Source organism: Amphiura filiformis, chromosome 20, assembly GCF_039555335.1.
Source record: "Amphiura filiformis chromosome 20, Afil_fr2py, whole genome shotgun sequence".
Lineage (NCBI taxonomy): Eukaryota > Metazoa > Echinodermata > Ophiuroidea > Amphilepidida > Amphiuridae > Amphiura > Amphiura filiformis.
The window spans coordinates 57,958,170-58,019,117 of record NC_092647.1 but is presented as its reverse complement, the minus strand read 5'-3'; the positions used below and the strand labels follow the sequence as shown (position 1 = coordinate 58,019,117).

The 60,948-nt window shown below is 35.8% G+C and overlaps 5 protein-coding genes across 5 annotated transcripts; 2 read left to right on the top strand and 3 right to left on the bottom strand.

Moving 5' to 3' along the window:
- Positions 1-380: 380 nt before the first annotated feature.
- On the top strand, positions 381-3,255 carry LOC140142402 (collagen triple helix repeat-containing protein 1-like). Its single transcript, XM_072164372.1, has 5 exons — positions 381-417; positions 677-702; positions 1,790-1,933; positions 2,239-2,443; positions 3,107-3,255. Exons 1-5 carry the CDS (start codon positions 381-383, stop codon positions 3,253-3,255), a joined length of 561 nt encoding a protein of 186 aa, XP_072020473.1.
- Positions 3,256-8,997: 5,742 nt separating this feature from the next.
- Positions 8,998-16,999, top strand: LOC140142401 (collagen triple helix repeat-containing protein 1-like). The gene is made up of 4 exons (XM_072164371.1): positions 8,998-9,087; positions 10,559-10,702; positions 12,888-13,092; positions 16,812-16,999. Exons 1-4 carry the CDS (start codon positions 8,998-9,000, stop codon positions 16,958-16,960), a joined length of 588 nt encoding a protein of 195 aa, XP_072020472.1. The 3' UTR covers positions 16,961-16,999.
- An 8,309-nt stretch (positions 17,000-25,308) lies between these two features.
- LOC140142400 (collagen triple helix repeat-containing protein 1-like) lies at positions 25,309-30,866 on the bottom strand. Its single transcript, XM_072164370.1, has 4 exons — positions 30,786-30,866; positions 28,312-28,461; positions 26,160-26,364; positions 25,309-25,492 (listed from the first exon to the last, which is right to left on the bottom strand). Exons 1-4 carry the CDS (start codon positions 30,864-30,866, stop codon positions 25,347-25,349), a joined length of 582 nt encoding a protein of 193 aa, XP_072020471.1. The 3' UTR covers positions 25,309-25,346.
- Positions 30,867-34,125: 3,259 nt separating this feature from the next.
- LOC140142912 (collagen triple helix repeat-containing protein 1-like) lies at positions 34,126-40,414 on the bottom strand. The gene is made up of 4 exons (XM_072164938.1): positions 40,106-40,414; positions 38,923-39,069; positions 36,663-36,870; positions 34,126-35,451 (listed from the first exon to the last, which is right to left on the bottom strand). The coding sequence occupies exons 1-4, from the start codon at positions 40,196-40,198 to the stop codon at positions 35,306-35,308; spliced, it is 594 nt and encodes a 197-aa protein (XP_072021039.1). The 5' UTR covers positions 40,199-40,414; the 3' UTR covers positions 34,126-35,305.
- Positions 40,415-44,214: 3,800 nt separating this feature from the next.
- Positions 44,215-50,556, bottom strand: LOC140142399 (collagen triple helix repeat-containing protein 1-like). Its single transcript, XM_072164369.1, has 4 exons — positions 50,449-50,556; positions 47,072-47,227; positions 45,577-45,784; positions 44,215-44,676 (listed from the first exon to the last, which is right to left on the bottom strand). The coding sequence occupies exons 1-4, from the start codon at positions 50,554-50,556 to the stop codon at positions 44,528-44,530; spliced, it is 621 nt and encodes a 206-aa protein (XP_072020470.1). The 3' UTR covers positions 44,215-44,527.
- Between the last annotated feature and the right edge of the window lie 10,392 nt (positions 50,557-60,948).

Genomic DNA, 60,948 nt, shown 5'->3' with positions numbered 1-60,948 from the left:
CTCAAAGGTGTCACTGAAGCTAGAATAGATAATAGCAATGCGTTATGGGATTCACGCCCGGGGTGGGGGGTCACTCCCATCCGCGATACACCATCCGCGATAATCAACTTTTGAAAAGCACCCTAAACAAGGATTTAACCCTTGGCTAAAACAATACCCTAAACAGGTGTTTTCACACCCTAAACAGGGATTTTATTCCTTGCATCAAATTTCATACCCTAAATTTCATTTCCGCGTATTAGCAATTGCAATTTTGCTACCCTTTTTTCCAATATTTCATGTTTTTGACACCCTAAACGCGTTACGCGCGTATCGTGCCTACCCACGAAAAACTACCCTTTTTACGCGTTTTTATTATCGCGGATGGTGTACAGGCCACAATGGGAGTGACCCCACCTGGGGGATTTACGGGATCAGGTACAAAAGCACCTAATATATATCCCCTTATATCCTCATACATGTGATGTGTTTAAGGAACTGCGATCAATATTGACGAATTGTTAAAACTGCTCGCATAGGTTTCTCAGGCATAATCGATTTGTGTACATGTAGATCTATACCAGATCAGGGAATTATGTAGAGGTACACGACTTCCATTTTGAAATATTAATAATGGAGCACTTTGTGCAGTTTTTGGCATCGTTAATGTTTTTATTTATATGGGTAATTCTAACAGTTTTGCCTGTATCACATGCAGCTGTGGTAAGTATTTGTTTACTTGTTTAGATGTATATGTTATTATTACTGATTAGTGTGATAACGCAGCCAGGAAGATGGCTAATGTCATGTCAGAATAAAAGGGGTAGCGTATTGTGAAGCAAACGAGACTAAACCGTAATAAATATGTAATTCAACTGATATTATCGGCCAAAAAGTTGCCAGTAATCCTAACTGTTCGTTAACAGTAGAAATACTTTTATTTCCGTCACAGTACAGCTATATTCTTTTACATTGGGTTGTGCAATTATTATGAGCCCTGGGGAGGGTAAAATTAGGGGAGGGGAACGAAATTTTGGCCAGCCGAGATGGGAGGGGGGGGGGCAATTTTTGGCAGCCGAGAGGGGGGGCAGGCAATTTTGGCACACATTTACAGGGCAACCTTTAAAGAACAAGCTCTCAAAAAGGCTTAGGAAACAGTACAGAAACGTTCTAATATGCAAAATGTCCTGCTTGCTACGCTCGCATCATATATCTAGACCATTAAGGTTTGCAAATTGGGAACCCAAACAATTGGGAATCTAAACCCATGCAATTTTTGGCAGGCCGAGAGGGGGACAAGCAATTTTAGACACGCCATTTAGAAAGTTTACCCGGGGTGTTCATAATAATTATTCACAGCCTTTAACGGTACTGCAGTCTTTAACGGTACATGTAGATTGTTACGGGACTTTGTGCAATTGTTTACGAGTTGTTTTTGGTATATAACCTGCATCGGCCACGCAACATTAAATTAAAAAGTTTAAGCAAAATATCAATGTAGCATTAAAAAAACCGTAAATATATAAAACAATATCAGACAACGGTCATATCATGTAATTATACAGTTTCTTCAACAAAGATGCATACACGTTAAGAGAGATCATACATGTTTCAACTTATGTTGGATTTACATGCTTAAATACATGTACATGTACCATGGTATGCAAATCGAACTTCTTGTGAAACACATGAAGACGATTGACTTTCTGCAACCGAGAAATACCCCCAGGAAATACAGTACCTCCCGTAATAAACTAATTTGATTTCTAATTTTGAAAGTTTGAAATCTCGCAACTTGTTCTTGTTATAGACATGTACGGATGGACCCAAAGGCCCACAAGGACCACCTGGTCCTCAAGGTGTTACGGGGGACTTGACTAAAGTAGAGTGGTTTGAAAACTGGCGACAATGTGCGTGGAGAAGCGGTAATGGTAATGACTACGGAGAAATGGGGGTAAGTTTGTTTTACGGTTCCTCAAAAAGTTGATGAAAAACGGGCAATGGTAAATTAATTGTCTTCTTTTCTATCAGGAACTGATATATTTTTTTATCAATATCGACTTCAATATCATATGTTTGAGGAGACTGAACGTCATTAAAAAGGTAAATAATTTCCAACGCGTTTTCAACTGAAGCCTATCCCAGCAAACACACAACAATAGCAGTAGTTATTGGGCAAGCCGATATTAATTTGACAACATAATGAATGATTCTATTGTCACTTATCATATAGGCTACGTCTTTATTCCATTCTTACAGTCGTGTACTATTACCAAACAGAAAAGTGACAGCGCCCTCTACGCTACTTATGGTGCAAATATGCGAGTCTATGGGTGTTCCGGCTGTTGTAAACGCTGGTATATTACATTTAATGGTGCCGAGTGCTCACCAATTCCCATAGACGGGGTTGTCTACCAAACCAACACAAATACTATAAATCTTCACAGACACAGAAATATTGCAGGTAAGTCAAGATTGAAACCATAGAGAGCTTGCGATTTCCAACGCAGCATCGAACGTACGTTGTATCTATTCAAAATCCCGTCACAGGAGAGTGGTTTTGAATAGATTTCACGTACGTTCGATACATACGTTTGGAAATCGCAATCGCAATCTCTCTATTAAAGAAACAACTAAAACGGTGATGGCAGATCTGGAGAGGGTCAGAGGATTTATTCTGAATACAATAATCTGTAACAAAAACAGCTTTTAAAAATATTTATAATATTTATTTAAAAATATTGTTTCCACTGTCAATTTCCATGTTCCATTTATCAGTTACAGGTTTATGAAGAGCTTTGCTGGTAGAATGTTGCTGGCAGAATCCAGATTGACCTTATAAAATATCATTTTTAGTAACATATTTATACAACTGCTTGTGGACGATCTTCGCGTGAAATTTGGAGGAAATCGGTGAAATTGAAATGGGTCTGTAACTAGACAACTTCTCTTGATTGACTCTTCAGCATAAACCGCACCAAGGTGTTAAAGACGCAGTAATTTTTGCGTTGGGTGAGCGTTACCTTTACGCATTCACCCGTGGTATGCTCGATTAATAACACACGGAAGTGTCATAGTGATACGTATCATCTGAAGTTTATACATTCATCTTTTTTTCCTATTCCAGGATATTGTATGAACATAGCAGCTGGATCAGTGGTAGTCCGTGCAATGGTAGGGGATTGCTCTGGCTATGGTAACTATGATGCAAGCACTGGCTGGAATAGTGCATCAAGAATTATTGTCAGAGAAGTGCCGAAATCGCCTTATGATTGAAATATGCCGGCCTTATACCGTATGCTGTTAAAGTCTATACAGGGTGTATCAAAATAAAGTATACAGTTCAAATATGCCACTAGATTGAAAAGTATGAGGTATTTGGTCAAAATACTTTAGTTGTCTGATAGCTGTATCAGCATCTTGTAATGCCACAACTGTAAAGTCACTGGCGTGCGACCATTAATATTAAAGGACCCAGTGGCTATTTTTGTGAGCCGAGTAAAAATGCGGTTGCGCAAAATCAATGAAAATCACAACAACATAAAAAACACATGTTTGACCACAACAGGATTAAGTCTTCCACATGGCCACCAGGGCATGGCCACCATTCCTCAAAATGCAGATATTCACTCTCCTCAACATGGCATTTACGCAACGTCATATGAGAGACGTCGTGCATGGGGATGTCAACTTGTGCAATTATGTATATCTGGAGTTCATCAAGGTCTGCAGGAGGACTTGTCAAATAAATGGCGCATTATAAATGCTTATTTATTATTATATTATTATTATTATTATTATTATTATTATTATTATTATTATTATTATTATTGTCAAAACCTTTACCTTTAGATAGCTCCACAAGATGAGATCTTAGGAGACTTTTCTAGATAAATGGCGCATTATAAATGCTTATTTATTATTATATCCACTTTGTTCTTTACATCAATCAAAAACGATTAGTAAACAATTCTTCAAAGCGTTCTGTTAATTACTGTAGTAGAGAAAGTGGTGAAATCGTGATTTACATGTTATTATAATTGACTTCGATTTTACAGTTGTGGAGGATTTTAATCAAAAGCTATCAACTAAAGTTTTTTGACCAAAGACCTCATAATTTTTAATCTATAGTGACGTTTTTTCCCCGAACTGTATACTTCTTTACTATTTAAGTAACAGTGTCATGCAGGGAGACAGACTGAAAAGTGACAAAGATCCTTGTCTTTAATATCATAGTGTATAATACTGTTTATATTCAGTGGTCTATATTTTGAGTGGATATATTTGAAAATAGTGGAGAAACTTATTTAGAAATTAGTCTGTGCCACAGACCGTGTGCTTATCCATATAGTCAAATTAAGGAAAGTACGCACCACTAATTGCAACAGAATCCATTTCACGTGAATACATCTCCCAAAGCTCACACAAAAACATATCAAAAGTCCCCACAAAATCCAATTAGTGGAACAGTGCCTAATTTGCATAAATCCAAAATAGCCGCTTATGCGGGAGGTGAAATTTCAAAGTTGGTTATATTTTAATAATTCTGAAAATGTATAGTTTGACCTATCTCCTATGTACAGTTCTTGAGTTATAAGGGCAAATGTCAAATGTCAAAATTCGGATTCCACAGGGGACAAAAATTGAAAAATTCTCCGATTTTGATAAAAATGGTCCCAGATTACTCTACTTGCAAGAAAATTTTAAAAAATATCTCAGATGGTAAAATAGCAAAAAAGATCAAAACCTAATGAGACCTGTTGAATTTGACCTATTTTGTGACGTTACCTATGTAACAAAACATCCAAACCATTATCATTGTGATTATTTTTTGCCAAAGGAAAATATTTGATTAAAATTGCAGCATTCTTCAACTGTAGACGCCTGTGGACCCCAACATTTGACCTTTGACATTTTGGCCTATAACTCGAGAACTGTATGTCGGAGACATGTCAAACTATACTTTTTCTGAATCCTTATGATTAGAGCAAAACATTGGTATGCTTATTGAAAAGATTTGATCAAATTTGAAATTTCACCCCTTCATAAGCGGCTATTTTGTAATTTTAATTTGCTTAAAAGCACTGTTCCACTACTCGGATTTTCGGGGACTTTTGATGTGTTATTAAATATGCTCTAAATGAATGGTGATTCATGGGTTATGTTGCATTTAGTGGTGAGTTAACCGCTTATTTTCCTTAATTTGACTAGGGAAATAAACTACTGGAAACCACACAATCACACCACACCATATACTCACCGCTTCGATCGAGTAGTTTTTGAAAAAGACTAATGATCTGTTAAAGAAAAACAGCAAAGAAAAACATAACACCAAGGGCAACATTGTATTGACCCTAACTTCAAAATATCGTTGTACTATAATCAGCTCACTGCCAACATTCTCATAAATGGAGACGATGCCTTCTAAACTGGCCTCAAAAAGAAACTTATAATTTTTCACAAGGTCATATCTTAAAATGTTGTCTATAAAAATGAACAAGAATTACACACATGATTACTTCAATACTCTAAACACATGTCAGTAACCAAGCAGTTGTCCAACTTACACAACAGCAAAATGCACTGACATGGAATACCTTCCAGGACCACATTCACAGCCCAACAGATTTCTTTTGCCGGGTTCCAATTATTTGCCTGTGAATGGTTGGTTACTGACATGTGTTTAGAGTAGAGTATTGAAGTAATCATGTGTGTTATGTTTGTTCATGTACAGGCGAATAATTGGAAGCCAGCAAAAGAAATCTGTTGGGCTGTGAATATGGTCCAGGAAGGTGTTCCATGTCAGTGCATTTTGCTGTTGTGTCAGTTGGACAACTGTTTGGTTACTGACCAGTGTTTGGAGTAGAGTATTGAAATAATCCTGTGTGCAATTTTTGTTCATTTTTATGAAGAGGATTTTAAGATATGACCTTGTGAAAAATTATAAATTTCTTTTTGAGGCCAGTTTATATTGTGTTTATCTAGAGACTTATCGGTGATAATATTGTTCCTATTAACTTTTATATAATTCAAAAACATCCAATTTAAAACAGCGGATGAATACCATTTTCAATATGTATTTACGTAAGGGACTGTGGAATAATAAAGTGGGTATTTACTTATGTATTATTTACTTAAGAGACTGTGTAATAATAAAGTATATCTGTTAGTGGAATGGGCTACCAAAAAAGACTTACCCTTCGCGCCTTGCCGAAATTATTTTACCCCTGTCTTGAACGTGCCAAAATATTTACCCCTTTATATAAGACAAAATAATAAACGTAGTGTAAGCGCAGGTAGTTGCATTGCACGTTTTCCTGCCGTTAATTCAACGCCTTTTAGCTATAGGGTATAAAGCACAAATCTATGGCTAAAGTGTGTCCCAAAACTTGTGTGCCAAAATTCGAGTACTCTCAGCCGTAAACATAATCGTGATCATTGATCCGCTTAAGGGTTGACTAGGTTGGTCGATTTTCATTATCTAAATCAATATTATATTATAAAAAATAACACTTTGATGTTTTGCAAAAGTTCATTCCACAAATCTTATACTTTGAAAACTTTAAAAACTTGCTTATGTACGTTTTACAAAAGTGTTATTGTTTCAGCCCTCTTTACAACATAACTCAAGAACCACAAGACCTACAAAAGTATATCTGTGATATTTGAATTCTTCTACACACTAGCGATGAAATGATAAATTCAATGTTTGGCAAAGCTCACTACCATTCGCAAGATGCTGTGAACTACTAAATCCCAACAGTTTAAAATAGTTGCTAACTTTAACCATCATGACCATTGCTCCCCTTTGAACAGTTGAATTGTGCAATTTTTACTGGGCCTACTTTTAAAGATTTTAATCTTTACTTTTAAAGATTTTAATCTTTAAAAGTAGGCCCAGTAAAAATATAAAAATTTAAAAATTTAAAATTTTGTATCGTCATTGATGTTTATATTATATTTAGGCGCCGTTCAATATTTACACTAGGGGTAGTATGAGTTTTGCGTTCCCTCCTCGCGTCCGCTCAAAGTTTCAGATTCCCACTTACCCCTTTTGTCTCCATTCAAAACTTAACATTCTCGCTCATCCCCATCAAGACCCCCTCCAAATCAGATTACCCCCTTAAACCTCCCTTGCACCTGTCGTAAATAAAGAACGGTCCCTTATTTGCAATCATTTATGTCTGTGATTCGACGCAAAGATGAGATGCGTTGGGAATTATACATGAATCTTTTGAGGATTGCAATGTGTCTGTTGTTCAGACATGTATATTTATATTATTGTTATTGTTGAATGTACAAAATTAATGTTCTTATAGTTAAATAGTTTGTAAATGGAAGATTCGTTGTTATCAAATAAACTGTGCCAACGCTGTTGCAAACTTATTGAACATCTGAGCTGCTTGATTTGAATTTTGAGCAAATATAAACTATTATGATGATGTTTGCATTTTGCCGTATTGATTCTAACATCCGGGGAAGTTTCAAAACCAGCATGTAACGGTCTTCGAAGTAAACTATGTAGACTTTATAAATCTAATGCTACGTACTTTAACAGTGTATGTAGCCGGCCACCATCATGATCATATGAACAATATGAATTTTTGTGTTAAAGATATGCATGAAGTTTGCCAAGAGACCTGATTTTTAGGTCTTTCGGGAAATTTCATGCATATCTTCAATACAAAAGGTAAAAGTTTTCACATGAAGGTACACTGTAAGTACATATCATTAAATTTATAAAGATTACTTCGAAGACTGTTAAATGTCAATAATATCAATCTTTGATAATTTGCCATAAAATTTTTATTATATCGCGAATTTCAAAACAAATCAAAATTATTTGACATCAGAAGACATTCTTCGTATTCAGAATGCAATTTGGTGTGTCTGCTTTGCTTTCAGGTCCCACAATTGGGGCCACAAAACATATGGTGCAAATGTGAGTTATAGAACCCTTAAGAGTTGGGTTTTGGACGTTTGCACAGTGCAGTGGGACATGAGAGCACATCACACATATCAAATTGCATTCGAAATACGAAGAATGTCCTTCTAATATCAAATAATATGGATTTTTAAAAATGATATGCACTTTTTTTTTATATAGCAAGCAAACCTAAAGTATTTAGGAGTTTTTGGGAAAAATGTATGTCTTCAATATAAAAGGTCAAAATTTTCAATTGATCGTCGACCTTTCATCCCAGCTACATGTTAAATATCAACAATTTAAAAAAAATCAATAATTTGTCATAAAATTTGTATTATATAAGAAAATATTTTCCTAATCTTCTATGTATACAAAACTGCTGGCAAAAATTGTTTATCTGGATCTCATGGACGGTCAAGGCCATCATGCATTAGATAAGATTTAACCCAATAGTCAGTGAATCCCATAGAGTGCATGCATGTGGTTGAATAGAACTCAGGACAAAGCATATAGGTACAAACATAGGAGCCAAGCTTGTCAACTAACATGAATTCAATTTCATGCATAAGCAAATTAAGCTAATTCCCATGCTAATCTGGTAACATTATAATTCAATAGCAGTATGAGCCCAAAATAAAGACATGAATTCCACCAACATTGGGTGCAATAAATAAAGTAATTAAAAGATAAGAGACCCACATAACACCCAATTGGGCTATTTTTTAGGTGGAAATTCCGTATTATAGCCACTGCCGTGGCAAAAACACCGAATATATATCACATTATACAAAGATTCAAAGTTTAGACCTTCCGAAATAGAAACATTTCCTATTCCGAAGGTCGCCTGAAACATTGAATTTTTATACGCTCTCCCTTCCGGGATTGAGCACTCAATTCAAAAGGTAGTCAAACTATAAATAAGTGTTATTCCCCTATATATTTCAGGCACTGCAATCAATATTGACCATTACTAAGTATTGTTAAAATTGGTCATTTAAGTTTGCTCGCACAGGTTTCTCAGGCATAATCGATTTGTGTACATGTAGTCCTATACCAGATGCTAACCATCTCTTCCATCTTGAAAATTAACAATGGAGCGCTTTTTGCAGTTTTTGGCATCGTTAAGGTTTTTATTTATATGGGTAATTCTAACAGCTTTGTCTGTATCACATGCAGCTGTGGTAAGTATTTTTTTACTTGTTTTTAGATGTATATATATCATTATTGTTACTGATTTATTAGTGTGTTAACGCAGCCAGGACAATGGTTAATGTCAAAAATAAAAGGGGTAGCGTATTGTGAAGCAAACGAGACTAAACCGTAATAAATATGTAATTCAACTGATATTACTGCCAAAAAGTTGCCAGTAATCCTAACTGTTCTTTAACAGTAGAAATACTTTTATTTCCGTCACAATACAGGTATAATCTTTATATTGGGTGTGCAATAATTATCAGCAATGGGGAGGGTAAAATGGAGGGGGGGGGGGGTATTTGGCAGGCCGAGAGAGTGGAAAAGGAATTTTTAGCAGGCCGTGGGGTGGGGTGGGCAAAATGTTGACACACATTTACGGGACACCTTTTAAATAACAACCTTTAAAAGGCTTAGGAAAACAGTACAGAAACGTTCAATATCTAGATCATTAAGGTTTGCAAATTGGGAACACAAATATTTGGATTTTTGGTAAGTCGAGATGAGGGGACACGCAATTTTTGGTAAGCCGAGAGGGGGGACAAGCAAATTTAAGTAAGCCATTTGGAAAGTTTAATGATAATTATTATTGTACATCCCTAACGGTACTGCAGTTACGGAACTTTATTGCCGGAAATATTTGTAAAATTACGACGTAATTCTATTACTATTGTTTACGAAAAAATTCCTAACAATGGAAATGGGGGAACAATGGGATTTCACATGCTTGCCTAATACAGGATCGAGCAGCAAACATGTAAAAAATGTTGCTCTGCATGCTACCACTTTGCTGCTCATATTGTGGGGAAACTTTGTAACTATGGGGGAGACATGTGCCTGTGGCGCCACATTAGGGGGGCGGCGAAATGGTGATTGTTAAAAAAATAAAATTCAACATGCAGTATAAACAATTACACGTTGCGCGGGTGCTATCGTATTATAGTCTCACCATATTCGCTATTTATATATGTTTAAATGGTATTTGGAAAAAAATGTTGAAAATTTTTGATCCTACAAAAACACAACGCCTCCCCCCCGCCAAGCAGCACACCTATCCTTTTATATAGATCCATGAGCGCGCTGGCAATGGGGTAGCCAGCACTTTTTCAGAGGATATGTAAAAGGGGCATTGGCAAAATTGTCAAAAATGATCTTAAAAGTACCAGAAAGTCCTAAAAATCATAAATATCGAGGCGGCAACAGTCCCAGGGGGAGGAGGGTACAACCCTTTTCATAGGGGAAGCTGCCCCCTTTGTTCCCCTCTTGGCTACGCCTCTGCGCTCTGGGGAAAACTTGCATGTTACAACTTATTTTGGATTTACATGCTTATAAAACATGTACATGTGACATGGTGTATAAATCGAACTTTTTGTGACACACATGAAGACAATTTATTGACCCCCCCCTAATAAGCTTTCCAATTTCTAAGTGTCTAGATCTCACAACTTGTTCTTGTTATAGAAATGTACGGATGGACCCAGAGGCCCACAAGGACCACCTGGTCCTCAAGGTGTTACGGGGGACTTGACTAAAGTAGAGTGGTTTGAAAACTGGCGACAATGTGCGTGGAGAAGCGGCAATGGTGCGGACTATGGTGAACTAGGGGTAAGTTTGTTTTACGGTTCCTCAAAAAGTTGATGTAAAACGTGTAATGGTAAATTTATTGTCTTCTTTTCTACCGGGCACTGCTATATATTTGATCAATATTCGACTTCAATTCTTATGTTTCGGGATAATGAAAATCATTAAACAATTTTCACATCATTAAAAAGGAAAAACAATTTCGCGTTTTCAGCAAAAGCCTATCCCAGCAAACAGAAAACGGTTTTTTTTTTAAAGAAACCTTTTTAAAATAATTTTGTATATAGGCTATATAAAAGGTTGTAATGTAATATTCAAAACAGTTTTGAATAGTTGCTGTAAAACATTCTAAAAGAATGTTATTTAAGTGTTGACCAAATTTTTAAACTGTTTGCAAAAACACATTTTACAATAAAATCATTTTAATATTATATTGTTGTTGTTTCAACCCTCTTTACAACATAATTCATGAACCACAAGACATACAAAAGTATATCTGTGATATTTAAATTCTTCTACACACTCGCTGTGAAATGATCAATGCAATTTTTGACAAAGCTCACTACCATTCGCAAGATGCTGTGACCTACCAAATCGTAACAGTTTAAAATAGTGTCTTGTTCATGACCTCTATATAACTTGCCAATTAGAAACGCTTTAACGAAAATCAAACATCGTTTATAATAATTTTAAACAATCGTGTTCCCTGGGGGTATTAACTGAACAAATATTTGTAATGAGTGAAAATAGTTGTAATCGTTAGACAGGTGATTTTTAATTCTTCTATAGCATATATAAACTGAGCTCAAAAAGAAACTTATAATTTTTTACAACGCATGAATCACAAGGTCATATCTTAAAATACTGTCAATCAAAATGAACCAAAATTACACACAGGATTACTTTAATACTCTACTCAAAACACATGTCAGTAACCAAGTAGTTGTCCAACTGACACAACAGCAAAATGCACTGTCATGTGACAGCTTTCAGGACTTCCTCCACTTTCACAGCCCAACATTTGGCACCCAGCACAAAAAATCTGTGAGAATGCACACAAGATCCTTGCACAGACGATAAAACGGTGCTGCTTTCTGCTTTTCATACACTTTTTTCATGAAACAGGGCTGGGCTGTGAATGTGTTCCAGGAAGTTGTTCCATGTCAGTGCATTTTGCTGTTGTATCAGTTGGATAACTGCGTGGTTACTGACATGTGTTAAGAGTAGAGTATTGAAGTAAACCTGTGTGTAATTTTGGTAGAATTTGATAGACAGGATTTCAAGATATGACCTTGTGAAAAATTATAAGTTTCTTTTTGAGCTCAGTTTACATCACTTTGTAAAATGTCAGCTATTCAAATACAATATTCTCATCTATAAAAGCAACCGGTTGATTCAAATGTACAATTTTTACAGACCAAGATCGGGACCACGATAGGTATAGTCATAACTTGGATTAAAAAAAAGCCGTGAAGATACAACCCGTCGAATGGGATTATTGTTGTTTGTAATCGCCAGACCTGATCCCACCATGTTTACTACCACAGATATCACATAATGTAATACCTAGACCAACCACAGACCAGGGATTTGGACGAGCCAGCTGGAGGAATGGCAGCTTTATGCAAATTAGGTTTTATGACGTCATTTATTGTCAAACTTCTTGTGCCGAAAAATGACTCGACGAACATTACTTTACTTTCCATAGCCGTTATTGTGAAGTATGATGTAGCTGTGGTGTGAGTCCATTATGTTAGAAAAATATTTCACCTTGATGAAGAAGGTCGAACTGTAAATTTTGTTCGGCTTATAATTATTTCTGTTACTGTGCCCATCAATAAAGACACAAAGAGGATAATTTAACCTCAAAACTCAAATAGTCCTGGAATAGGCCCTTATTTATGATTTGATATGAAATTTGCACTAAAACATAAATTTTCATAGAATATAATTTTCTCAATTTGACCACGGCAACAACTATTTTAACAGGCCGATAGATCTCACGTCGTCTGCTTGGTTACTTTATTTCGTGGTGTTATTAGACATTTATTATATTTTTCGTTATGAATAGGCCTACTATTTTGAATACTATTTCTTCCTTTCAACAATATCTGTAGTATACAGTTCAAGCCAATATTAATTTGCCATCATAATGATTGTAACCGTCACTTACTTTACAACATTATTACGTTTGATCCGATTCTTACAGTCATGTACCATTACCAAACAGAAAAGTGACAGCGCCCTCTACGTTACTTATGGCGCAAATATGCGAGTCTATGGGTGTCATGGCTGTTGTAAGCGCTGGTATATAACATTTAATGGTGCCGAATGCTCACCTATTCCCATAGACGGGGCTGTCTACCAAACCAACACACAATATATGAATCTTCACAGACACAGGAATATTGGAGGTAAGTCAAATTGAAACTATAAAGAAACACCTAATGGTGATGTCAGATCCAGAGAGGACCGATGAGAACCCCTTCCCCCTCTTTTGACAGCTAAATCATTCATATTCAGTCTGATTTTGGAGCCATGATATCAGCCACTCGGTCTCCTCTTCTTTTTTTCCAATTTAGACACTCGCTCCCCGCTCCAACATCCGCCACTGATCCCCACCTGTATACGCTATTGCGGATAATTATTCCTGTCGGCGAGTAAAATCTCCTGATTACCAGCAAGTCTGGCGGGTAACAATTCATTTCAAATGTGTGTGAGGATGCATGCAGGACCACAATTTATTGAGAACCTTTAACTTTATTTCAACAAAGACACGGATTGTGAGAGATTTACTTTTAATTTTTAAAGTAAACTGCAGAGGAAAATAAGTTTTTTTGAGAACATGCAGTTTTCCACTGAAAATAATTTGAGCCACCAGTTTATGGCCACCTCAAATTGGAAAAATTACATTACTGAGACAAAAATCTAGTTACTGCTCTTCAATTATTTTTAAATCACAAATATCCTAATACTACAGGGTGTCCCAAAAAAAAAGAGGCCCCTCATTGCGCCCTCTTTTTCTCCTATTTCTGAAAAGTTGATTAAATATATTTTGGTATGTAAAGAAACCTTTAATCATTAGCTTTAATAAACCAAACAATTATTTCAATCGGCTCACAACTTTTGAAGATATGCCATATTGAATAAAAGTACCCGTTTTTCACTCTGTCCACGGATATAGCAAACAGAGTGGTTGGGATGGCTCATGTTGTGGAGTGGCCTGCACGATCACCAGACCTCACACCACTTGATTTTTTCCTTTGTGACAAAATCCAAGATCTTCACAAACATATTACTGAATGCATTTGCAAGTATCCGGCGCACAAGGATGGTACGCAACGCAATTGATGCAATGAGGACCAGGGCTGAACCTGTATTCGCCAAGGAGGCAACCAGGTAGAGGGCAGAGCAGCACAGTAAACTCACTTCAGAAGAACCAAAGACAAACCAAACAGCCTTTTAGGGCTACCTTTTATCCTAAAAAGAGAAATGACTTATGTTGTACATAAAAGAATGAAAGCAAGAAACAACAAAGTAAGAAAGTAAGAAACATAATAAAACAAAAAGGCATCAATAACCAAGAAAAATAAGTAATTGCAAGTAAAGCAAAAGAAGTCCCATTCGGCATCCATTTTACCCACAAATTAATGACACTATTAACAAAATCCACTGCCCATAAACCCACCGGTAAAGCCCATTCCATAAATAAAGTTTTTTTATAAAGTTATCATTAAGGAATGTTTGATATTCATGCATGGTATGTTACTCCTTTTCAATCTTTGAAGTAGCCAAACCTTCTCCGTGGACAGAGTGAAAAACGGGTACATTTCTATAACAGAGCATATCTTCAAAAGTTGTGAGCCGATTGATATAACTGTTTTGGTTTATTAAAGCTAACGACTCAAGGTTTCTTTACATATCAAAGTATATTTGATCAACTTTTCAGAAATAGGAGAAAAAGAGGGCGCAATGAGGGGCTCTTTTTTTTTTGGGACACCCTGTAGTAATAGCTTATAGCTTGGTGTATAGATGACAAAATTTGAGATTCACTGGTGACTGGATATTTGACTCTAGATCGATAATTAATAATTAGTTGAACCAAACAAGTATAACTTGACTCAGACAGAATTTCTCCGTAAAAAATGTAGCCGAAAACGAACATGCATATAAAATAACGATTAAAGGTTTAACTCAACGAAACCCATTACCACTTGTAAGCAATTCGCCGTAAAAGTAGGATAGAACAGGATTAATTACCAAAGCGATAGGTGAAACAGTTTTTGAATGTATTGGCCTGCACTATTCGCCGTAGAGGTAGTGATGTAACAGGATTAATTACCATAGCGATAGGTGAAAACAGTTTTTGACTGTACGAGGGTTGGTCAATAATATCCCGCAACCATTATTTATCTCCGCTCATGCATGACTTAGATGACTGTTACTTACGCTCAATAAAGTTTGTACCTTTTTCTTTCAATACACACAACAATTAGTATCAGAGTACCTTTAATTACGTAATCTCATTTGCATAAAGTTATTGCCATATGTACACTGACAATTGTCAACATTGGCGGGAAATTTGAATTGCAGTTGAGGAACGTGTAATAAAAAGAAGCAGAAGTAAGGACCAAAGCATTTACAAGCCTTATTTTTGGTATGAGGTAATCTAAGTATATTCAATTGATAATTGTGAAAGAAGAAATGTATCCGTCAACAGATCAGGAAAGGGACTGTCTTTGAACTTCACCAAAAATAGGCCTTAACTACAAATAAAAATGGTGTGAAAATCGGGAGAAAAGAACCCGCACGGTAGAAGAAAGAATCCAAATTATCTCCAAAATAAAACAAAAAAAATATGATTATTGGTATGGTATGAGAGATCATAGTCAGGACAATAGAATTTGTTGCAATAAAAATAGAAATATGCGCATGCGTTAATGGTACGCATGATTGAAAGTACTAGTACCAAAAATGTTTGAAAAAAGTAAAATTTCATCAAAAAAAGCGTTAAAAATTTGACCAATACAAGGTTTGCGGAACAGTAGCTGTGTGAGTGCATTGCTATACCAAGTCTTATGATAGAATTAGACATACTTTTCGAAATTCAAATTTCTTATTCAATCCAGAGCCTCTCTATGGTGTGCTACTTTGATTACAAAAACAAGACCTTTTGAAAACAAGGGTTCATTAAGAAAGAAATGTTTGTGATTTCACCACTGGGATCTCCCTTTTTAATAATCAGTAGATACCCAATCATACCAGGTATCATTTGTTAAATTTTGATACGAGGTATCATTTGTTAAATCTTGTCTTTACATTATGTAAAGAACAATGGGTGATAAAGCCTACTCAAAATTGGAGATATTCCCTTTTCTTTAATAAAAATGGTATAGGTCTAAAAAGAGTACAGCATCATTCCTATGTTATCTGTCTATTAAGTTGCAAAAACCGCGACAGATTCCATACTTTTATTCTCGAGATATTTGGAATTATGTAACAATACCTCAATATGGCGCGAGATTTTCTTGACTACTTTTCACCATAAATCAGGCAGTGTCCATACGCTATTGTGTTTATATGCTAATTTCATTACGTAATCAAGTATTCAGCATCGCTAATACATATTTGTTTTGAAAGATAAAAGTACAAACTTGTATTTAGCGTAAGTAGCAGTCATCCAAGTCATGCATGAGCGGAGATACACCATAGTTGCGGGAACTTATTGACCAGCCCTCGTATTGCCCTACACTATAAGTAGGCTGCACTCATCAACTGTCACGTCTGTATATGTGTGTAATCATAGATGGAATACAATGCCGGTCTTTCGAATTCACTGATAGTACAGGTTGGAGTGAAACGTACATTGATGTGGGATAGAATTACGATCCAGGCCTCTATGCCTATTTTTAAATAATCAGTGGTGCGATACAGAGTTACAATGTACGTCTAGTGCAGGGCAATACATTCAAAAATTGTTGTCACCTATCGCTTTGGTATTCAATTCTGTTACATCACTACTATAGCGAATTAACATTGCAGTTATATTAGAAAGGCTAACGTTAAATAGGGCGCCTCCACCTAATGCACCTCCCTCTGATGTTTATGCATTCATCTTTTTTTCCTATTCCAGGATATTGTATGAATATTGCAGCTGGATCAGTTGTAGTCCGCGCAATGGTAGGAGATTGTTCTGGCTATGGTAACTATGATGCAGATAGTGGTTGGAATAGTGCATCAAGAATTATTGTCCGAGAAGTGCCGAAATCGCCTTATGATTGAACGGTGCTATGAAAGTGTACACAGGTAACGATGTCATGCAGGGAGACAGACATTTTTTGATGAGACTGAACAGTGACAAAGATCCAGAAGTTCTTGTCTTGCCACAGTGTATAATGCTCTTTATATTCCGTAGTTTATATTTTGAGTGGATATATGATATTGGCCAATATATCGTGTAATTGAAAATAGTGGAGAAACTTATTTAGCGATTAGTCTTTGCTACCGACTGTGTGCCTATATTAACCAGGGATATTAAATTACTGGGAACCACACACTCTCAGAAACCATATACTCGCCGCTTCACGGCTTGCTGTTGCGGCTTCGTTACTCACCCCTCGCGAGTAGTCTTTGACAAATACTATTTAGCGAAAAACATCGTACGTTGCACTAAGCTCACTACCATCAATCACATGGTGCCTTCTCAAATGCGTTTCTCTAGGGATTGGATTTGTGGGACGTGAGAGTATATCAGACATGATTGTATTTTGAATACGAGAGGAATGTCTTTCTGATATCAAATAATTTAGATTTTTTGAAAGTGTCAGGCATTTTTGGTAGAGGTCAATTAAGGTCAAACAGGAAGTCAAAATTATAAATTGTTCCAATTCTTTTAAAAAGTATACCAAATTACTCGCCTGGTCATACAAAAAGGTATAGCTTACCCTACTACGGCCTTTGGTTACGGAGCTAGGGTCGGAAACGTGACAAAGTTCAACGCACTTTCGGCTAGGTGCATTTTTACTAAAACGGTTAAGATTGTCCATTTTCATGATTTTGGTGTCTAGTTATGTTTTCTGACATGACAATATAACTGAACAACTAAAAATTCCAAACGCCTGACATTTTGAAGAGGGCAGCCCAAGCCAAATTCATTCAGTACCCTTCGATGAAATTCGATATCTCTGATGTGTCCCACAAAGAATACTGTGCAAATGTTGCTATCCAATTCATTAAGGGACTGTAAAATAATAAAGTGTGTATTTACTTATGTGTATTTATTTAAGGGACGGTGCAATAATATCTGCTAGGTGAATGGGCTGCCAAAAACGACTTACCCCTCTCGCCTTGCCAAAAAAATTTGCGCTTCCCCCTGTCGACGTGCCAAAAATACATTTACCCCTTTGTACATGACACATAAACGTAGTGTAAGCGCAGGTTTTCCTGCTGTTTAATTCAACGCCTTTTAGCTACAGGTAATGCGGCTAAAGGGTGTCCCGTAAGTGTGCCAAAATTGCTTGTTCCAAACTGCCAAAGTGTTCTTTCCCGCTCTTACTCCGAGTACTCTCAGCGATAAACTTGAATATGAGTCATTGATCCACTTAACCATTGCTCCTCATTAAACAGCTGACAATGGTTTAATCAAGATTATGCAGCAAATTTTTCTCGAAATGCGTATTTTGCAAATACGTCAGCATGTGATACGACCGACGATTTGTTTTGTATAACACTATATTTATTTTAGAGGTAACACCCATACTATAATTGACGAGTCCAAATGATCACCGCTAGCTCTATTAGATGAGTTGACTTGTGATGTCATTACCTGGCGGTATTCTCGCTCATCATCACAATTTGTATTTTGCCTGACAGTATGCTAGGCGCACACCACTAAATAATCGCGCCTTGTAAAAACACCGGTTTTCATTGCTCATTTTGAGGCCTTTTGGGCTCGTTTTAAGATATTTTATGATAAGAGGAGTCGACTGCAAATCGATGAAAGTTTAACATATGTTTCAATGTATGTAGCCTTCCATCTCGTTTTCCCGTTATGAGGCCGTGAAAAGCGCCCTCGCTGTTTTTAAACATACTCTCATGACTGCAAACCCGTTTTTTTTAATTTGCGGACATATTTTCTTGATAATTATAAAATGCGATTTTATATAAAAAAAAAAAAAGGCTTTACACTTTTATTTAAGCTATAATTCGCTATTCTCTCTGATTATTAGTCTAAAGACCAGCCCAAAATACCTCAAAAATTTTTCGTATTTTACCGGAACTCACTACACAAATGGCGCATTGATTTAGTGGTGTGCTCCCTGCTCGCGCATCATATTTTGGTTAGGACCCGTGCTCCGCTACATCACAAGAAGTTAGCGCAGTCCCTTGCATTTGCTGATAAACATTGAGGTCAACTCGTCTATACCCGCACGTATGTCAGCGTTGCCATGGTAGCAAATATGATCATAATACTCATAGCAAAATGGTCTTTTAAGTTTATTCGGCTTATAATAGGCGAAAATATTCAGTTTTTGTTACTGTCCCAGCTTACGTTCACGTGATTATATAAGCGTGCGCCAGTCGCGCATTACGCAACTCGCGTAATTGCTGCGACTTATTGCGTGCGAATTTTTCGCCTATCATAAGCCGAACAAACTGCAGTAATCAACCAATCAAATGACAAAAATCTTTGTATGAGTTATATAAATCAATATCATACCATATTCATGTTTTTAGTTGGGTATTGTATTAAAAGTGTAAATAAAATGAAATATCAACTTACTCAACTTGATTTCTTTAGAAAGTTTGTGTCTGAATACTTAAGAGATCAGTTTTCACCTAAGGCCAACAAAACCCATGTTTGTTTCCTGTAGCAGTTCAAAAAAGTCAAATGCCAAATGCGGTTTTTTTATTTTTATTTTTTTATAATCCATGACTTCAAATGAAAAAAAAACACACCTTTTTTCCTGCAAAATAGAATGGCAATTTACAGTGGGTCTCACCGACACACAAAAAATCATATTTCTTCACATTCAAGAATATTTATGATCCCCTTTCAACCTGCAGATTAAAAAAGGTATTTAAAAACAGTGTGTGATTCTTTCTCCAATCGTTTTTCACTACGCTCCATGTTGTGTGATGTGTAAATGTTTATTCCAGTAGTGTTTTATATTATTTTTTTTCGATATTTTTCCCGGTTTTGGGTTTTTTTTCTTTGTAAGTGAAAAAAAATCTAATGCACAAAATAAGCTGTCAAAAACTTAATGCGCGCGCTACAGGAAACAAACTTTTTGTTTTTTTTTTGTTTTTGCCTAACTTGTTTTTTGATGGAAACTAACATTTATTGCTTTTTTAAATCAGGCCGAGCAGGTAGACTGAATTCTTTAAACTTAATAAATCTGGGCGATCTAGTTTTATGGGTACAGTTGTCACGAGTTGAAAAATAAAGAGCTCTGACACGCGGGCACGCCAAGTGCGTCTACCCGGTCAGAATCTGTCCGGACCCTAATCATGCCAATTTCCCCTCGAATTTTTTGACACCTGACATTTTGACCTCCGTCTGGACACGACCTTAGCAGAATGGTCGACTGCAGATCCGTCGGATAACGCTTTTTCAATGGGAAATGACCTTGGCTGCTTGGATGATGTCACGATGAGGCTAGCATTTATTCCGTATTGAAAAGCGTGTTCCGACGGATCTGCACTCGACAGGCTTCTTATGCGGCCCACACACGTTCAATTATATTGGGCAATCTCAAAGACCCAAGATATAAAATCTACCAATGTACACTATTAAAGCCTTAATGTACGATTTCCGTCAAATTGTAATTTTGTTATTCTTTATTCAAAATGTTGAAAAAATATTTTAGTAATAACTGCCGCGAAGGGTTGCTGTCCATTTTAAGCTGAAATAACAAGATAAAGTGAAAGAAACCCCACTGGTTATTTTGGCCATTTAACGTGCAGTTCTATTGGAGGACATATTATCATAATTTTAAAAATTATGCAAACTTTGCTCTGTTGACCTACAAAGACAAAAAATTTGGCCGATTCCATTAACATGTAAGTTGGGACATGTGTAAACATTACAAATATGCAAAAAAATCAGGTTTGAAAAAATAAACCAATTTCAAATTATAAGATCGTACATTAAGGCTTTAATGATCGTGTGTACAGTAAACAGTGGTAGATTTTGTATATAGGGTTTTTGATACTGCCAATATAATTGACCGTGTATGGGCCGCATTAGTTTCTCTGATATGAATAGTGTTAAAGGGGGTATTCTTTGGTGTAAATCGACCTCTTCGTTTATTTTTAACAATAATCAATGTAATTCTATCGAGGTTACACCTGGACCACGCATTTCAATTGATACCAATCAATATATTTTATAGGAGATAATAATATCTTCAATAATGGGGTGTGGAATGACAGGATCTGTTACGATGTATTTAGTCATTTTGAGTGAATACTCAAGGAAATATAATATTTTATTTACAATTATTATAATTCAGAGCATGAATACATGAACTATACATGCAAAAGTATACAAATAATATATGAGCGTGAAATAGTAACAAAATATAGCACAATGCCAAGTGAAATGGAAGTGATATATATGTTATACCATACAAAAACATAGGTAAGCAGTACACGGTGGTCCAAAAAGAACTTAATCCAATTTAAAAAGTAAGAGTTTAGAGCATTATAGTTACATATTCAAGATATATATCTTATAAATTACTATGAAGTTGTGGTGAAATAATGAAAGAAAAAAGCTAAATTTAAAAATGGCAGTTGTTTTATAATAAGCCATATCGGCATTGGAAGTTTGCAATGCATTGTAAGACATTTTTTTGCAGTTTTGGGACACTTTGTCCTTTGACCTTTCAGAAAATATGCAAATGAGGTAGCTAATTTGCATATTTTACGACAAAAATCACATGGGATCTTAAGACTGGCCCTTACCACCATCCCACCAAGTTAAATCTCTATACGCCTCACCAGTTCCAAAAAATGGCAAAAAGCCTTTTTAAAAATAAACAAATATGCAAATGAGGTGGCTAATTTGAATATTTTGCGACAAAAATCACGTGGGATCTTAAGACTGCCCCTTTACCACCACCCTACCAAGTTACATCTATATACCCCCTACCAGTTCCGAAAAATGGCAAAAGCGTTTTTTAAATAGAAAAAAGGAAATGAGGTGTCTGATTTGCATATTTTGTGACAAAAATAGCATCTGATCTTAAGACTGCTCTTCACCATCATCCCACCAAATTACATTTCTATGTGCCTCACCAGTTCCGAAAAATGGCCAAAAGCATTTCGACAAATAAAAAAATAGGCAAATGTGGTGACTAATTTGCATATCTTGCGACAAACATCGCATCGGATCTTAAGACTGCCGCTTACCACAACCTCATCAAGTTACATCCCTATACGCCTCACCAGTTCTTCGAAATGGCAAAAAAAAAAACAATTTTTAAGTTAAATATGTAAATTAGCTACCTAAATTGCATATTTTGCGCCAAAAATTGCACCAAACCTTAGGGCAGCCACTTACCACCCTACTAAGTTACACCCCAATACATCTCACCAGCTCCGAGAAACTAACCTTGGAAGCCAAAGGCGTTTAAAAACAAAGTTCACACAATACAAATGTATAAGACCCCATTATAGCATAAGGTAATTTATAAGTGATTTTAAATGATTTTAAATGTGACGTATAAAATTTGTCTTTTTGTTCAATTTTCACAGAAATTGAAGGATTTTGACCCATGTTTTTGTTTGTCTGTTTACCCCAGGGTCGCTGAAACAAATAATTATATTAATTAATTCACCAAATTTATAATTAATAAAGGACAAAGAAAGATAAAAGCAAAAGTATGCTTCATTTAGTTAAACAATAAATACATCCCTGTTGTGTACAAAAAATAACTCTATACGACAATGCAAATCAGGACCAATTCATGACTAAGTGCACAGGGAAATGTTGATTTCTCAGCGGATGGAACAGCCATTTTTTTCAGAGGGAGTATGTAAAGTAAATGGAACAGCTATTTTTGGGCCATTATTTCAGAGGGAGTATGTAAATTAAATGGAACAGCCAAAATGCCAATGGGCATGTAATTTAACTAGAACAGCCTTAAATTGATATCGATATCAATATTGACGTCACAGATTCGATTTGTCACGTGATCGTCAAACCTGTAATAGAAGGTGTCAGTTCTTCAGGAACTGACACAAAAATATTACTATTTTATAAGTTAATTATGTAATATTTTTAATGATCAACATTATAACAATAATAGGGAAATTAATAATAATTACTTAAAATTTTCTGATATGTCAGAGGTCAAAGTGTCCCAAAACTGCTCTCAAAAACCGGAATGGCGATTGGGCTTATTATATCATTGAAAATCACTTTCTAGACGTAACCAATGGGATGTATTCGATTACCAAGTATTGCGTTAGGCATGCATATTGGTAAACACCCCGGCTTGTCATTCAATCCTCACGTTAGTCATGCTAGATGAAACAATGTATCCGAAATTAAAATAAACATTATTATATTAATGTAAGAATTACACAATTACATTGGTTTCATCTCAGTGGTGCGATATTTGAATTTGCAATTTTTGCAATTTGTGACTGTGTGAATTTCGAGACAGGATTTCAAGGCGTCAAGAAGAGGCAATTGACTACACAAGCGTGGGAATTGAACCCCGGTCGCTGCATTACCGTTTGTTTTCCGATCCTCGCATAATTAATTGTGTCTCGCATTAGTCCGGCTGCCGGTGGGTATGACGTTGTTTTGGTGTCCATAGTTTTGTTGTTGATGGATATTGCTTCTCAAGGCCACCAACCTCAAAAGTAGATTTACTGGACCTCTGTCAGCATTGAGCATTTTGAGATATGGCGGGTTAAAGTTCACACAGAGGTCAAAATTCAAACTGCTCAAATGCTGTTGAAAAGTTCTCCAAAATATTCCTCTTAACATGGCGATCCAGAAAAAGTGTACTTTTACCTATCTGAGACATGCCTCTTATAAGCAGAAAGGTCAAATGTCATCATTTGACCTCCACAGGGGTCAAAACCTTGAAAATACTCCGATTTGTATGAAAATAGTCTCAAATTGTTTGTCTTATATAAACAATTAAAAAACAGAATAGATTGCCATAGCTAGGATGTTTCGTTAGTATGGTAACATGGTGACAAAGGTTAATCTCCATTGAATCACATAAAGACCTGACCCTTTTTTGCTATGTTACCATGTTACCCATGTAAGGAAACACCGTACACAGTACAAACTATAATTTTTCTGCGTGGAATTTCTAAGGTGAATAATTTGAGACTATTTTGGTGAAGAACGGAGCATTTGTAAGGTTTTGAACCCTGTGAAGGTCAAATCGTGACCTTTAGCCTTTTTTGCTTATAGCCCCAGAAGGGTATGTCACAGATAGGTAAAAGTACACTTTTTTTGGATCGCCATGACAAAAGGAATAATTTGGGGAACTCTTCAACAGCATTTGACCAGTGAACTTTGACCTGTCATATCTCAAATTGCGTCAAGCTGACAGAGGTCCAGTAAAGTTATTTTTGAAGTTGGTGGTCTTGAAAAGCATTATCCATCAAAAGCAAAACTATGTACACCAAAACAAGCTTCTGTGACAAAATTGAGTTTGGCAGCCGGACTGCATTGTCTTACGTCCTGCTATGGAGAAGTATATAGGGTTCAATTCCCGCTGACTCCTGATTTTTTCTCTTTCAAAATGTTCATATCTCTCGAACCCCAAAGACGTCATTTAAATCATAGTTTTTCGGGCTTGCATCATTTGTTTTCCGATCCTCGCATATATTAATAGTGTCTCGCATTGTCTTACGCCCTTCTAGGGTGACCCATGTAGTCTGCCTCTTTCTTTATTATTTAAAACTAGCAGATCACTCTTTTTCCACAGTTCGTAAATGCATAGAGTTTATTTGTTAGTAAGCTTTACTTGAAATCAGCACGTTGTAGCCATGAAATTGCGGATGACATGAGGGGAGGAATCCCCTCCCCGTTAAAAATGAAAGTCTCCCGTACAATAATTGTACAGTGACTAAAAAATGTGAAAAAAAAATAAGACATAAGGACTTTAGGACTAACGGTATGCCTATTCTACTGTAGGACTAGTGATAGGTGTACACAGTAAAACAAATTTGCCCTGACGGACTACTTTTATCCCCATACTTGTAGGACTACTCAAGACCTGTACATCGTAGATAGGTAAAACTATACCTTTTCTGAATCTAGCTTTGTAATTTGACCCTGGATAATCGGCCGTTTTGATTTTATGCAAATAAGGCCCCTTCACTTATAGGGATTTGTTAGGACCTTCAGAATGGCGTTTGATGGACCATGTAGAAATGCTTTGTACGGTGAACAAATATGTTGCAATTAGTTTCATGTTGCGAGAAAACAATAGCTAGATTGCCTGGATTATAGTCTCAAAGTGCCGCTTTGTTATTATAACGGATATCAGAATTGACTCTCATTGTCTACAACACCTGTCATACCCTGTTCGAAGATAACTGCGAGCTACATGTACAAGTGTGGTCCTTTGTTAGAACACGTCTGAATGTCCAAAGTACGAAGAAGCATTATGGTTCATTTTTCCCATTTTTGTTAATAGGGTGATTTTGGCACTTCTTTGATAATGATTCTGGAGACGCTGTTCCATCCCGTGTACGCATCGTAATTTCCGTACCCATGGCAATCACCTACATGAACTCTTACATCCACGGATCCAGCCGCAACATTGTGACAATATCCTGCAGATGGAATCAAAATAGGTTTTATGAAAACGTTTTACCTCTTAAAAGAGTGAGAGGGGCACAATAAGTAAAGAACAAATATGATCAGAGAAATAATAATAATAATAATAATAATAATAATAATAATAATAATAATAATAATAATAATAATAATAATAATAATAATAATAATAATGATAATAATAAAATAATAATAATAATAATAATAATAATAACAATAATAATAATAATAATAATAATAATAATAATAATAATAATAATAATAATAATAATAATAATAAATAATAATAATAATAATAATAATAAGGTAATAATAATAAAATAATATTTATACATACGCGCTATATAACGGCGCGCGTGATTGGTCGAGAGCCGGGCATAAACAACGTTTATGCCCGCTGGTCCGGATGTGCGATCACGGGGTAGGAAAAACGAAGGAAATTCGTGGTTTTAATGATGTTAATTGTTATTTTTTGTTATTATTTTGATGAAATAAGAATCACAAAATGTTCTGGTATGTATGAACAAGCGGCCCCTCGGGCATAAACAACCGTTTAGTCATGAAAATATATGAATGAACCCCTATATAATAACATTCTAATTCAATGAACGATGAACATGAGATAAAATTATATGCATTGTCACTAAATTGTTTTTATTATACCTTGAAAGACTCGACTCTTGAGGCCGTTCATATGATTAGTATTTTCCATGTAAACTACCCCATCTATTGGGATGGGTGAACACTCATCGTTGTTGAAGGTGAAGTACCATCGTTTGCAACACCCACTGCATCCGTAAAGCCTCATGTTGGCGCTATATACAACGTAGAGAGCGCTGTCTTCATGTTGTTTGGTAAAGCTGCAAGTCTGAAGAAAAAATCATAATTAATACAAAGCCACAATTCTTAGTATTTACAAACCTCAATCGAGCTACATCGTATTGTAGGACCGGCCCTACTTTTTAAAGTTGAATGACCAACTATCCCACTCCTCGCCTGCTTCCCATTGGAACCAACTTGCCAGGTGCTGTCAGGAGGATGTCACTGCACATTCGAGAAAAGATCATATAGACGAATCCAACGAGCCAAGTGATGGTCAGAATTCAGTCGGCTATTACTGGGTCCCGTCTGCACAAAACTGACAGGGCCGAATTTACCTTTTTGGGGGCCCTGGGCCAGGCCAAAATTTGGAGGCCCCAAACGCACCGTGAGGAAGGCATGTGCACTCAAGTGGCCATGTTGTAGATCTCACCAGGGCATTTGCGCGCGAAGCTCGCGAAAAAATTATATTTTAGACTATTTTAGCTCAAATTGAAGCTGAAATTTGCTATAAACAGGCCAGTGCGCGCGAAGCGCGAAAAATGTTGTAATTTTTGTACTCTATTTTTGTCCAAAACATGGTGTTTTTCGGCTAAAATGGAAGATGCACACTGCACAAGGCAATTTTGTGGCCTGGCCCGTGCCCATCTGGCCCTATGGTAAATCCGGCCCTGAAAACTGGTGTTGTTACTGCCTAATTGGGTGGATTAAATCCGCTTAAAAATCAATGTTGAATTGTATTGTGTTGTTAACTTTCATCATTCTTTTGTCTACGTGTAACACGGGTATCCCCGCCAAGGCCACATCACTTCACATTTTAGGTGGAATAGACTATGGCTGCCACTGAGGTGTAGGAATGCGTGAAATTGGATTCATCTATACCACCACGGCCATTTGTGGAACCAATAAGTCACGCCAGTGGCCTTTACCATAGCCTGGCTATTCAGGAAGATGATTACTGGTAATATCCCTGTAGTTACTTGGTATATTAACCGATTTATTATAGAATAGTTCATATTTTACCATGTTTACTGTATTAATATTTTAAAATATTGATAAAATGTGACCAAATGTTTATTAAATATCAATATGTCAATTCAGGTCATAGAGATGATATACCACTATAATTGAAGACCGAATTAAAAAGACTAGTTTGCGTATGACGTCGTGTCAACCGGACCAAAAATGCTGCACTGCGCAGGTCAGCAACCAATCACGTCGCGCATTTCCCCTGACGTCAGACGCAAACTAGTCGTTTTAATTCGGTCTTCAATAATAATGTGAATCATGACCATTTCCAGTCGCAATTCCCGGATATACTATTAAATTCCCTGGCACTGATTAGGACATTCGGAGCTAATCAATAATATGCGGTAGAACGTGTGTTAACCCTATTTACCAGATTCAAATATTGCTTCTTCAATGTATCTTATGTTTCTGTTTTGTTTTCTGTCTTTGCAAAAGTTCTTGTAAACAAAGCCAAAGAAATATTGGGTAAAATGAAAAAAATTTCTCAATCACGTTTTGTGCAGCATCGTAGCACCCTCTCATATTGAATGACCATTATCATCCCACTCCTTGTCTGCTTCCTATAGTCCACTTGACATGTGACATTCTTGCCCGGCAGTATGCATGCGAATTATGGCGATTTCCATTGTTCTTTGCCCTGCAGTGTGTGTACACATCGTAGTTTGTTCAGGGCACGTGTATTTTAAATCGCCCACCACATTTCATTTTACTACATGTAATACAAGAAAGCCATTGAACAGTGTAGCGGTACGTTCAAGCATATCCGTAGACCAGTCCCTCGCCTTTGTTGATAAACAATGATGTCAAGTGGTCTATTGGAATTTGACGCTGGTGGCGTTGTTTTGGGCTTTTGGAGTTATTAAAAATATGCGGTAGAAAGTGATTGCCCTCATCTTGGTTTAGTGTCCCACCCATGGACATAAATCAGTCAATGCGTAACAGCAAACAAAGCTGCTTATTTACTTACGTGAATAGTGGCATAATCATCGCCATTAGCAGAATTCCAAGTGCATTGTTTCCAGTTGGTGTATTCTAACAGTTCGCCAGCACCAGAAGATCCCTCTGGACCAGGCAGACCAATAGGGCCATGAGGACCAGGTAAACCGGACGTACATGTCTAGAAAGAAAGACAAACAATATGATATTAAAGTCATAAACCGCCTTACCTCTTACTTTCATTACGATTAACCTTTTCGGTAAATCACATAAGCCTTTGCGAGTACACCTGAAATGTCATCATTTGATGTCACGCCGATCTGCGCCGTTGCGCACATGGTTTATCGAACATCGTTATTGCGCATGGAAGTCGGCGTGACATCAAATGACGACATCTCAGGTGTACTCGCAAAGGCTTATGGGATTTACCGAAAAGGTTAATTACTAATACTTGGACAAGGGGAATACAAACATCAATTTTGTAATGAAATGTCTTACTCTATTCCTTATTCATCAAATAGTTCTGATCTGTTTTAAAAATATAAACGCACCAACATCCTCATTTTTTAATGTTCATTTATTTCAGTGCTAATGTTGGTGTTTTTTAAATAGCCATGATAATAGTGAAGTTAAGTCATAGGTACAAAATTGATGGTGTATATCAATAACCAAACTCTATAGTTTTATATTTGAGCATGAACACTTGTATAAGGGCATAGGAAATTATGAGCTACGATTTCATAAATTTCCCGTGCAGCGATTCTCCTATATCTATTTCAAACTTCACGACATATGCCTAAATGAATCTCGTCAATGCACAAAATTCTACTTGATTACACAGCCTCGTAGACTACTCTTTAATTAACAAATACATAGGTTCGCAGACGAGCTAAGATCGCTAGGTTAATATACTAGTTCGTAGAATGATTCGATAGCATCCTACAAAATATTCATTTCTAGATTGTCTTCCACACGACTCGCCATGTTTTGGTTTATTGCATACAGGACAGGTCTAAGGTGACAGAGGGACAGGTCTCTAATTCGATTCCACAACCATTCATACCTATCACCTGTTTTACTGTATTATTTTAATGAAGATGCCTATGTCATAATGGGTTGAATGCTTTAAGCAATTCAGTATCGAAGTTACGTAATGTTACTATGTCAACGGGATCACGCGCTAGAGTAATGAACCACGATCGAAATGATCACCACATAAAGTATATGGCACTCGAAGGCATACCAAAGTAGCGTGATCCGGTAACCAAGAGAATTACGTAACCACTTCGATGCTGAATAGAGTGCATGCAATAAACCAACCGGAACCGGGTAGACCTCTTTTGTACGGTTACATTAATACTTTCCCCACCCCCGGGGATATATTGAGAGTATCAAGCACAATTATCAATGTGACGTATGGACCCAAACACACGTCACTTACACAAATCCACCCCAATATGTGACTTGACTTTGACCGTGGTGACGTTTGAAAAATGGCTTCAAAATCGAAATTTTTGCCTCCATTTTCCTACCTCCCCTCACGATGTGGGTTTTGTCGGCAGCTTAGGGAACAAGTGATGTAATGAAAGATCAAGCACTAATTATCAATAATAATATCATCATATCCTATGTTTTCAAAAATGCTGATATATTCATCTGATCCTTTAATTCTGTTGAGGAGTGTATTTGCAACAGTATCACAGGCTGTTTCAGTTAATTATAAAAAGAAGAAAATATGTTCCAATTGACCAGCAGGCAGGGCCACCGCTAGAGGGGAGGGGGGTATGGGAGTGACACCCCCAATACACAATGTTTTCGGCAAGAATTGACTGGTGTCGTCAAAACCATGTGATTGTCTGCAAATGTAGTCCAAGCTATGTGTGATTGTTGACAAATACCAAGAGTCGTATCAAAGATTAATGTGTTACGAAATAGTGTGATGTTGTTACGTAATAGACCTATTCTTAATGCTATAGTAGTTACTAATTTTAAAAAAAATTAGTCACTTTTTAGATTCTTGAGCGCCGTCCTGGCTAAAAAGAAATTGGGTCTACAATTCACAAAATATTTGCGTCGGTAAAACATCCTGTACACCTCCCCCCCCCCCGTATCATATTGGTCTAGCGACCAAATGATGGATCCAAAAAGAAAAAAGCTGTGTCCCACTAGCAATGGATAAAACTAAAAACAGGGAAAATATGACACAACATCCAATGGGGAAGTAACGCAAAACATATATGAACAAAGTTAAAAACCCGACGTTTCGAAAAGAAACAAACTGTAAAAGGTCTCCTATTTTATTCATTAAAAAAGAAAAGTTTTGTCTTTTCGAAACGTCGGGTTTTTAACTTTGTTTATGTGTTGTGTTACTCCCCCATTGGATGATGTGTCATATTTTCCCTGTTTTTATTTTTGTTTCAGTTAAAAAAGAAAACTTAAAATAAAATATATGTATCATATAGCACCTGTTTAAACTACGATTTCAGAAATAAATTCAAAGCTTACCGCTCCCCATGCTGCCACTTCATCCGAAACAAGAGCAAGTACATAGTACAAGAAGGCCACTGTTATTCCTGGTTTCGCCATTTTGTTTCCGCGATCTTCCTTTGATATTTCCACAAGTATCACTGAGCATGCGCAGTATGCTAACTAAGACAAGATCTTCCTTAATAATTACAACAAGTTACAAACCCACCTTTGCTATTAATAGAGAGGAAGTTTAGCAATAATTTGGAGCTTTTGAATCGTTGTTAGAAAAGTGGACTTGACTTGAGAATAAATAATGTGTGGCTATTAATAATTAGTGAATTAATAAAATGTTTTATTCCCTTTATTCTCATATTAAAATAGAAAACATAATCATGTTTACAAAAATGTTGAACAATGTCTGAGCAGCATTGATGCATCGATTCGGTAATCAATACAGGGGCAAAATAGTGACGTGCTATGTTGCAGACGTACTACTCGAAACTTCTTGTTCCAATAATCACATGCATAATTGATATCAATAGATATCAAAAGAGGCGTGGGTTATCCAGGGTTGTCAAATATAATTTGAAGTTTGCATCAACATTTCAACCTTTGATTAATAATTTATTAAATTAAAAACGTTTTCAGGACCTTTATATATAACCCCACATGTTAAATATTATTAGAACATTTTGATCAAAGCTAAAAAGCACGCATGCAACAGGTTCATACCGTTCATGAAATTTCATACTGGTCATCTAAATAATGACTGAAGTAAATTAAAACTTTTTATCCAGTCACAAATATTAATTCCTTACCTCGAATTTTTCAGACGGTACTCCATATTTCCGATATCAGTCTTATTTGCTTTCGTTGCGGATTTCGGCTTCTCAAGAGCACCAATGTCATAAATATATTTATTGGACCTCTGTCAGCACAAGTTCAGACAGAGGTCAAATTAAAAACTGCGCAATTGCTGTTGAAAATTTCTACAAATTATTCCTCTTGGTAGCAGAAAAAGTATCGTTTTATCTATATGTGACAATTGTGACATATTCTTCTGGAGTTCTGAGCAGAATGGTCAAAATTAACAATTTCACCAGGGGTCAAAACCTGAAAAATACTCAGATTTTTATCGAAATAGACTGAAATTGTTCCATAAACAATTCAAATAAAGAATAGTTTGACAAAGCCATGATGTTTCATTACCATGGTAACATGTTGACAAAGGTCAATGCCCATTGAATTATACAGACGGTAACATATATTGCGATGTTACCCATGTACAGTAAGGATACATTTTTAATACACGATATAAACTATTAAACGGTTCCAAAAAATAAGCCCCCCCCCCCCCTAAGAATTTTTGGTATAATCCAAAAACGGCTTGATCAATTGTCTTGTTTTAAAGTTTGGAACATAGGCTGATTAGTTATTCATCAAGTGAATGGGGTTGTTGTTATATTCTTTATCATCTTCACTGAGAAATATGGCCATTTAAAAAATTTTCTACATTATACACTCATAGAAATGACTTGTTCGCCTTGTTGGCGCAATTCAAAAGGAGTAAGTTTGGACAACTCAAAAATAGTGTAAAAGTTGCCAAAACAAAATTCATTTTAGTTATCCGAACTTAAAAATGCTGAAAAAGCTCAAAAGTTCCGTCAACTAATCAACTTTGTTGGCATTACTTAAAAAGTTGATGTAAGTCGTTGCGTCAACTTTTAAGTAATGCCAACTTCAGCTGAATTCAAGTTCAGGGAACTTAGAAAAATAAACAAGGTTCAAAGAACCAATTAGTTGAGTTATTGTAACTCAACATGTAAGTTGATGTAACTCGTTCATATTAAGTTACTGGTACTTATTGTTTTGAGTTATTCCAATTTGGTACTTTGTTACTTAATTCACGTAATTGTATCATTTTCTGCACAATTAGCAGTATTCAAATATTTATTTTTGTAATCAGTGCAAAATTTTGTATACTATAGCACACCTCTAGAAAATTATGTTAACCTAGTTTCATTTTCTGAGTTGTAACAACTCAATAAAGTAAGTGCAAATGAGTGCGACCAACATAATGATATCGAGTCAGCGTTACTCAAAATTGTACGCGTTGGCATTACTCGGAAAGTTGACGCGACGACTTACATCAACTAACTGAGTAATGCCAACGAACAATTTCTATGAGTGTAGGCTTTGTTGGTATCAGACTTCACTTGAAGAAAATTAATCAAAAAGGAATGTTTCTATATTTGTTTTTGTTTTTTATTAAAATAACTTAAGTTAAAATGTTCGTGAATTAATTTTTACACATTTCAAACATGTTATACAGGAGATTATTGCAAAGTATTTCACTATTTAGTAAATCTGATTTAAGGCGGGTCGGATGGCAGGAGGCATACTTTTTCCAGTTTTAGCCATTTAACTAAACATTCAAATTGACACTATAGTAAAATTCGTCAATGAAGCCAATAATATTATTCATATTGGCATATGTCTTGAGGTTCTTGATTTAAGGTCAAAAATATACCTAAACGGAAGTTTTTGGGATGTTTCCCCATCCCGAGAAAAATCATGGAAATGAAACAGATATGACACCCCTTATAGTAAGCATTGGGATCTTCATTGTAGAACTCAAACCCTGTCTCAATATTTGAGCGCAAACACCGTTAGTTCACGCTCCCTTAACTTACATGACTTAATAAACAGTCGATAACTACACTCTAAATTTTGCAACGGATAATTTAGTTGTGAACAAATGGTTGAACCAGTAGCGTAGCCAGCGGGGGGGGCAGAGTGCCCCCTGACAAAAAAAATGAAAGAAAAAGTGCCCTTTGACAAAAAAAATGAAAGAGAAAATCAGGAGGGCAAACGAAAAAAAAGCGCAAAGAGCCCTTTTCTAGCAAAATTCAGGGCGAAAATAGTGTAAAATGCTAATTTTTTTCCGCGCTACGCGCACACATTGTAACAATAAAGCCTCTTTTAGCCGGATAATGGGCGAAAATAGTGTAAAATAACAAGCCCGCACATCATCACAATACGGCCCTTTTCGGGAAGCTCGAAGACATACAGTCTCTATGTATTGTATGATGCAACTGCAATTTTTGAACCGTTTGTTGACTGCCATGATGCTACGTACTTTGAATAAACCTGTGTACAAAACTGTACATGCTATATGACAATATAAATCCAATTAAACAGCCATATTCAATTGTCTTTGGGAAAAGGGCTCGTAATTGGTAAAAGTAATTTCTTGACTATTTATATTACACTAACACATAATTGTCCCGAAAATACAAACGCATTAGACCTATGTACATGATGTAATTTGTATAAAGAGCAAAGAAAATGCCTTCTAAAAATTACGAGCCCTTAACCAAAAGACTAATTTTGACACATATGGCCATTTAATGGTAATTTATTACCATATAAGCACTGCATGTACACAGGTTTATTCAAAGTACGTAGCATCAAGAGAGTGCAACAAACGGTTCAACCATTTATCCGCAACTACTTTAACCGTATCCAAATTTAGAGTGTAGTAATAAATAAATCTTTCGAATATAAGCAGACAGACTCAAAGATGTCTTTAAATATATCTATTATTTCATACTAAGTATACATACAATGTCACTAGATTAAACACACAACGTTTAAATCATCGTTTTTGTGGTTGGGTAGGTTATGAAAAAAAAAAATCTCGCCTTCTGATCAAAAAAATATAAATTGCTCCACCTCAGACCAAAAAGAATAATTTGCCCCACTTCAGACCAGGAAAAAAATTTATGCCAAGGGTGCTAAAAAATTAGTCACAGCTGTTGGTGAAAAAAAAGTAACCTCGCATTGCAATTTTTTTTCGTGCTACGCGAATTTTTCATCATTATGTGATGCGATCAAGCAAAATCAGTCGGAACTCGTAAATATTACATTTTCAGTTTTGTAGGCCTATAGGATTTACAAATCTGGAATATGCAGAAAAAAAACCCATTAAAATTGAACAACCAGTTTCAATGATATGAGCAAGAGTTCCAAGACAAGAGGAAACAAAAGGAAATATTTCCTTTGTATGGCTATATCTCAAAAATATTTCCGAGTTCCGACTGATTTTGCTTAATCGCATCACATATTGTATTACCCAAAATTGAGTTTAGCAAATCCAAAAACAAATTGTTTAAAATAGAGAACTTTAACATTAAACAAAAAAATTGTTTCACCGAGGTGTAAAAAAATGGTTAACCGAGGTGCTAAAAATTAAATTTGTCAGTACCCGAACTACCCAGAACCCCTTGATATCTAATCTCTTAAATGATTGACTACATTGTATAATTGCCAAAAAAACAAAGGCTTTTAAAACAGTCTCTTCCGTTGTATATGTAACGAATCATTAAGGTTTTGAGCCTTTTCAACAACGAACATTTCGAAATACAGTAACGTCTGGCAGTTTTGAAAGCTCATAATTTTGAATTATAGAGACTGCGCTCAAGACCATCCAGGCGAAAATATTAAAACGGTCTCTAATCATGTCAAATTAAACGACAATAATTTTCATCCTGAAGTTAGTACATCGGTGCTGTCTCTTCAACAACAATAAGTCTTGATGCACTATTCCATCCTGTGTTTAAGTCATAAGTTCCATATCCAGAGCATGCTCCCACCACAAGAGAAACAGTAATCCAGCCAGCTGACAACCCATAACAATGACCTGTAAGTGAAGAAATGTTAGAATTATTATTAATATTATGGGAAAGAACAAACAGCCCACCTCATAAGAATTAGGGGAATCGTGTTTATTCTTACACAAGCATGTCGAATTTGACTCGATTCCTAGTAAAATAAATCTAGATTAGGGCCTATAGCCAACTTCGTCCAGATATCAAAGATTGGGGGGGGGGTCCGTCCGCGTTAAAGATAATACATTACCTCTAGCCCTCATAGAGCACTATTCGATTTTATATCGGCCACTTGGACTAGTTCTCAAGTTTATCACAGGGCCAGGGGCAGCACCCGGGCAGCATAGGACTTTACTGGGGAATGAGTTAAATAAAATGATTTCGTTAAACAAACAAAAAAAGATTGATGCAATTGGTGGTCCAAATGTTGAAATGACTGACAAGTCAAGATAGTCAAGATAATGAGTATGAAATGTCCTATTTTAAGATTAGTGGTATGGGCTGTCAAGATTTGGTTTGGGTTTCTTTGGGACTGATCTGAAGTTGCAAGTATCTCAAGTAAACTATAACCTTCAAACTTCTAAATTAATGAATCTTTAAATAATGTAACAATTGACTTTGTCATTCATTGTGGCGAGTTAAACAATTTGTGATACTTTGGACCACGATCATGACGATAGCATTTTCTTTAAATATTCAACCTCATTATATAACCTTCGACTAATTATTTGGGTCGTAGGGGCATTGAAGAAAATGGTACCAGTTATATCTTTATCATTTATTGAACGAATGCAGACAAACTCCAAAACAAAACAAAAGAAAATAAACAAAAACATAAACATTATTATTACCACTTAGTAGGAAAAATGATAGGACAGTAAAAATTAACCATGTTTTTCGTCCTTCTGTTTTCCTTTTTGAGGCCTGTTTCCTTCTTAGGGCTGTATGAGAACAAAAGGTACCACTCACTCAAGTAGAAGTAGGCACTTTCACATAACTTTCTTTTAATCACTTTTTGACAGTAGCCCGCCTGCTAAAGCGTTATAATATGCTCTCAGATCAGTTACCAATTTAATGGCGGAACCCTTTTGTCCGAAACAAAATGTACACTTTATGAATAGCTTGTCGGCAAATCAATTCGGCATCAAAGGAACAATGCGCTACGCAAAATATTGCTTCTCCATGTTTATCTGTTCATATAACCTCCTTATTGGGGTAACAGAAGTAATTTAAATTATTTTACCTTGTACCACTCGATGTCGGTATAAGTCTGCACTATTGTAGTTAGCCATGTAAACAGTTCCATCAATAACTTGTGGATTGCTGCACTCAGCATTGTTAAATGTTAAATACCATCGACCACAACATCCATGACAATTATGAAGACGGGTGTTTCCGCTGTACGCAGCATACAACGCTGTGCTGGAACTCTCCTTGTATATCTGACATGACTGTAAAGACAAATACAAGATCCCTCAGGTCAAAATCATTTAACCCCCTGAGCACTACCTGCCGATCTAATATTGCCTCTGATTGGTAAATTACATGATATCTTCACTTTAATCACCAATCAGAATGGAGCTTTGCAATTATTCACCCCAATTTTTTTTGCGTGGTGACATTATACAATGTTGCTGATTGGTCCAATATTGATAATGAAAGATTCTTTTTGACCAATAGGCAGATAGTTCTCATGGGGTTAAATTTCAATTATGAAAGAAGTATCTAATAATATAGTCACAGGAAAAGCAATAGATTAAATATAATTTAATTAACTACAACAGAATTGATTAAAATGTATTTCTATGAAGTTCCCATGACAAATTGACCAACACTAAAAGTCCTAAGAAGTTCCCGTTAAAGGAAGATGCCTAATTTGATTTGCTTAAACCACAGTGGCAGATTATGCAGGGGACACATTCCATGTCAACTCCAGGGATGTGCACCGCAGCACCTCTTCAATTTTTTCCGTTTTCTGTGTGGTGGTAGATATTGATGAGAAAGTAAAATCCTGAAAATTTGAGCTTCATACTCCATTTCGTTTTCCTGTGGCATCAATTTGAAATTTAGGGAGGTCAGCGTAAACAATGTGTCGCAACGCGAAAGACGACGTTTGGAGGTCCATAAATGTATAAAGGGAACCCTTTACAACTTTGAAAAGTATGTATCCTGGGGTACTTTTTGGTGTAGTATTCAAATCTGGTATCAGAAAACTTGTAACTCCTTTACTTTAAAAGATATAGGGCCCTCAAAATGCAACTTCGTCCAACCAGGACTAACTTCGGGGGGGTCAGAACTCCAAAAGTAAAAATAATAATTTTACTGTCCATTTTTTTGCCAGTCAGAGCCCTTGGGTAGGACATTACTCTTATCCAATATTGAGCATATTAGAATACATTTAGCTGAGATATTACCCATACAAAACCATTTTTGTACATTTTGACCCCCTGAAAACCAATGTCAGACATTTGCCCCACCACCAACTTCAGGTATGTTGAAGATATGTTCTTGGACAACATTTCTGAGAAATATTGGCTTGGGGTCTTGATGGCTTCAACACATCAGTTAGGTTTGCCTACTCCATAGAGAGTTGTACACATTTTGATTTCGCATGTATAATGATTTAATGTACAACTCTATGGAGCTACAAGTTGAAACATCAATAAAGAAGTTGACAAATCTGACATCTTGGATGGACAGTTGACAATCTTAACAAAAGGATTACAATTGGGTTTTGCATGGGAATTCTAACAAAAGGTACCCAGGATACATACTTTTCAAAGTTGTAAAGGGTTCCCTTTATACATTTATGGACCTCCAAACGTCGTCTTTCATGTTGCGACACATATTTTACGCTGACCCCCCTAAATTTCAAATTGATGCCACGGGAAAACTTAATGGAGTATGAAGCTCAAATTTTCAGGATTTTACTTTCTCATCAATATCTACCACCACACAAAAAAAAAAAAAAATTGAAGAGGTGCTGCAGTGCACATCCCTGAGTTGTCATAGAATGGGTCAGGGTCATATTTCAAAATATTGTTAAAATCAAATTAAAACCCATACCAGTGCTTTCTTGTTTATAATGATTCAGAAGAAAAAGTGTGGCTTGACTTACCTCCAACGTATAGCCTGCAACTCTCGAGTTACAGGCAAAATTGTATAGATGTTAATTTGTTGCAAAAATATTACAATTTTGAATTAATTTTGTTAAAGGAACAATTTGAGACTCTTTCGATTATACCGTACGCATGGCACTCCCACGATATGGAGCAACAAGTTGACATTTGACTTTTTAGTAATTCGAGAACAGTACGCCGGAGATATGTCAAAGTGCACTGACCATTTAATACCAACATTCTCCTGCAGTTTGTACCAAAATAGTAAATATAAAATTTTTCTCGCCCTAAGTTAGCACGGCCTTTGGCTGGAAGTGGACTCCAAAAAAAACCATGTACAAAATATGCTCGCCCCACGTCCCCCCTGTTTAGTATAATACTTACAGCTATGGTTCCGCTGTCTCTGCCATCGCTACTTGTCCATGTACATTGTCTCCAGTTTTTTCTTGGTGCACGGTACCAGTCCAGAGCCTCATCACCTGTTACGCCCTTTGCACCAGTAGGACCTCTGGTGCCCTTTTGGCCAACACACTGTATTATAATGTGAAATAAAACGCTTGTTTTAAAAGGTGGTATACTACACCCCTTAAAAGGTAGTACTACACCCCTTGATAAATATATGACTATTTTAGCATTTTTCTCAAAAAATAATAACACACTGAATTTATGTACATTATAGGGGCAAGGAATCCAGTTACTGCACTGGGATTTCCGTGACTCAAGACAAGCAGTACATTATTTATGATAAGAAAAGAAATACCGCTAGAATGTACCTCATTTCTTAACATATAATGAACCACTTGTCTTGAATCACTGAAATTTCAGTGAAGTAATTGGATTCCTTGCCCTTATAATATACATAACTTTTGTTAATTATTTTTTGAGGAAAAATGCAAACATTAGTCACAAAATTTATCAGGGGTGTATTAAATATCACATTAAAGGCGTGTATTCGTCACTGGCACTACTTGGTGATAAGAAGAATTGGTTAACCTGCACTGATAATCATGATAATAAATTGAAACTGTATGGTATATGAAACAGGCGCATATCCAAGAGTATTTGCAGGGATATGGGGGGAGGTGCAAAATGTGAATCTTCCCCCCCCCCAAAAAAAAGTCGCTTCTATCCAAACAGTGGACTTAACCCCCGCCCCTATTAATTTGGATCTACGTTGGGTACATTTCTTTGGAAAAGTTGACCTTTGTTGTGTCGACGTGGCACTGCGGCCAGCAACGCACGACCTGTATTATACTTAATTTGATCATGTTTACGATCAATTCAATAGCCGTGTATGAAATAACGAATAAAAAATACAAATAATATCACAAAACAGTATACCCATTCCGTAGTAGTCCCTATTTCAAAATCCTCAAAATATTAAAGTGTATTATTGTATTTGATTCAAACTTCAATTTGTTTAAGATTTAGCAAAATTTTCTTTCAATGAACATTTGCAACCGCTCCGAACGACCAAATAACAGCGTTTAACGTATTAGAACCAACCAAAAACAATTAAAAGATTTATCACTTCACTTTTCTAAAAAATGTTGACCACACAACTCACCTCAGCATTAACATACATTATGAAACACAGAATTAGTAGAACACAGGCAATATAACTCTTCATCGTCTGAGACAAAATTCTAGTGTCCGCCATATTGGATGATCGACGAGTCTTCGAAAAATACAAAATCTAGTATATCATCGTATTTTTGTGAACTTATTTTCTTCAAACATTAATATTGGTCACATTTCTCGTAGTCAGCATGGTCAATTAAGATATTAACTAGTCAGGTTGGCTTTTGCATCACTGATGTAACTATATAATACTGCTTATTTTTCAAGTTATTAGTACTAAGTTGGTGTGGTGGTAAAGTTGTAATTCCCTTCTAAATAAAATCAATTCTTATATCGGTCTCCTGATTGATTTTCCCAAACTAGACATACACTCCGTAATCATTAAATATTAAAGGTTATCGATATCTGTGTAAAGCAGGGATGTGGCAAGTCAAAAATTTAATTGTGTTTATCCACTTATCATTCAACTAGTTCATACTATCTTAAGATAAATACTATGCTGACATATTCAAATAAATTGCTGGAATAAGAAGAGTATCATGAGACGAATTTATGCAATATGATTAAATTGCGGTAGAGATTAAAATATCATGATATAAAAGATCACTTTCTTCAAAATATATAATATACATTTACATCTCCTCTAGGGCCATGCTGAACAACGGAATTCAGCCTCCCAGACGACAACAAGGTAAGATGGCTCCAAAATACCTTAATCTGGCTTAAAAGACCAGGGTCTACGACAAGATTTTTCCAAAGCTTTGGGGAGCTGTCTGGAATCCCTTTCACTAGATTCAGATGGTATTGAGGAAGGCCGGTCAGTTTTCTGGAATACAACTTACTCCACAGCACAGGTCATGTGATGCAACTGATTTTTAAATACGCACGTGTCAACCCCCGCGCTTCCATAACAGCTTATAGACTAGAAGTCTAAAGGTTGCATTCGACACAGAGGGTGGTCCTCTTGTACATCAGAGTGTGCAGCAAAATTGTCTATTTTGTTCAACTTTGTGATATTATATTTCCGTCGATATTGTTGTTGATAGCATATTACAAATTCGGAATCCCCCATGTGTAATACATTTGCTACTCAATAATAAACTCCTCAACAAAAGTTTGGAAAGTTTTTTCAAGCATCTGTATCTCCAATTATTTGTAACATATTCATATCGTGTTGCATATCACTGGATAGCTACAATACTCCCCTTTACAATGACGCCCTATTTGAAACAATAAAAATTTTCACGGCTGAGTACGCACCTTGTGAATGTAGTGGGGTCTCAAACAGAATTTGCCAAATCGACCATTATTCTGTGCTCAAACAACGCTAGCCACTAACCTCAATAGCGGGTGGAAAAACCACAGGCAGCCACAATAGTCAGCACCTTCTCCTCATGCTGCTCACCGACCTGGTTACACGTTACTGTTGGGTGGAATTCCATTCTTCAACAAGGATTCGTCGCAGGTCATTCAATTTGGTTGCATATGGGCTTCTCACGACGCGCAGCACGATGAAGCTGGTCCCACAAGTGTTCAATCGGATTGAGGTCTGGCCCTCGGGTCTGGCCTGATGGCAGGCCATTTTGACTCTACTCCCATATTCTGAAGGTTGTCGTTGACTAGTGTGGCTATGTGGGGCGAGCGGTGTCATCTTGGAGGATTGCATTAGGTCCCAGATTGTGAAGTTATGGGATTGCAGCTTGCTGCACAGAATAATGGTCAATTTGGCAAATTGTTTTTGAGACCCCACTACATTCACAAGGCGTGTACTCATCCGTGAAAACTGTTATTGTTTCAAATGGGGTGTCATTGTAAAGGGGAGTATTGTAGCTATCCATTCATATGCAACACGATATGAATATGTCACAAATAATTTGAGATACAGATGCTTGAAAAAACTTTCCAAACTTTTGTTGAGGAGCCTAGTTACATTTGATGATATCTATCTATCAAACAAGAGTTCCTATCCTTTTCTGTTTAGTGCTCAATGGCATGAGGATTTGGTCACACTTGCTGGTATTGGTATGTCGTGCCCATGGGTCACGTGCGTATTTATAAAACCGTTGTTATAAATATAGTCGAAGGTAGTTGTTATATTACACTGTTAGAACTGTTGGGTACACTTTACCCAACCCTGGGCGCCATATAAACAACCAACTGTTGGGTAAATGATAAAGAATAAGCAAAAAAAATAGTATTACGCAACAAAAGAGTGATATTTTACACAGCAAAGAATTGCTCATATGGCACCCAGGGTAGGGTAAATTTTACACAGGTAAATAGTGTCTTTGGAACTAAAGCGGTGAAGACTAAGATAGACCTGTACTGTAATAAGGTGTCATCGTACTCCTTATGAAAACTAAGAGAGACATGTACTGTAATGAGGTGTCATCGTATTCCTTATGAAAACTAAGAGAGACCTGTACAAGGTGTCATCGTATTCCTTAGCAGAACTAAGAGATACCTGTACTGTAATGAGGTGTCATCGTATTCCTTATGAGAACTAAGAGAGGCCTGTACTGTAATGAGGTGTCATCGTACTCCTTATGATAACTAAGAGAGACATGTACTGTAATAAGGTGTCATCGTATTCCTTATGATAACTAAGAGAGACCTGTACTGTAATGAGGTGTCATCGTATTCCTTATGAGAACTAAGAGAGACCTGTACTGTAATGAGGTGTCATCGTATTCCTTATGAGAACTAAGAGAGACATGTACTGTAATGAGGTGTCATCGTACTCCTTATGAGAACTAAAAGAGAGACCTGTACAGTAATGAGGTGTCATCGTATTCCTTATGAGAACTAAGAGAGACCTGTACTGTAATGAGGTGTCATCGTATTCCTCTCTTGAAAAGTCATACATTTCTTGACTCCGTCGACGACTCTGAATGTAGAGTCAATTGACTCCACAGGTAGAGTCAACTGACTCTCTTATGACAGTCAGGTGACTCCTTTGGAGAGTCAGTGCTAGTTTACTCCACTTATAGAGTCACTTGACTCCATTCTGGCTATTAGTGAGACCTGTACTGTAATAAGGTGTCATCGTATTCCTTATGAAAACTAAGAGAGGCCTGTACTGTAATGAGGTGTCATCGTATTCCTTATGATAACTGAGAGAGGCCTGTACTGTAATGAGGTGTCATCGTATTCCTTATGATATTGCTGTGACACCAAAAACTGTGGCATAGATTGCATAAAATTTTTCGCTATACAATGTTCGAAAGAATGAACAGTTTATCAACCCAAAGTGTTACAATTAAACATGGTCGTGGGTTCGATTCTCATGCCGGTACATTCCCTTGCTTTTTTTTTCAAGTTGGGTTGTGTGCCGGTTGGGATTTGTGTTTATTTGTTGCCATGTTTAATTGTAATACTTTGGGTTGGTAAACTGTTCATTCTTTCTTATTTAATATATTCAGTTTCCTCTTGTCATGCTTGTAGCGAGCAATCGTTCCTCATCGTTTATTTGTCCTTGTGCAGGATGCGTATTCCCATTACCTATATACTTCATATAATGTTCTCCATGGCTAGTTTAGCTCACATGAACTTGAAAAATAACTAAATTAGTCTCATCCAAACATGGACCATACTAATAATGCAAAAGTGACAACACAACCCAAAACAAAGTTGGTTTTAATGTACATATATATATATCTATATATATTTTATTCTTTTGTCAGACACTATTCACAGAACATTATAGATCTATTTGATAGTCAGTGAAATGCTATATCATTTAATAACACACCGATCGCAGCATGGGCGTCAATCCAGGCACTGTTAGAACACAATTAAAAGTTGTAACCAACAGGATTACCAGGTAAACACACAATTGTTGGTTAATACTTGAACCAACAAGTTTAAACTTTTTAACGTACATTTACAGAATAGAAGTTTACGAGCGTAAATGTGTTCGTTAAAAATTTTGGTTCACATGGTAATCCGTGTTGTTTAACTTTTAAAACGGTGGGACACGGGTAATTAGACCACATTAACACATTTCGTGATATTACCATGACTACATGTAATGATGTAACTAACAGTTTAGTGTAAAAATGTGCACAAAATTGCTTCAATTTTGGGGGCTTCGTTTGGAAAAAATCCAACTTCGGAGGAGGTACATCCCATCAGACACTCTCTCGGTCGTGCGATGCTCACCTGCCGAACTCCACTTTTACAAAAATATGTACTCCCCTCCCACATCTCAAACACCCTTGAATCGTAGGTGGACATAGAAATATCACAGGCAGAAGCTTATAAGATAGTGTATCGTCGGATATTCAGTAGCGCAAAGTTCCTGCAAAATGCAATAGACGTACTATTTAGTTTTAAGCATCAATTGTTTCAACTCCAACAGCATGCGGCGGGAATAGCTAGCAACATCAATAATTACTCGCGTCTGTTGTTATCCATACGGTGAAGCAGGCACTTCTTCTATGATAATCCTTGAAATACTATTCCATCCTGTATATCTGTCGGATTGACCATAACCGGAACAGTCCCCTACATTAAATTGGACATCAATCCATCCAGCAGAAAGACCGTTACAATATCCTTAAAAAAAAGAAATAAAAAGTAGTATTATCATTGTATTATTATTATACAATCTGAATGAATAAAATGAAATTTCTTTCCCTTAAATTACAGAGGTAAAGTACAACACATTATAAATATTTTTTTCGTTATGTCATTTGTTCATTCTGTCCGAAATTTAACTATTGAACGTGCGTGCCCTGAAAGTTGAAAAAAGGAGTAAACATGGAGATTCCTGACTTGCAACATTTATTTCACCCGTTGACATCGTTAATTTACCAACACATTTTTACCTCTGCTAATTGAAGGTTTGCGTTTCACAGTTTATCGATCATATTTAATTCTGTTTTCTATCTGCTTTTCTGTGTCAAATTATGCGGCTTGCCATGCTTGTGCAAACTTGCAAGAGAACGGAACGGACCTCATGGATTCGACGTGTTTCCAAATTTCCACACAACGACCATGCAACCATAGATGATCAATGCAACCAAGCAAATAGTCATAATAGTATTAAACAGGCTGTATAGCGATATCAGCAAAAGCGTAGATATAAAGGGGGAATCGGGGGGAATATGTGGCGTAGCCTGTGGACTCCTGGGATATCTCTCCCTCAGTTGATCATCTTTCCGCCCATGTGGGAATAGGATGCTGTCTGCTGTATAGATTTGTAGGAATTTTTTCTTGTCAACTTGAAAGTTTTCCACCCCTGGAAAATCTTAGCTACGCAACTGGGGGAATAATCCACCCAATCTTAGGCTTGAACCCAATTCCCCCGTCAAAACAGAAAATCACGGAAAATGTCACTTAAGCAAATTTTCCCTTCCAATTTGCAACCCCACCACTCCTCTATCGCCCATCATAAATTCTGGTGCCTTAACTATGTTATGTTCATCAGAATGTATATTATCCCTCGATGCTTACCCTGGAAAGTCCGATGTCTGTGTAAGTTAACACCGGCGAAATTGTTCATGTGTACCACCCCTTCAATTTTATCTGGATCACTACATTCTGTTCCATCAAAAGCGAAATACCACCGGCCACAACAACCACTGCAACAACATAGTCTGGCTACCCCTCCCCATAATACAAATAAAGATGTAGACGCAGACTCTTTGTAGAATTGACAAGTCTGTAAAAGAGATAAGTTTTAGGTTGTATCTTTGGTGTAAGATATTCATGAGTTAGACTCCGGGGGGACTTTGGAAGTGACGGTATGTGCCTGTCAATAGGTCCCCTTTTTTGAAATCGACTATACCCGATGACCCCTTTTTTTAAAAGTCATACCCGATGACCCCTTTTTTTAGTTGTGGCTACCCAATGACCCCCTTTTTTCTAGAATAGCATCATCAAAATGCCACAAAATAATACTGAAACTTTCAAATTCTCTTACTTCAACAAATTTGTATTGGAAATTTGGAAAAGTTGGAACAAGAAAATAGAATTTTGCTCCATTTTTTTCAAAATTTTCTACCCGATGACCCCTTTTTTGAAAACTTATACCCAATGAACACTTTTTTTCAAAATGTACACCCAATGACCCCCTTTTTCATCTTGTTTGTACCCGATGACCCCTCCTCCCTTTTTAAAATAACGTTTTGTTCCCGATAGGTCCCTACTTCGCGACGCCGGTATAGGCACATACCCGTCACTTCTAAAGTTGAGTGCCCCGAAAGTTAGACTAGTGTTACATTAAGGAATAGCAGCTTACGGAATAAACACGTATAATCGTTCAATAGAAGATTTCTGTGATGGTTAATTCCGTGCAGCAGTTTTTCCACGAAGGATAAACTACTTTGTGCCTCAATGGCTAATAATACGGGCATTAATAACTTGAGAGGGCACTAAATTCGCGGGTTTCCTTTTACAACATGTACAGCGCAAACCTAAAACGAATTTTGGTGACTTGACTCGATCAGGTGAGCACTTACTTGTTGGTTCAAGTCGTATTAATTGGTTCATAAGTTGTATGCACAGTGTTTCTATTTGGTAAGTATATACACGGTTAGTAACAAACTGTTTATCTTATTTTCACATCAAAATGCATCCATTGCAATTACAAATTACCTTTAAACGGGGTCTAATCGAAATCTGGCAAATTTCACTGACATTGATTTGTCTGTTGAAGCCTTCGACGTTTTCTTCCATATAAAACGTGTTTTACTTTGTTTTGAAGTCCCAAGGCATGCAAGGGAGCTCAAATATGAACAAAAATTATCCTGCGTAAGCAGTTGGACAACCGGATCTTAAAAATATTTTATGGACATTATCCAAAGCTACAATATAATGTTTACTAAAATTTTGGCTTCAGTTTTTAATTTAACCGTTTCCGCTGTACCAAATCTGTATTCGCTTTAATCAACATAAAATATATCATTCTATTTTAGCTTGACAGTATCTCACATTTTTATTGACTTACAGCAACAGTGTCATAATCATTTCCATTATTTAGGTGATGATAAGTACATTGTTTCCAGTTCCGCCTAGGTGATATGTCATACCATGTGGCATTTGTACCATTGCCTTGTGGACCTGGAGGGCCCGCGGGCCCCGCTGCTCCTTCGGGGCCTTGACACTGCCAAAGAAAGTAAAACATGTTTTTATCATTATCCTTATTATTATTATTACTATTATCTGATTATATTTAATGCAAAAATATGAAAAGACAAATATTTTTGAATTATTTTGAATTTAACCCCACATCCATGGGATTTCATTAAAAAGTTAGATGGAGCGGAAACACTTAGTCACTCTTCAAATCATATTTTTACCGAATCGGTATATTCAGTGAAGAAGCTCTATTTAAGATTTTTTTCACGATGAGGCTCGTATACGACCCGGATATACAGGGGGTGGGGTGCTGTGCGGAATTTCCATCAGCTGTTGGATCACAACATCAACAAGCTTCGATAAAGTCAGTGGTACACTGACGAAACTGTCAGCAAGAAAATAGTAAGTTTCTTCACTGGTTTTGACAAATTAAAAACCTGTTTATTTTGTGTATGCTATTTGTCTGTAATCTAAACAGAGTTTGGTGTTGGATGCCTAGGAAGTCTTGGTGTATATTATTCGAATAACAAGAAACAAACTCCATTATCATATAAATAATACCCTGTTTACTTTCTAAAGCAAAATGAAAATAGATAATCTAATATGCCTAGTTCGATTACTACCCAGCAAACACAAATATATTATAGAAAACGTTAAATGTCGGGTTAAAGGTTATGTGAGGGTCAAGGGCATTAAAAGTTTTAATAACATTCAAAAAACCTTTTGTTCAAAACTTGCTGATAAACATTCTAACACAATAGACACTTAAATATGTTTGCCAAATGATATTTTACAATAGCATTTCGAACTTTAGCTTAAAATGTTGTTGTATTATTTTTTCAGTATAACTCGAGTTTTCATGATTTTTATATATATAAACATACATCGATATGTTATCAAAATGTTTTAACTAAAACCCTAAACACATGCATTATCATGTTTTAAAAACATTTTGGTGTTTGCTGAATAGTATCCATAAGCAAAACACTTTGACAGCTGTTTAATGCACAACGAAAAAAACTTCTGCTCCCCGTCCAAAACAGACAATTATACCCCATTTATGCCGTAACACGACACGATCTTGCCTAAAACGCCTCTTCGCAAGCTGGTTTTTGGACGGCATTTTCCACACACAAATGAATAGGCAATCTGTCCGTTCGAATTCGCGTCGACAAAAATCGAAATTTGTTCACTTCTTCTTGTCTATACGAGATCAAATTTTAACCCCCAAAATGGATTTTATTACATGTCGGACTCATTAGGATACTTTGATTCGCTTCATAACATGATAAACATAACATTTTTCTGCATTTTATAATGCGGTTTTTTTTGTCATTTTGGAACGTCATTTTTTACTACCAACCGCAACGTAATCGCCTTACGGTAATTCCACGATTGACCAATTCACAATAGATTTCACCCTCTAGAGGGCATACTAACCGATTTTCGACTAATGTAGCTTGCCGTTGGCGTTCCCGTGTCACGTTTCACGTAAATTTCGCAATCTCTCTATTAGATTCAGAAAATTTAAAATGTGGCGCATATAGCCTATTTTACTGTGAATGATTGCGAAGAAATGAACAATTACATAATGCGCGCATCAATGCAATTCATTCCAAGTTTGATCAATAGGCACTATTTTCATACTCGCTCCGCTTCCTAAAGTTATAATCCGACAGTGTTATGTTATTCATGCTTCAGTTTGTCCGAGAACACTCTGATTTTTGCAATTGGAAGCTTTCAAACTTTAATTCTTTATGTTGTGCAAACATTTTAGATTTTAACTTTACAAAAACTTACAATTTCCTGAAAATATTACAAAAACATTAATGTGAATTTTTTTAAGCCAGATGGAACTCTTTATGCAATAATTCTTTATACAACATTTATATCAACATTAACGAAAAAAGAAATGTACAAGTACCGAGCATCATCTTACATGCAAGGTTTCATTTTCAATATCGTGCAGGTTGTCAAAAATTAACAAAACCTATAATTAAATGTTTTGCAAGAAACAGATTATTTATAAAGAACGAAAAGGACTTCACGGTACAAAATATGAAGCCCATTGACAGTTAACCACTAGTGCGCATTGTGTTGAATGATCTTTCTTTCAAACTTGGAATGAAGTAAATTGATGCATGCGTTATGTAATCGCTCATTTCTTCGCAGTCAGTCAATCGATTCCACTAAAGTTAGCGTATAAAGCAGTATACAGACTTTTTATTGTACGTACAATATTGTATGTACAATATGTACGTTATTTAATCTATTGCCATTCTATTTCAGTAATGTTTAAGTTCTAACGAATGTTTGATGACGTAAAATCGATAATATATTTCTGCTAGATATTGTATGCAACATATTATCGATTTTCCGTCATCAAACATTCGTTAGAACTTAAACATTACTGGAAATAGAATAGCAATAGATTAAATAACGTACATATTGTACATACAATATTGTACGTACAATACTCGGAGTCTGAAGCGCGCTTTAGATGCAAAATAAGATGGGCTACACGCTGATTTTTAGATGCATGGATTCTGTTAGTATTTAAGGGGTACTACACTCTGAATAAATTTGTGTTATTTTTGCATTTTTCTAAAAACTAATAACACAGTGGTAACAAAAGTTATGTATATTATAGGGGCAAGGAATACAATTACTACAATGGAATTTCAGTGACCCAAGACGAGCAGTTTGTTATTTATGATAAGAAATAAGGTACCGCTAGGATGTACCTCGTTTCCTATCATATATACTGAACCGCTTGCCTTGAGTCACTGAAATTTCAGTGTAGTAATTGGATTCTTTGTCCCAATAATATACATAACTTTTATTACCAGTGTGTTATTATTTTTTGAGAAAAATGCAAAACTAGTCACAAATTTACCACAGGGGTGTAGTACCCCTTAAATTGCTTTCGTGATTTTAATCACAATACAGTCATGTATCTGTTCATCATTGCAATATTAATTTCGCACACTTAGTGAATAACCCAAAATATCAATGAAGTCATTTGCAGGAATTTCCTTGTTTAGATGATTCTCGGCCGCCTTCTTCCCTGCCAGAAATGATGAAAATAATCCCCATCAAGTTATTCGGTTTTTTTTGGTACAAACGTAACTAATATTTTAACCTCTAACTAAAACACACAAAACAAGTTTCCTTTCACAAGCCTAATATATGTTGTCAAAGATCTTTCGAGTTGTTCCCTTAGTAATTAGTCGCCCATTTTCTTACCTCACTTCTTGCAGTTGAAACAAACAAATACAGACTAACGGCAAAAACTGAGAGGCACAAATGCTCTTTACACAGCGAAAACACTCTGGTAGATGCTAACACCGCCATGTTTAAATTTTAGTTCCTAAAACTGATGAAGAATTAAAATGGTTGAGCATGAATACAAGCCATAAATAAATAATTCCATGTTGTCTGTAACTTAATGATAATCAATTGTCAATCCCATGAGGGACAAATATATATTTATATTGGTTTAACTATAATGTCGACCATTAATTTGAAATTAATCCGCAAATTTTTAATTTTATGTTTTTGTCTTTTTGTCATTATTTACGAAATTGATTTCGACCACCCCATAATTATATGCCCTTGGAAATCACTTATACATATACAATCCATATTACGTTTCAGAGCCTGCGCGTGATGTCACTCGATTCGGAAGGGGTATTATCAATATCATAACAACTTTATGTAAATAAGTATAGGCTCTTCGCCAATTATAACATGTACTATCGGATCAATTCATCAATAAAATTAGTGATAACATTTCGAACATGTTGACTTTTCCCGGGGACGGGATATCCAAACAAAATATATTATACTGCCCTGACAAAACAAGAGAATTTTTCCGAAGTAACTTTTCATTTTAATAGGCTTCAACCTATCACATCGTGATCATTGTGAGCATGTGAACATAATTATGACAATTATTGTTCTCAACCTTAAGGTGCGCTTCAGACTCCATATTGTACGTACAATATTGTATGTACAATATTTTTCGTGACGTCAAAAAGTATTACACGTCCAATAAATATACGTGCCACGACGAGTTGAATCAGATTAAATAACGCGCTATATAATATAAAACCCTGACGGTTCATTGTTTGCTAAATCCAAGCGAGGTCACCCGAAAATCTATGCAAGAGAAATTTCTACTGCTGCTGATGAAAAATCCTAGAGTGCGTTTTGAGGTTTTTCTGCACTTTACCAGTAGGCCTAATAAATTCATTAAAAAATAAAAATAAAATAAACATTTAGAGGGAATGTTTTTACTCACTGCTCATCTGATCCACTTTCCCAGGAAACTAAATACCGATACTCCTTAGTTTTATCCCTGACTTTCCATACATAATTATGAGTAAACATCAAATTTAATGTTTACAAAACAATCAAATATATACACATTCGTTTGCATTTTGTACATTAATATTAATATTAATAATGTACAAACATTAAAAAAGGGGGCCTAAGAGTATGTCTATTTTTAATCATATACTAATTCCGCCATGCCCAAACATATTTTATATATGAAATCGTGTAAAAACAGACCACTTGTAAATTGGAACCCCAAATTCCAATCAAAAATAAAACAACTTTGTTGTCAAATACACTAGGCCTATACATTGTATTACAGGAATTTAATAGATGGTGCATTTTAATAAATAAATAGATTAACACGGATAACGGACGAGAAATATTTGGCAATACCGGATTTACCACAGAGCCAGTGGATAAAGAAATTAATTAAAATTAAAACAAATTAAATGAGAAAATGAAAGCAAGGACATTTGGTGAAGTATTGTTTTAGAATGCGAAGGAGTCCTAAATGTTACCCAGGCCCAGGACACTGATTAATGTAAATTCGACCCATAGTTATTTTGTCTACTTTTGCCAGCATTCAACCAGGTCCTGTTCAATGTAATTTATGCCTATTTTCAATAAAATTCCGAAATCTGACGTACGGTAGGCCTATCAACGTTGTATCGTGCACAAATTATGATTCGAGACTATTTCATTTGACACGGTTGTATGGATTTCAAAAGATCGGTCCTATAATAGATATCGAATAGAGAATTACAGCAGGAGGCTTTGAGGATGCCGTAATCCTCTTGATAATCAACCAATCAGAGAGACATATTTCAGAAATATGTTCGTATAGTTGAAACTCTTTCAATATTTTAAGTAATCGCGTTTCACATTTAGCAGCACTTTGGCTTGCAATAAAGCCACGAAGGGACGGTAATGCTAATATACGATTTCAGTCAAATATTGATGCAAATATACGATTTCGGTCAACTATTTGGCTATTCTTTGCCCAAAATTATGAAATGTTTATTAGTAACAACTCTTAGGAGGGTTTTCGAGTAATTTTAACGAAATAATGAGGTAAAATAAAAGAAAGCCCACTTACAATTTTGGACGCTTAACTGTGGTGTTTTGGACGCTTAACTGATTAGACCAAATATCTGCCTCTGACGAAAAAAAAAAGTTTTCCATGCTGATTTGTTTTTGTAACGAGTATATCATTTCAAAAAGAAAGAAATAAAGGCGGATATTACTTTTTAAAATCTCAACGCATTACTATTAATAGGCCTATAATTAATGAAAAAGTATAGAAGGCGTTGCATCCGTGTCTACAGGACTATAAATAATACTTAAGAAACTGACTAAATCAATATATGACTAAATATAAATTAATCTCTAAATCAATTAATCAATCAGTAATCAATCAATAAATAAATAAATAAATAAACAAATAGGCCTAAATAAATGAACCTATAAATAAATAAGAACTGAATGTGCCATTTATATTATTATTACAATTTTAATATTTTTTTAATATTAATATCAGTATTAATATTATTAACTTTAAAGGTGCCCATTGATTATATAATAATTCAAGTACAGTTGAATACAAGAAGACATAAAAAGATGTTCATCATTCCGTGCACGAACACTGCACTAAATTTACCACTCTTAGAAATTTGGCAACTCCGTATCAATTAAGCAACCAATGATTGTGGCAAAATATATATTTCCCGGTACATACTTTTTATTGTACGTGCAATACTTTCTGACGTCACGAAAAATATTGTACATACAATATTGTACGTACAATACGGAGTCTGAAGCGCACTTAACAGTAAAGCAGTATACAGACTTTTTATTGTACGTACAATATTGTATGTACAATATGTATGTTATTTAATCTATTGCCATTCTATTTCTAGTACTGTTTAAGTTCTAACGAATGTTTGATGACGTAAAATCGATAATATATTTCTGCTAGGTATTGTGTGTAACATATTATCGATTTTCGTCATCAAACATTCGTTAGAACTTAAACATTACTGGAAATAGAATGGCAATAGATTAAATAACGTACATATTGTACATACAATATTGTACGTACAATACTCGGAGTATGAAGCGCGCTTAACATCTAAACAGTAACATATTACTTTTTACAGTGTCGACTCCCAGCGGGTACTGTCAATCATCTTGAACAATTATCCCATCCGCCACCGCCTGGGTATAACCATGGTATAACAGTGGCTCTCAAGTGTACACATTTTGAAATTGAGGACAGTAGCATCATGGTCCATGGTAGCATTAAATTGTTAATTCTCACGAAAACTAAGCCAATAGCGTTATTAACTGTCATTTGTTAATATCTTTTTGGAAGAAGAAAAATGTAAAAACGCCGTTTATATTCGGATAGAACGCATCAAACCCAACTCGGACATGTATAGTTTTCTATACTTAAGGGATCTGGAATGAGCGTTTTGAGCGTTTCGACAGTATTTTTGTGGGACATGAGAGCACATCAGACATATCGAATTGCATTCTGAATACGAAGAATGTCTTTCTGATATGAAATAATTTTCATTTTTTGAAATTCACGATATAATACAAATTGTATGACAAATTATTAAAATTTGATAATTTTCATATTTTTGATATTTAACAGTACTCAAAGTAAACTTTATAAATCTGATGATTTATATTTAAAATGTATGTAGCTGGGAGGAAAAGCCGACGATCAATTGAAAATTTTGACCTTTCATATTGAACATATGGATTTTTCCCCCAAAAGACCTATTGTTTTTGGTGTTTTGGGAAAAAATCCATATTTTCAATGCGAGAGGTCAAAATTTTCAATTGATCGTCGGCTTTTCATCCCACCTACATACACTTTAAATATAAATCATCAGATTTATAAAGTTTACTTCGAGTACTGTTACGTTAATCATTTGCCATAAAATGTGTATTACATTGCGAATTTCAAAAAATCAAAATTATTTGATATCAGAAGGATATTCTTCGTATTCAGAATGCAATTTGATATGTCTGATGTGCTTTAATGTCCCACAATAAATACTGTCCAAACGTTCATACCCCATCCCTTAATTAACATGATGTTTTCTCTTGCATTTTCCCCTCGATATGCTTAAACTTAAAATTTGCCAAAAAACGATGTCCAATTCACTATACACATAAATTATTATAAAGAAATTTAATTAAAAACATCAATCATTCATTTTAAATAAGTTTGATAGACATCATATAGCAATATTTAAAAACAAGAAAGATAATTTCATTGGCTAAACAGTAAAATATGTTTTGGTGTCAAATAATGTGTCCAACAAAATACGTTTTATTACGTTATCTACATTAGGCCTTGGTAAAAAAGTAATTGAAAATAACATAATTCAGTTTTAAATTGCATATTTTGAAAGGTACATTACCTGTTCACAATAAGAAAAAAAGGTAAACATACATGTAACATCAGGTTTTTGAATTGAGAAGGCCTAACTTTCTGAAAGCAAACGACCAACGACGGATGTTTATTACGTTATCACGTTTTCTTCCTAGGTACATGTTAACCAAGCTAATGGATAATTATGCGTGATGGACCAACACACCTTCACCATGCAGGCACGTATATATAAAATCCATCAAACTTTTCTTATGTCATCCTTTTGTCTTCTTGAATGTAAAAAAACGTTTATTACGTTATAATGTATTACGTTATCTAGTAGAAACGGTTGATTCAAACACCTTCTACAGACGTCCTGAACAACCGCGTGACCTCCAATTTCGCAAGCGTGCAACTGCATGAATGTAACTTTTGACCAACGAGAATAAGCATCAGGATGTCAAGTTTTGTGTGTTTTTTTCACCATTTTTGAAGAAATTTGTGGATTCGGTGACAATGACGAAACATAGGTCCTTCTGTACGCAAATTAGAATATATTCATGAGATTACATTAATTATTAGGTAATGGGATGGGGTGTGGATAGTAAAGTGTAATTAACTGCTTGTATTGTGTTAGAGATACAGTATTGTGAAGATGATTCTGGGATAACGTATTCAACACTGATAACGTAATGAACATTCAGGTGCCTTTTCATAACATTCAAGACTTTCATACTCACAACGTGTACATATTATGAAGACAATTACTTTGTAACATCATATTGATTTGATACAAGTACTTTATTAAATCATGAGGGAATCGATAACGTAAAGCATTTTGAAACATTTCTATAATTGTGCATGTATTCATAGAAGTAATGTAAAAGTGTGAATGTGAAACAAATAAAATAATTAACGAGAGTAATAATATATACAATAAATTATCATTTGAAATTTGATTTTTCTTCAGATCATGTAATCAGCAACACTTGCTGATAACGTAATAAACAGTTCCCAATAACCTTGGTGGTAATAATTATGGTGTTGCACTTGTAAACATTGTTTTTGTACCCATACCACATTATCTTTGCACACTGATACAATAACGCTTTGACGCAGCCGCACCTTGCGTTGCCAGGTTTACGCACACGGCTATAAATGTGCAAAAGTATGAGTAGTGCAATGTAGTGTCATTAATTTATTACATAGGATAAGGAAATTCCCTTCTAAATAAATAAATCAATGCTTTGCTCTCCTGATTGATTTTCCCAAATTAGACATACACTCCGTAATCACTAAATATTAAAGGTTATCGATATCTGTGTAAAGCTGGGATGTGGCAAGTCAAAACTATGTGTATCCACTTATCATTCAACTTGTTCATACTTTTATTTCATATTTTAAGATAAATATTTTGCTCAACAAAAATATTTGGAGGTTTCCGACAATTATGTTTTATCAGTGGACTTCGGGTATATATATAAATGCGCATATATAAATGCGCACGTAACATCTACAAGTCGCCATACCGTGTTCAACCATGGTTCAACGATGTAAGGTACCCGGATGTGCACAAATTCCACACGCAAAAGTATAGGCAAAAATGACAGGTTACAAGGAAAATTAGTTTTGCAAAATAGTGGCATTGATTGCAAAGGGCAAAATAATTTGACCCGAAACATAAACTCTTTATTTGGATTTTCCATTACGGAAAAAAAAAATTATGACGGAAAAGCTAGATATAGCTGATTTAAAAAGTTATATTTCATTATTTCCGTGCTAAATGGGCGTGGCAATTGGCCATATTGATGACGAAATGTGATTCTTACTGGCATTAAGGTCAGAATTTGGTAGCTGCCGATGATGTTATTTGATAATGTTTGCACGTAGGGAACTTAGGGGGCTGTCATTTTCTTCGGAAGGAAGGGGTCATGGATTTATTTATTTGGGAGTCAAGCGCCGCCAATGAACATAACTCTGACCCTAATTTTAACTCTAATTATAACGTAAATTGAAGAAACTATAACTTTAGCCCTTTTCGGTATAATGACCCTCTCAAACTAAATAGGCTAGATGTCTCCGCCCGACCTCCTCAATTCTAACTTACTCATTCGCTCGCAAATGGACAAAAACAAATTCAAAATGTGTTTTTAAGCACCTTTTTGTGTCCCCATGCTAAATCGGTAATCTGTACACCCTTTGTCACCCTTTGACGTACAATTTAGAGTATAAACACGTAGATGACTGTACATGATCTAATCATCCCGGCTGGAAGATGTTGAGCAAGACTCGTATACTATACATCACGTAAAATCACGAATGAAATGCATGGTTTGAGGTTTTTTCAGCTAGTAAGTTAGATCTCGTCATACACATTGGGCTATTCCAGATAAAACATGCACCCCCCCTATAGAGGGCAAAATTTTTTTTTCCTAAAATGTCTGGAATTCCAAAGCATACTTGAGGAAGAAACCTGGATTTCCGGCCCTGTTTAGTGCATGTAAAATCTGGAAATCCATGGAGGGTATAGAGGGTTTTTAAAAATTGTCAAAAAAAAGTTGGAATTTTCAATTGACTTACCAAAAAAAATCTGGAATTCCATCGCCCTCTATAGAGGGTTTCTAAAAATACTCAAATAAAAAGTTGGAATTTTTCAATTGACTAGCAAAAAAGTCTGGAATTCCATGGAGGGGTATAGAGGGTTTTAAAAATTATCAAAAAAAAGTTGGAATTTTCAATTGACTTAACAAAAAAAAATCTGGAATTCCATCGCCCTCTATAGAGGGTATCTAAAATTACACAAATAAGTTTTTTTCAATTTTCAATTGACTACCAAAAAGTCTGGAATTCCATGTTAGGGTTTTTAGAGTTGTGTTAGGCTTGTATAGGTGTTTATTGTTCTAAAGGTTTCATTATATTTGCTTTATCTGCATTTATTCCAAGTCATCTATGATGTTTTACATGTATAATATAGGCCCACCACCAAGGCGTGTGTTTGGCAGTAACGTACGCAGGTTTTCAAAGTCTGGTTCAGGGGTCTCGATTCTCTGACTGTTTTAAAATTTAATAACTAATTCCCCAGTTTCCCCGATTGGATGCATTATTTCCCCGAACTTTTTGACAAAAAAATGGGGGAAGGGCACATCCCCCTGTCCCCTTTGCGCATGTCACTGGTGTTGGTATCCTAGGTAACCACTAAAATTAAGCATCTCTTTTGTGAAGGGTTGCTGTTCTCCTTACGGTTTCAATAACAATATGTGGTATGTAGGCCTACTAGTTTCTATATTAGGCCTAAAAAATGTTTGATTGGCGTAACATAATTTTTACATTCTTGTTAAATCGGGTCTTTAAGTCCATGAACTGAACCACACAAAGGGACGCATACTCTGTCGGCAGCACACATTTCGAACTATAAAAGGATTGTATTGTGAAACTCAGTTTCTTGCTTCAGCTCTTTCTAAAAATTCATTAGGGCAAAATTCTTTCTTTATGTCCTTAATTATTCTTTATTTATTCCTGTTCTTTCTTTCTTGAGGCCTAGATCTTTTTTCCCTACTTTACAACTCGAATATTGTTGTATTGTCAATGGATATACCGTAGAACATTCGCCTAATGGCGCTATGGGCCCCTTTTTTTGTTGATATAACTGGTATTTTAGACACAAACTTAAAGTGCCCTCCTACAAAAGTCCCACCAGCAAATAAGGGCATGCGCATACCCTTACTTCTTGTTGTGATTTTAGAGGAGGTAGCTCTCTCTTTGTACATGAAATTTACCCCAAGGCAAAGGAGCCCATGTGCGCCATTAGGCGAACGTTTACGGTACATAAGAATTCAAACTTTCTTACTTTGGTTTGAGCTGAGACTAAAATACCTAAAGCCTCAAATGTTGTTTTTATATTAAATACATACCTGTATTTGAATGAAATAGATAATAGGCTACATGATAAATACATGCAAGTAGAACGAGTGCGACCTTGTCGCGCCTATGGTGCCTAATTGCTGCAGTACCTTGTACTACGTAGGTGCTCCTTTGTTAAAAGGGAATTCCCTGATTGGGGAGTGGACATTAATGCTATGCGTGCTAGCCATGCGCTTCAATGGAAAAAGTTCAAGTTTTGAAATATTTTCTCAAAATATCAAGAACTATCTTAAGAACTACTGGATCAATACTAGGCGTGTTTGTACTCGTTTTAATGCATTTTTCATGCTGATTCCAAATATGGTCATGAAAATTTACATTTCTGAAATTTTTGAATTTGTAAACAATTTTTGAAACTTGTCGTCTGCAGTCGACACCCGCGTGAAGTGAGTTAAAGAGCTCATATCTAAATTCGTTGGGGACTGTTACTTTTTAAAAGTTTCAACGTCCGTATACATACGACATGTATGAATAAAATACGACATGAATGAAGTAATAATAAAGTGCACATCTTCCAAATCTAGGTATACATGTTGCATGGATCGAATGGTGCAATTAATAGGCCTAATACCTTGTCTGTGTCATGTGCTCATTTCTTCGATAAAACAAAACAATTAACCACTCGTATCATACTGATGTCTGAGTGAGAGATTATTATTTGAAAGGAAAATAAGTTCACGACTGCACTTTCAGACCACAAATTGACCCCAATAAACCCTAGTAAAAATCAAAATGCAAGTTTAAGAACTTGCAAGTTTTGGATTGGGAAACTTGCATGTTTTTACTGCACTTGACTCACAAATGCTAGTGTTTCGAACGCAATGCAACTTCTTTTCTAAAATTGGCAAGTTTCTTGAGTTTTCTTGAGTAAACACGACCAAGCTGAGTTGTCCACACTTGCGTTTTACTTGACTTTGTTTATGTAAATATATTCAAGGTTTTTATAATTGACACCTGTCTATTTCTTTCCTTGCCCTGTTACATGTATAGCTATTATTATAAGATGAGCTCAAAGTGTATATTTCTACATTTTGAGCTCAAAATATTTAATCAACGATAATAGGGATATCATATGTCTATACTATTGTGTGCGGGGGTGTGGGCTGTGGAAGTGAGTGTGATGCTGTTTTAAACAAATAGGCCTATAAAAACAAAATCTTCGCACAAGCTAGAATGAAGAGTGAAGACCCAAGTCGGGCTGGGGATCACCATTGCAGGGGATGAACCTATAGACCCACACCACTCTTCGTCATACATAAATTCTCCCAGGCGCATTTCATAATATGAAAAAAAAAAAAAAAAGGAAATTTAGTTCGGCAGAGGTGGGGCTCGAACCCACGCTGCACCGCTATCATGTATACAGTATCGTATCGGCATATTACCAGCGCCTTTACCATGTTTACCGCTCGGCCAACTGAACTGACTTGTTGGAGTCATCTTGAAAATTTGAACATATAATCACAACTTCAATTACTTCATTACTTCAACATACCACGTGACAAGCAAAGACAGAAAACGTACCATATTTTGGAATTTTATCTGCTTAAAAACATTAATATTGTTGAATTCTCAGGCGCATACAAACAATACGAGGGGCCTATGATACATACACAATTGATTTCGTGCATGCACATGCTCTGCAAGGTAGGGAGCCTAGTCAGCCTACCATTTTTCTTGTAAGACAGTCTGGATTCATATTCCACGTAGGTCCCCAAAGTTCTTTCAGATATTAAAAGATTAAATTCCCATAAAGACGAAACAGTAATCTTTAGTGGGGACCTACGTAAATTTTACATAAAATTTCCGCCATCAATTCCGTATTAATTTTTATTATTCAGAAAATATTTTGGCGTATATAAAATTGAAATAAAATTCTCTGCTTCCTAAACCACTGAAGCATGATTGGGTATCACGAATCGTTATATATGATGTACAGTTAATATTCAAATATTCTTTTTACACATATGATGCTTCAGTTTTTACACAAACAAGAATTTGCACTTATTCGACAATAAATAAGTGATATGAGGCTTAATAATGATACATGTGTCTTGACTCTGAAAAACAATATTTTTAAATTTTTAAAAATTTTTTTTTTA

Bases quoted from the DNA above. Each gene is read 5' to 3' on its own strand.
- LOC140142402 (XM_072164372.1), top strand. From the start codon at position 381: ATGGGAGTGACCCCACCTGGGGGATTTACGGGATCAG. The intron at 1,934-2,238 runs GTAAGTTTGTTT...CCATTCTTACAG, and splicing joins ATGACTACGGAGAAATGGGG to TCGTGTACTATTACCAAACA. The intron at 2,444-3,106 runs GTAAGTCAAGAT...TTCCTATTCCAG, and splicing joins CAGACACAGAAATATTGCAG to GATATTGTATGAACATAGCA.
- LOC140142401 (XM_072164371.1), top strand. From the start codon at position 8,998: ATGGAGCGCTTTTTGCAGTTTTTGGCATCGTTAAGGTTTTTATTTATA. The intron at 10,703-12,887 runs GTAAGTTTGTTT...CGATTCTTACAG, and splicing joins CGGACTATGGTGAACTAGGG to TCATGTACCATTACCAAACA. The intron at 13,093-16,811 runs GTAAGTCAAATT...TTCCTATTCCAG, and splicing joins CAGACACAGGAATATTGGAG to GATATTGTATGAATATTGCA.
- LOC140142400 (XM_072164370.1), bottom strand. From the start codon at position 30,866: ATGGCGAAACCAGGAATAACAGTGGCCTTCTTGTACTATGTACTTGCT. The intron at 28,462-30,785 runs GTAAGCTTTGAA...CTTTCTTTCTAG, and splicing joins AAGTGGCAGCATGGGGAGCG to ACATGTACGTCCGGTTTACC. The intron at 26,365-28,311 runs GTAAGTAAATAA...TTTTTTCTTCAG, and splicing joins ATGATTATGCCACTATTCAC to ACTTGCAGCTTTACCAAACA.
- LOC140142912 (XM_072164938.1), bottom strand. From the start codon at position 40,198: ATGGCGGACACTAGAATTTTGTCTCAGACGATGAAGAGTTATATTGCC. The intron at 39,070-40,105 runs GTGAGTTGTGTG...ATTATAATACAG, and splicing joins TAATGTATGTTAATGCTGAG to TGTGTTGGCCAAAAGGGCAC. The intron at 35,452-36,662 runs GTAAAATAATTT...CTTCACTTACAG, and splicing joins CCGACATCGAGTGGTACAAG to GTCATTGTTATGGGTTGTCA.
- LOC140142399 (XM_072164369.1), bottom strand. From the start codon at position 50,556: ATGGCGGTGTTAGCATCTACCAGAGTGTTTTCGCTGTGTAAAGAGCAT. The intron at 47,228-50,448 runs GTAAGAAAATGG...TTTCTTTGGCAG, and splicing joins TTTCAACTGCAAGAAGTGAG to TGTCAAGGCCCCGAAGGAGC. The intron at 45,785-47,071 runs GTAAGTCAATAA...TCTCTTTTACAG, and splicing joins ATGATTATGACACTGTTGCT to ACTTGTCAATTCTACAAAGA.